At 31.2% G+C, this 69,654-nt stretch overlaps 10 protein-coding genes and 1 long non-coding RNA gene across 25 annotated transcripts in view; 2 read left to right on the top strand and 9 right to left on the bottom strand.

Annotated features, from left to right (window-relative positions):
* Positions 1-3,513, top strand: part of LOC126672058 (linoleate 13S-lipoxygenase 2-1, chloroplastic-like) — a 4,813-nt gene extending 1,300 nt beyond the window's left edge. The window contains exons 2-9 of the mRNA XM_050365956.2: positions 1-98; positions 570-807; positions 1,067-1,384; positions 1,485-1,570; positions 1,649-1,759; positions 1,860-2,161; positions 2,258-2,524; positions 2,608-3,513. The exon at positions 1-98 is cut by the window's left edge and continues 171 nt beyond it. Of these exons, the coding sequence (XP_050221913.1) occupies positions 1-98; positions 570-807; positions 1,067-1,384; positions 1,485-1,570; positions 1,649-1,759; positions 1,860-2,161; positions 2,258-2,524; positions 2,608-3,367 (2,180 nt within the window). The 3' untranslated portion in view covers positions 3,368-3,513. The remainder of the gene's footprint in view (positions 99-569; positions 808-1,066; positions 1,385-1,484; positions 1,571-1,648; positions 1,760-1,859; positions 2,162-2,257; positions 2,525-2,607) is intronic.
* Positions 3,514-5,242: 1,729 nt separating this feature from the next.
* On the bottom strand, positions 5,243-12,707 carry LOC126673810 (beta-glucosidase 12-like). Its single transcript, XM_050368107.2, has 13 exons — positions 12,524-12,707; positions 12,089-12,158; positions 9,955-10,013; positions 8,808-8,883; positions 8,627-8,704; positions 8,054-8,141; positions 7,701-7,956; positions 7,436-7,551; positions 7,104-7,321; positions 6,971-7,002; positions 6,653-6,755; positions 5,975-6,086; positions 5,243-5,561 (listed from the first exon to the last, which is right to left on the bottom strand). The coding sequence occupies exons 1-13, from the start codon at positions 12,680-12,682 to the stop codon at positions 5,393-5,395; spliced, it is 1,536 nt and encodes a 511-aa protein (XP_050224064.1). The 5' UTR covers positions 12,683-12,707; the 3' UTR covers positions 5,243-5,392.
* A 7,677-nt stretch (positions 12,708-20,384) lies between these two features.
* Positions 20,385-27,426, bottom strand: LOC130014475 (beta-glucosidase 12-like). Its single transcript, XM_050368104.2, has 13 exons — positions 27,232-27,426; positions 27,076-27,145; positions 24,082-24,140; positions 23,914-23,989; positions 23,738-23,815; positions 23,214-23,301; positions 22,855-23,110; positions 22,638-22,753; positions 22,313-22,530; positions 22,184-22,215; positions 22,007-22,109; positions 21,154-21,265; positions 20,385-20,702 (listed from the first exon to the last, which is right to left on the bottom strand). The coding sequence occupies exons 1-13, from the start codon at positions 27,391-27,393 to the stop codon at positions 20,534-20,536; spliced, it is 1,539 nt and encodes a 512-aa protein (XP_050224061.1). The 5' UTR covers positions 27,394-27,426; the 3' UTR covers positions 20,385-20,533.
* Positions 27,427-30,259: 2,833 nt separating this feature from the next.
* LOC126673811 (uncharacterized) lies at positions 30,260-32,369 on the bottom strand. Its single transcript, XM_050368109.2, has 2 exons — positions 31,997-32,369; positions 30,260-30,933 (listed from the first exon to the last, which is right to left on the bottom strand). Exon 2 carries the CDS (start codon positions 30,883-30,885, stop codon positions 30,469-30,471), a length of 417 nt encoding a protein of 138 aa, XP_050224066.1. The 5' UTR covers positions 30,886-30,933; positions 31,997-32,369; the 3' UTR covers positions 30,260-30,468.
* A 2,059-nt stretch (positions 32,370-34,428) lies between these two features.
* Positions 34,429-40,833, bottom strand: LOC126673808 (G-type lectin S-receptor-like serine/threonine-protein kinase LECRK3). 11 transcript variants are annotated; one of them, XM_050368095.2, is made up of 4 exons: positions 40,702-40,833; positions 38,314-39,036; positions 38,066-38,103; positions 34,429-36,955 (listed from the first exon to the last, which is right to left on the bottom strand). In XM_050368095.2, exons 3-4 carry the CDS (start codon positions 38,094-38,096, stop codon positions 34,605-34,607), a joined length of 2,382 nt encoding a protein of 793 aa, XP_050224052.1. In that variant the 5' UTR covers positions 38,097-38,103; positions 38,314-39,036; positions 40,702-40,833; the 3' UTR covers positions 34,429-34,604. The 11 variants fall into 11 exon arrangements, with proteins under 11 accessions (XP_050224052.1, XP_050224055.1, XP_050224056.1 ...); XM_050368098.2 differs by having other exon boundaries at positions 34,429-36,887; XM_050368099.2 differs by having other exon boundaries at positions 34,429-36,649.
* Positions 40,540-42,097, bottom strand: LOC130014474 (octanoyltransferase LIP2, mitochondrial-like). Its single transcript, XM_050368103.2, has 2 exons — positions 41,883-42,097; positions 40,540-41,604 (listed from the first exon to the last, which is right to left on the bottom strand). Exon 2 carries the CDS (start codon positions 41,600-41,602, stop codon positions 40,892-40,894), a length of 711 nt encoding a protein of 236 aa, XP_050224060.1. The 5' UTR covers positions 41,603-41,604; positions 41,883-42,097; the 3' UTR covers positions 40,540-40,891.
* Positions 42,098-42,444: 347 nt separating this feature from the next.
* LOC126673669 (uncharacterized) lies at positions 42,445-46,569 on the bottom strand. The gene is made up of 8 exons (XM_050367897.1): positions 46,142-46,569; positions 45,794-45,903; positions 45,625-45,681; positions 45,242-45,541; positions 44,618-44,865; positions 43,579-43,885; positions 43,223-43,496; positions 42,445-42,902 (listed from the first exon to the last, which is right to left on the bottom strand). Exons 1-8 carry the CDS (start codon positions 46,541-46,543, stop codon positions 42,648-42,650), a joined length of 1,953 nt encoding a protein of 650 aa, XP_050223854.1. The 5' UTR covers positions 46,544-46,569; the 3' UTR covers positions 42,445-42,647.
* A 2,842-nt stretch (positions 46,570-49,411) lies between these two features.
* Positions 49,412-53,570, top strand: LOC126673080 (protein EMSY-LIKE 3). 5 transcript variants are annotated; one of them, XM_050367048.2, is made up of 10 exons: positions 49,412-49,529; positions 50,587-50,792; positions 50,878-50,987; positions 51,088-51,304; positions 51,423-51,608; positions 51,692-51,760; positions 52,333-52,578; positions 52,653-52,721; positions 52,797-52,860; positions 53,249-53,570. In XM_050367048.2, exons 1-10 carry the CDS (start codon positions 49,502-49,504, stop codon positions 53,314-53,316), a joined length of 1,263 nt encoding a protein of 420 aa, XP_050223005.1. In that variant the 5' UTR covers positions 49,412-49,501; the 3' UTR covers positions 53,317-53,570. The 5 variants fall into 5 exon arrangements, with proteins under 5 accessions (XP_050223005.1, XP_050223004.1, XP_050223003.1 ...); XM_050367047.2 differs by having other exon boundaries at positions 51,414-51,608; positions 53,252-53,570; XM_050367046.2 differs by having other exon boundaries at positions 51,414-51,608.
* On the bottom strand, positions 49,415-55,639 carry LOC126673082 (uncharacterized). The gene is made up of 3 exons (XM_050367052.2): positions 55,171-55,639; positions 53,692-54,024; positions 49,415-53,606 (listed from the first exon to the last, which is right to left on the bottom strand). The coding sequence occupies exons 1-2, from the start codon at positions 55,517-55,519 to the stop codon at positions 53,702-53,704; spliced, it is 672 nt and encodes a 223-aa protein (XP_050223009.1). The 5' UTR covers positions 55,520-55,639; the 3' UTR covers positions 49,415-53,606; positions 53,692-53,701.
* A 131-nt stretch (positions 55,640-55,770) lies between these two features.
* LOC126674368 (uncharacterized) lies at positions 55,771-57,832 on the bottom strand. The gene is made up of 2 exons (XR_008790274.1): positions 57,140-57,832; positions 55,771-56,003 (listed from the first exon to the last, which is right to left on the bottom strand). It is a non-coding gene; the product is annotated as an uncharacterized LOC126674368 (long non-coding RNA).
* Positions 57,833-59,633: 1,801 nt separating this feature from the next.
* LOC126673557 (uncharacterized) lies at positions 59,634-63,323 on the bottom strand. Its single transcript, XM_050367749.2, has 3 exons — positions 62,843-63,323; positions 62,003-62,756; positions 59,634-60,777 (listed from the first exon to the last, which is right to left on the bottom strand). Exons 1-3 carry the CDS (start codon positions 63,151-63,153, stop codon positions 59,842-59,844), a joined length of 2,001 nt encoding a protein of 666 aa, XP_050223706.1. The 5' UTR covers positions 63,154-63,323; the 3' UTR covers positions 59,634-59,841.
* Between the last annotated feature and the right edge of the window lie 6,331 nt (positions 63,324-69,654).

Here is a 69,654-nt window from a genome sequence, read left to right as displayed (position 1 = left end):
TTGAAGGATTCATTACCGGCTCTGTAACTGTATCTTGTGACTCGTGGGTTCATGCCAAGGATACCAACCACCCTAAAAGGCTCTTTTTCACTACTAAGGTCACCTCTACTTTTAGTTTATTTTTAAGAGCATAAATATATTAAATAAAATTTTTATTATAAAAATAATTCTAATGTTTATTTTGTGGTCTGGTCCCATAATGTTTTTCGAGTCTCAAAAACGACTATAACATTATCAAAGTGGAACAAATATACTCCCCATTGTCAGACGGACGGTAAACGGTATATTTGTTCCACTTTGATAACATTAAGATTATATTTGTTCCGCTTTGGTAATGTTAGGGTCATCTTTGAGACTCGAAAAATATTAAGACAACGGCTAATTGTAAGTCACATCAGCCGAGTTAACGTTCAAACAGGCTGCCGTTATACGGAGGGTATATTTGTTCCATTTTGATAATTTTAGGGTCATTTTTGAGATTCTAAAAACATTAAGGCCAGGTTTGCTACAAAGTAAACATTAAGGTCATTTTTGTACCTTAACCCTTTTGCAATTGCATTCTGGAACAGTCATACTTGCCGTCACAGACGCCGGAGGGACTAAGGCGGTTCAGAGAGGAAGAACTTGCTCTTCTAAGAGGCAATGGTCAAGGAGAGCGGAAGAAAGGCGACCGGATTTATGATTACGATGTTTACGATGATCTCGGTGACCCTGACCGTAATCCTAACCTTAAAAGACCTGTGCTCGGCGGCGAACAGCTCCCTTACCCTAGACGTTGCCGAACTGGCGGCGCAAGGACCATAACAGGTGATAACTCTAACAAATTTGTTTCATAAGAGCTGTTAATTCATACTTATATAGTTAATTTAGTTCAATTGATTTCATAAATTTTGATTTCTAAGTCTATTTATGTGTAAATTAATAATGTATAAATCAAATGAAATGAATAATAGGTTTAAACTAAATTAGAAACAACAGCAAATATTTGAGCATGATTTAATGAAGATATCGGAAGAACTCGATTATTGAGATATAATTACTTTAAATTTGATAATGTACTTGGCAGATCCACAATCTGAGTCACGGGGCCTCAGCGTCTACGTTCCTCGTGATGAAGAATTCTCGGAAGTGAAGGGGCTAACATTTTCAGCAAAGACAGTTTACTCAGTATTGCATGCATTGATTCCATCATTGGAGTCTGCATTAGTAGATCCTGACCTTCCATTCCCGTACTTCACGGCCATAGATTCTCTTTTCAATGAAGGGATCGACTTGCCGCCTCTTAAACAGCAAGGGTGGAAAGATATCCTCCCTCGTATTGTTAAGACTATAGAAGATGAAACCAGAGAGGTTTTGGCGTTTAATACCCCGGAAACGATGGAGAGTATGAACTCTGTTTTTTTACCATTGTTACATATGTTTATTATTTGTTCTAGCCGCTGATCAAAATTTATGTGTATATACGAACTTGATTTGCTTTTCAGGAGATAGATTTTTCTGGTTTAGGGATGAGGAATTCGGTAGGCAGACTCTTGCTGGTCTCAACCCATTGAGCTTACAGTTGGTTAAGGTAATCAATTCTTAGAAGTAAATTTTTTAGCAGTTCACTATAAAGAATTGTGAAATATTTATGCATGAAATGCTACAGGAATGGCCACTGAAAAGTACATTGGATCCCGAGATCTATGGACCTCCAGAGTCAGCAATTACTACAGAAATGATTGAGCAACAAATCAAAGGATTTATGACAGTTGAAGAGGTAGCAAACTTATACCTCAAATGAAAAAAATAAATTCAGACATTATTTTAACCTTTTTGGAACTTAATAATCTTATTATAATCTTGTTCTGCACATGTAGGCTATAAAACAAAAGAAGTTGTTCATGTTAGACTACCATGATTTGTTCTTGCCATTTGTGAGCAAAGTACGACAGCTTGAAAACACCACATTATATGGGTCTAGGACAGTATTATTCTTAAACCCAGATTGCACATTGCGGACACTAGCCATTGAGCTTGTTTGTCCACCAATGGATGGAAAACCACAATGGAAGCAGGCCTTCACGTCAAGTTGTGATGCCACAGGTGTTTGGCTTTGGAGACTTGCCAAAGCTCATGTACTTGCACATGAATCAGGCTATCACCAACTTATTAGCCACTGGTAATAAATTTTAAGGACAGAACTTTGAGCACCAATTTGAAGAGAACTTAAACCAGTAATTAACCCATTGCTACGTTTTCTGTTTTCTTGTTGTAGGTTGAGAACACATGCATGCACAGAACCTTACATCATTGCAGCCCATCGGCAGCTCAGTGTGATGCATCCTATTTACAGGCTCCTACATCCTCATTTCAGATATACAATGGAGATCAATGCTTTGGCTAGAGAAGCACTAGTTAACGCAGGAGGCATTATCGAATCTGCATTCTCTCCTGGAAAATATTGTATGGAGATGAGCTCTGTTATTTATGGTAAGCTTTGGAGGTTTGACCAAGAAGCATTGCCTCAAGATCTAATTAGCAGGTAACTAAGTTCAAGGGATGATTATATTTCCATTCAATTGAATCAAACAACAATTCATCATCAAATTTTCCAATTTGTTGCAGAGGGATGGCCGTTGAAGACCCATCATCTCCACATGGCGTAAAATTAACGATCGAAGACTACCCATATGCCAGCGACGGATTACTTCTTTGGGATGCAATTAAAAGCTGGGTGAGTGAGTATGTCAATCACTACTATCCAGAACCAAGTCTGATATTGTCGGACGAAGAACTCCAGGAATTTTGGACTGAAGTTCGAATAGTTGGCCACGGTGATAAAAAAGATGAACCCTGGTGGCCTAAGCTGAAAACGCCAGAAGACCTCATAGAAATTATCACAACAATGGTATGGGTAACCTCAGGACACCATGCTGCAGTGAACTTTGGACAATATACATATGCAGGGTATTTCCCAAATAGACCTACAGTTACAAGATTGAAAATGCCAAACGAAGATCCAACTGATGAGGATTGGAAGCTTTTTATTGAAAAACCGGAATGTATACTCTTGTTGACATTCCCTTCACAGATTCAGGCAACAAGAGTGATGGCTGTTCTAGATGTATTGTCTAGTCATTCTCCTGATGAAGAATATATGGGAGAGTATATAGAGCCAGGCTGGGTTCAGGATCCTGTCATAAAAGCAGCATTTGAGAAGTTCAATGGAAGGTTAAAGGAATTAGAAGGAATAATTGATGGAAGGAATGCTGATCCGAGTTTGAAGAACAGAAATGGAGCTGGAATTCCGCCTTATGAGCTTTTGAAGCCCTTCTCAGAGCCTGGAGTTACTAGTAAAGGGGTTCCTTACAGTATCTCTATTTGATGTTTTTTTTTTGTCATTTTGGACGCATGTAACACGAAAATGTATGTTGCTTTCAATGCCACCACCAAGCAAAGGATGTATTTCGTTCTCAAACTACTGTATAACTAATTACCGTTAAATGATAAATAATGTTTGTGTCAAAAATATTTAAAGATTTTTAAACTTTCAAATTTATTTATTTGGCCCTTCAAGTTTTTTTTTATTTTATAGGTCCATATCTTTTGAATTTGTATTTATTTGGTCTCTATAAATTTGACGATGTGACTTATTTTGTCCACATGTCGAGTTAAGTGGACATTTAAATTCAGTTTCACACGTGTTTTACGAAGAGTATAATACACATTCCTTCTCCGTCCAAAAAACGATTTAAATTTCAAATTAAATTATGTATAAGGACTATATAAAGATAGAAATTCTTAAAGAATTAACATATAAATAAAACTTTAAAATATAAGGGCCTAAGGCCTTTCAAAAACGACATTGTAAATGTTAAAAAAAATAAAAGACAACTGAAATTGGCAACATTGGCAGGTTCGGTTCTTGTGAGTTGCGAAAGGTTAGCATAATAGCATCACTCGTGTTAAATATGGTCGATGGAGCAGAAAAAAGTGGTCCAAAAATCTTGTATTGGTTTTTAAGTTTAATATTATGATTTATGATGATAATTATTCGACAGAGCCATGCATGTGATATCACTGTGAACCATATACATATAAGTACAAAATTAGTAATGGACAGGTGAGGAATTAAGGAGAGACGTATATGCTATATAGTTTCTGTTTATAGTAATTATGTAATATTCAAATGTACATTTTGTCTTGTCTTCTTTTTTCGGTTTCCTATCCGATTTTTAGGATTTCACCCAAACTAATTCGGATTGGACTAGCGTCGCGCACCTGGCATGATGGGAGGATCTGTTAATGGGAATTTTCTGCATTCACAAGACTCGAATCCGAATTTTATTTAAATGATACTAAGTAACTTACCACTTGAACCAATCCCGTTAGCATCTTGTCTTCTTCTTTTATGCGATGTGTGTTTTTCATGCTGACTAGATAGCTGATGCTACCCTTTCCATGCATGACGAGGCCATCAATAATTGACTTCGCCTATATGATTAACGAGGATTTGTTACTAAATTTAAGGGAAATTATAATTTACTACTAATTTTTAAGGTTTTTGATAAAATAAAGGTTTACTAGTGATACAATTTTGATTTTTTTGATTTATTTATAGATTTATTTATAATTTTAAAAGTTCGTAAATTTGTCTCAATTTGATAATTTTATTGTATTCTATTCATTTTTTTAATCAATTTAATTATCCATTTTTAATTGAAATTTTTACACTCTTTTAATTTTTTAGTAAGCAAAAACCATTTTTAGAATTGTGAAATTTAATTTCTAATAAAAAAAACATTTAAATTTAACAACAATTTATCATTGAAACACATTTAAATCTAGAGACATTCTTATTACTATTCAAAAGTGTAAAAAAAGTAATAAACAAAATTACGATAGTGCCACTATTTTAATTACGTGTCATGATGTGATATGCTAGTTTACGGATGATGCGATACCGAGTCTACCTAATAATCTCTCTTAAATCTAATTTGCATGTGAATCAAGTATGAAATATAAATCAAAACCGGTCATAATTAATATGAATTCTGTCAATGTAATAGTTACACTCTCATGTCGATCCGACAATAAAGTTTCAATTATTTAAAAGTTGTATCAATTTTATTTTTTAAATATTATGTATGTAATTACTTAAATATATTATTTTATGTCAGATTATTAAAAATAATTGTATATTTTTTGTGAATTTTTACAACTTGCAACTGGTTAAAATCAACAGAATAATTTATTCATATATAAAAGGTGACTTCTGCATTATTACTGGAAGACAATACATTAATTGTACCTTTATTTGTTTTTATTATTAGCCAGTAAAATACCGTTGCTAAGTTTTCATAAATGTCTAAAAACAAACTTCGCAATAAAATACTACAGATATTCTAATCTATTTCTTGAGGAATTTGTTGAACCAGTGAGCTGAAAGTTTGGGATATCTCTTACATCCATCTTTAAAATCAACATAATTGATTCCAAAACGGACAGTGTAGCCATTACTCCATTCAAAATTATCCAGTAATGACCATGCAAAATACCCCTTCACATTCGCACCATCCCTACAAATTTAAATCAACAAATTTATTATATGCCCAAATGGATAAAATACGGATTAATTGCTAAAAAAAACTAGTTTAGCATGTTTTATAATTACAACATAATTTTTTATTTTTTGATAATTTAAGACACCGAACTATTTTCCGTTGAAAAATATTGATGTGACTGTCGGAACCATGTGTCTTAGGATGTTCACATCAGCTATTTTCAATGAAAAAACAGCTCGGTGATCCAATTTGTTAAAATATAAAAATTGGTGATTGATTTTGTTAAATTTTAATAGTTATGTTGTAATTATAAAAAACGGTAAACTTTTTAATATAATTTGACATTTAGCCTTTGAAATATGATCTATCATTTAATCTTCATTTTGAACCAGTAGAGAAAGAAATGAATAATTGTGTAAAACACTTACTTGATAGCTTTTTTAAGGAAAGAAAGATGGCTATAGTAATAATCGATCCTCATATTGTCAGCAAGTTGCTCTTCAAGTGTTAAAGTTGCAGCATTATTGACCTCGTCAATTCCTATGTCATATGTGGAAGTGAGATTTCGATATATTATTTTAAATAAAATAAAGTTATTACTCCTTTCGTCTTAAATTTATAGACAAAAATGTGATTAATTTAAAAAAACACGAGTTTATTTAAAAAATACCACAACTATTCTTATTTAATTAATGATATATACAAAATTAATAAATAAAGAATATAGTGTTAACTAAAAAATAATTAACTACCTATTATTTAAGATATTAAAAATTCATGCATACATCGATGGAATACTTTTGAATAAAAGAATATCCGATCCTTAAACTTATAAGATATGTTCTTATAAATTAAAAAAATTGCAAATTTTAATAAATTTGATCCATAACTCTTGTGTTTTCATAGCACCTAAAGAAATATTAAATATAAATAATACTGAAATTAGTATTAGATATTAAATAAAAAATACAAACATATTGAAATTGACGTATACTAAATAATAAAAAATTATGAATGCTCTTCGTACACTTTGAAAACACAAAAATTTAAATAATTGCTTTTATTTTAAAGAGGTGTAAAGTATGAATGTATAGACTGTATCTTACCATTTTCAGTGATGTAAATAAGTGGATTATTGTACTTATTTTTGGTGTAGAGCAAAAGATCTCTAATTCCCCTTGGATAAACATAGAGCCAATCTGAAGCCGCCTGCAATTTTCTAAATAAGTTTCGTATATTTGTTTTCATTTGCATACAGATAGATTTTTTATTTGAATTCGAAAAAAGATACGTAAAACTAACCGATTAAATATTAGTGAAATGAAAAATAAAAGGAAAACATGTTATTTTTTTAATATTAAATTGGTTAGATCCATTCGTACTTTATGGACCATGGCGGTATATTATTTGATCGTTTTACTTACCTTAGGGCCAATTGGAATTCCATTGCGCTCACCTACATAAACAAAAAATTAAAGAGACTGATTAATAGGTATAAAATTAGGTAAAAAAAAAATCAATTATAGGTGGAATTAAATTTAAGAACAATTTGCTCACTTGATAGATTGGCACGAGAATCAGTTAAAATGCTAGCATTAATAGCATTAGAGTAATGTACATATGCTGCATAATTAGCAGTATAATAGTTCAATCCAAGAAAATCAAATGACCCTTTAACCATTTTGGATTGCTCCTCTAAAAATTTTGGTAATCTATTTCCAACAAGAGATTTTAATGTGTGCGGATAGTCGCCATTTGATATCGGATCCATAAACCTACAAAATATTACGGTTTCATAGTTCTAATTAAAGCGTTTTGAAAAGTAAAACAATAACACTAATCAATATGCAGGACTCAAATTTTTTTCCGTACAATACATAGATACATACCATCCGAACATAAAATCAATAGCTCTTTTTGCAGCATTTTGGTGATGCTTGGCATTTGAGTAGGGTATGAACCAATGTGATACTAAAGTAATCCCTATTATCCCCTTCTGCTTTGCCTGCCAAATAATCATGAAATTAATAGCGTTAGTCAAGAATTTATAGGGGAAGGAAGAGCGCTTGTGGGAGGAATGAAATCCACGACTTAGCAGAATGCTATCCAGCGGTTATTAAAATTTGTTGTTAAATTATCGGAAGTAAAATAAACCTTATAATTTGCCCTGTATAATTTGACTGCAGCAGCATGAGCAAGAAGCTGATTATGAGTTACAATGTATGGCTCGGTTGCTGAATCGCCGCCTGTACAATTCAATTGTAGCCAACTCGAACATCTACCTGGTGCAAGATATCCCATCGCATATCCACCATTACTGTAGCTCGATGGTTCATTTAATGTGATCCAATGCTTCACTCTGTCTCCAAATTTTTTAAAACATATCTCTGCATAGTCTCGAAAATCATCCCTACATATATTGTCAATTTGAAAATTAAAAATATTTTATAAAAACTACATGAATTAAATTAATGTTTTAAATTAAAATTGTAGTATGGTTAACTTACACAATCTTGTAACTAAGAAACCCACCATATTCATCTTCTAAAGCTTGGGGAAGATCCCAGTGGAAGAGAGTTATAAAGGGTTTAATGCCTGAAATTCCATAATTAAAGAAACCATATGAATCAATGATGATATATAGGATAATTTCACTTTAGAGTCCTTCAACTTTAGTCTCTTTTCCACCATAATTCTAAACTCTAGTTTGTAATTATGTTTTTCCTTCATTTATATTCTACTGTAAATCTGTATCGTCCTTAACGTCACTCTAATTTTATTTTTATCAGAATTTAAATGGCGGCTAGTTGGAGTCTTATTTGAACTAATAATTTTGTTGTTATAAGGAGCTATCTCAAACACTCCACTTTATTCCATTTTGGTGGAAACAAAACTGAATTGACGTTTAGAACAATATGAATATAAAATAAAATTTTAAGAAGAATCTATTTATAAATTAAAATCTATCGACTATAGTGGGAGATAAACAAAAATTTGAGAGACCGTTAGTAAAAAATATTCTGATATAAGTTGCATAAAAATAATGAAATTAATATCAAAATAATTAATGGAATAATAACCATTGGCTAGAAGCTCATTGATGAGGTTGTTGTAGTATTTGATACCCTCTTTGTTCACTCCTCCATTTAGTTTGCCTTCTGTTATGCATCACATAGTTCATTAACATTTTGTTAGCTTCCAATTATTGGAGTTTAAGTTTATAAACAATAATAATTATGGTGATCAGAATATTGAATTTACTTGGCAATATTCTAGACCATGATATAGAAAATCTGTAAGCGTCTAAGCCCATCTCTTTCATAATCCCAACATCTTCCTGCAATATAGATATAAATAATAAATTGGCTATTACAGTAACAAATCAAAATAAATTAGCAAAATTTATATTTGAGTCTTTATACTATTATAACTTTTTAAATTGAATCCTTCCACTATAATTTATTAAATTGAGCACTTTAAATTTTATAGATATTAGATCACTCCGTTAATAAATGCTAATAGTATCAAGTCATGAGAAAAAACCGATTGAGAGACTTACTTTCAATAAAAATAAAAATATATGGACCTAAGTTTTATAAAAAATTATGTAAAAAAAAAACAAATTATCTCACTTGCACTAGGTGTGTGAAGTACACGCATCTCAATTTCATGACGAAAAAATCTATTATTTATAAAATAAAAAATATAAAGACTCAATTTTAAGAGCATTCATAATGCAATGCTAAATTGTCATGTTAATGCTATAATTTAGCATTAGTCTTAAAATTTGTTTTCAATGCACTGCTATACTGAATATTAAATTTAGCATATGCTATTTCCTGTGTTAAATTTAACATTCACTATAGCATATGCTAAATTTCAACATCCAATCAAATTTTATTATTAATAATAATTTTATTATTATTATATTTTTTGCATTATTTATTTTAATTTCATTATTATTTTTAATTTTATAATCTTAATTTGATAACAGATCACACGCCAATATATTAAATAAATGATAAAATAATTTATTTTTATAAAATCCATTGATTTTTTTCATAATTTTTTTTTAAAAAGCTCATTATTATATCAATTAAAATATAAAGTTTATATTAAAAGAATTTATTAAACATATAATTGAATTGTTTTATAAAATGATAAAAAAAGTTAAAAGATATTATTATAATAAATAATTATAATATTTTCTTTCAACATTTTGTATTGGAGATAAAATTAAAATATTATGCTAAATATAGCATTTAATTATATTTTTATACTAAATTTAACATAAAAGATAGCACTATATTATAAATATTCTAACAAATAAAAGTAGAAAAATTAAAATAAAAAAATGTATTTTGCTAAATAAATTAGATAATTTAATACTATTCAGTATTCCATTTACCTTGTATTTATGATATGCATCATTAGCCACATTTCCAGTGCTACCATCCAGTATTTTACCTGCCATTTAATTATTCATATTTATTTATATATGAATAAATACAATTAATCTATACTATATATAAAAGCACGGATGGGGGGGGGGGGACAGGCAAATTTACTGAATAATCCTTTTCAGTTTACTACTAAATAAAAGTTTTATATTCATTAACTAATTAGTTATTTAATTAATCACTATTATAATTAAAATCATAATTAGAATAGGTAGCTATTATCTCCAATTTAGTTTTTAGTATGTAAAAATAACTAAATTGTCTTCAAATTAGTAGGAATACCTATCTTTTAGTTTGATTGAATTATAAAATTAAAATACTTTCTTTGGTCAATATATTATTATTTAAATTTCTATCTTATTATTTTTATAGATATTATTAATTAAATTAAGTTAATTATTTAATATGGTTATTATAAAACCAAAAGAAGAATAAATTCAGTATGGAAAAAAATTTAATAACCGAATATATTATATTTAATTTTATAAAAAATCTTAACTAATTTAATATTAATTAAAAATAAAAAATTGATATAATTATAATAAATTTACTAATGTTCATTGACGAGTTACGTTACGAGCCACGTGCATAGCACGTAATGCGAAACTAGTTTATATAAATGTGAGACATGTAAGTGATTATCAGAAAAGTCCACCAGCTTGGCTGTATTAACACACGTTAGCAAGAATAATCCAATAATCCAATTCGGGAATTCAAATTATTGCCACTCAGGACAAAACACAACACAATTTTCTGCAGGCTTTTCAGTTTCTTGGTCATACCCACGCGAGAAATACTTGTTTCACTATTAGCGCATCTCCAATCTAGTTTTAAAAATGAGTTAAATTTTATTATCTAGAGTTAATCAACTCTAATCTAATTTAATAAACTCGCTTTTTTAAAAATTTCAAATAATTTATTCTATATATAAAGTTTCACTATTTATTATTTTATAAAAATTAATTTGTACTTTTTAATTTTAAAAATTACTTGTGTAACTAATTAATATGTTATGCCAAAATAGTATATTTAAATATTATAATTTTATATATATATATTATTATATTTTTTATATGACTTCTAATAAAATTAAATAATTAATTAAATTATAAAATATTGTATATATTATTTTTATGTAATTTTTTATTATCATTGTGTCTTTTTTATTTTTATATAATGTTTAGTATGTGTGTTTTTTTAAATATAATTTTTAATTTACATACTAAAAATATTAATATTTATTCAATGTTATTTAATAAATATATTATTATATGGTAAAAATATTTATTTAAATATTTATTATTTTATTAATGATAAAAATTATATGTTTCTATTGTTAAGATGAATATATAAAAAAAATTGAGTTAAGTTGTTAAAATAATAATTTTAAAATATTCTTTTATAATTAGAGACAAAATTTGTGGTTGGAGAAAAAATTATTTAAAATTAAAAATAAAGTTTGTAATTAGAGAAAAACTTACTTTATCTCTAAACAAATAGAGTTTCAATTTTAGAGTAGGTTAGACTTTAGAGATAGCCTTACCCATTTCCAATTTCTTTCAAATGTGTACGTATTTTATTCTTCAATTATTATTAAAAAAATACCCATATGAACATACAGATTTTTAAAATAAATTTTTTTATCCACATCCTGTTTCAAAAAATATAAATTTATATATTTTCTTATAAATAGCCATATTGTAAATTATGTTCAAAACAAATATTTATTTAGAAAATAAAAAAGTTAACTTAAAATGTTATCAAAAATAGAAAACTATTAGTGGGAGTATAATATTTTTGGTGGGAGTATAATAATCATTTTAATTCATAATGATTTGACTTCTATTCAATAAAAAATGTTATCATGTCAATATATTCCCCAATCAGGTTCAATTAATCATGATGTATATTTATCACAGGATTCAATACCTCTATGTTTTAGAAGTTTGGCCATGACTAGTCGTACAGATTGTTTTTACAAGAATATAACTTAAATAAAAATATCAGAATTTCAGAAATATTTTAAAAAATTAAAATAAACGCTAAGCCCAAATACTTGTAAATTAATTTTTATATATATACCTGGATATCTATGAGTGTAAGTATCCCAAATACTTGGTCCTCTACCACCTTCATTTGCTGCACCTTCATACTGATGACAAAAAATAATAAATGCTTTATCACATTATCAACTACTCCCTCCGGTCCATAATATTAGTCGCATTTGGCCCATTTCACATAGATTAAAAAAATAATAAATATGTCTTGATTTGTGTATAGTTTTACTAAATTGTCCATATTAATTAACACTTGTTTTATGTTTGACTAGTTCTTTTAACCTTATAAAGTATTTATTGCTAGGGATAATTTTGGAAAAATAGCAATTAATGCTTTCTTAAAATTCTAATGTGACAAATATTATGGACAAAAAAAATTCTCAAATGCGACAAATATTATGGACTGGAGGGAGTATTTAGTTTTAAATGGAAACTGAACACAACCAGGAATCCGGCTTACCTGGTAAGCCGCTGATGCGGTCCCGAAAAGAAAACCTGCCGGAAAACTGCTCTGGTTAAGAGAAACAGGATCATAGTTGCCTGAAAAAGCTACACTAGTAGTCTCTACTAAGCCCAGCACAAGTAGCAGGCTAAGCAAAATATAACTTGTAATTGCCATCTTTGATTTTTCTGCCAATATTGGCCTGTCTCTAACTCTATTTATAGAGTGACTGGTTCAAGTGAGTCATCTGATATATATATATATATATATATATATATATATATATATATATATATATATATATATAATGTTATTAATTAATCAAATAATTAATTAGTTAATGAAACCTATACCAAATGACAAAGTGCCACAACGAAATTAAGGGGTCAAGGTCTAGTACATAATCATACTAAAATATGAATTCATAAATTAAGCATGATAATTAATTGAAGATTCTGTCGGTTTTTGGATTTGAGTCATTTGACGACTAGTATGCAGTTGCAACCACAATTAGCAGTATTCAAAAATACTCATCAGTTTTCTCCATGAATTGCTAAATTGAAGTCGAAAAAATAAAAATACATATGGAAATACTAAATAGAGACAAAAAAAAATCCCTTTTATTTTCTTCTCACAGAATAAATTAGATTAAAGTATAAAAAAACATGCTTATACGTGCATTAATTCCCTCACTACTAAAATACAATCTTTTAGTGACGGATTTTTCCAACGCTAAAAGGTTGTTTCCCATCGGGAAATTGATTCCTAACGAAATTGCCGGCGGACCTGTCGCTAAATTAAATACGACATTCTAAATCGATCCGTCACCAACTAGGCGGAGGCCTTCGTCAATGACGTCGTTGGCCGACGCATTTGGCGATGGCCAACGACGGAATTGATGACGGATTAGTCCGTCGCCAATAAGCGACGACCTAACTTGTCGCCAATTCCGTAGCAAATGAGGGACATATCAATTGGCTACGGCCTATGTCCGTTTCGACATTTAATTTAATTTTAAAACCTGTGGAATACACGAAAATGTAATTACAACATTAAACTAAACAATACACAAATATATAAGCGGCAGTTGCAGGGAGAGAGGGGGGATTTTTCAGACAAATGAGAGGGAGAGCGGCGAGAGATTTTGTGAAAAAAAGGAAGAAATTGAAATGAGAAAGACGAGTGGCCCCTGGACACATATCTTTAATTTAGCGAACGATTACAATCCGTCACTATCTTGACTAAGTGAAACACACCGTCTCACTTAGAACGGTTTAGCGATAGATTGTTTAATTCGTCGATAAACTGTGCTAAGTGAAGCAGTGCGTTTCACTTAGCAGCCAAGTTAGCGACAGATACTAAGATTCGTTGCTAAATTTGATCCAATCTAGCGAAAAATCCGTAGCCAAATTGGTCTAGAAATATGGGATGTCATTTACGTCGTTAATTTTCATTGCAAAAACAGTCTTTTTTATTAGTATGACGTGGCCAGAAAATAATATTAGAACTTAGCAGAATGAATTATAAAGAAGAAAATTGTAATCGCTAATTATTTTTATATACCAATTAGGGCTGAGTTCAAAATTAATTTTTTTCTGAAAAAATATATATTTTTAATTAATTCCAACATTTATTTAAACTAATTAAATGTTGGAGTATCAAAGAAAATTACACTTCCAACATTTATATAGTGAGAAATTCTTAGATAGACTCATTCCAGCACGTCATTCGTGGACTAAGCCTATCATATAATGAAACGTCATTAAAATAATGGTAATCTTGTAAATTCGTTTATTATTTATTTATACATTTGAATAATATATATAGTATATCATTATGAACAGAAGTATAAACTAATTAATATATATGCAATTAAGAAATTAATTTCTTAATTATAAACATGGATACACGACATATGATTATTCTTACTTAAGATGAGTTTAGAAAATTTATTTAAATTGGTCTATCCAAATTAATGTTTTTTTTTTAGTTATTGTCATTCCAGACTCATATCCATTGTTAGAAATAATTAAAGTTACATTATTAGTTGTCATCTGAATTTGAAATTAGTTAGTAGTCTATTATTAATTTTTAGGTTACATTTTTTTACTTATATCTTTTAATTTATTTAGGCCTCATTTGGTTGGGGGTAAGTTCACTAAGGAAGTTAAACTTCCCGAAAAATGGCATATTTTTCTTACTTGGTTCATTTTTGTCAATCTACTTCCCGGGAAGTTGAAGGGTTGAATTCCCTTTAACTAGGGAAATAGACTTCCCTAGCAAAATTTAGGTGAGTTCTACTTTTCTAATTAAGTTAATTAAAATACGGTTATAACACTATATTTAATTAGTTAATTTAGTTATTGAGAGTAATATTGTCTTTATATTTTAATTAATTAAAAATAAAATGCAACTTCCCGAGAAGTTACTAAGTGAACTAAGCAATAAAAATATTGATTTCCTCCACACTAATTTTTTTAGTAATTAACTTTCCGGAAAGTATACTTCCCAAAAATTATACTCTTTTAAACCAAGTGAGACCTTAGATTAAATTTGTTAGAAAAATGCTTATAAAAGACAATGATGTATTAAAGTAAATTAATAAGAATATTAGTATTGCTTTTCATCTCTTTATTGCTCTTAAATTTCAAGATGGTATTAGAGCCAAAAAAAATAGTACCAAAAGTTTGAGAAAAGTGAAATACAAAAAACAAATATAAAAAATGAAATTATATCTCTTTCACATTTAACAGTTTCAATTTTTAATGATGACAATTATCAAGCATGAGTTGTCAAATTATTGACAATCTTGAAATGTTGAATTTATGGCAATTGCAAAAAATCTTTCAAATTTCTCCACTGCCGATAAATCTTCCCATGAATCAATTAAAGATTCACAAAAAAAAGAAAGACAAAAAAAATTCAAAACTAAAATTTATTTATTTTCTACTGTATCAAACTTATTATATTTAAGAGTTATGAAACTATAACTTTATTACTTTCTTCGTCCATAAAAGATAGGGTTATTTTCATTTTAGACATTCCAAATTATATGTTTGTTTTTATTTTTAGAAAGTAATTAATTAGATAAATATTTAAAATACCCTTAATTGAATTAGTTTTAGTCAACTGAATTAAAATAATGGCTTTGATAACAATAATTGATAGTTTTAATATTCAAAGTAATTATATATATATATATATATATATATATATATATATATATATATATATATATATTATGAGTGATTTAAAAGTATAGAAAGTTAGTGTTATTTTAATTTAATATACTAAATTTGTTTATATGTGAATGAAACAAGCTTATTTTTTATGGACGGAGGGAGTATAAATTGGAAAGATGGGAGATGTGCACCAAGAAATGCTATGAAAAAAAAGTGCTCCTACAATGAAAATGATAAAATGTGCATCATAATAAAAATATAATAAAAATAAGTACTTCATCAAAATTGAAGATGAAAAAAATGCTCATAAAATTTTAATTTTATGCAATTTTTAATTAAAGAATTTTTTTAGAAATAATTAAAAATTAATTTATTAGTTGTCATTTGAATTTGAAATTAATCAATAGTTTATCTAAGATATTCCTATTATTTTTAGGTTAAAATCTTTTAGTTATATCTTATAGTTTATTTAGATTTAATTTGTTAGGAAATTGTCTATAAAAGACTATGATGTATTATGGTAAATCAATAAAAATATCAGCGTTCCTTTTCATCTCTTTATTATTCTTAAATTTCAACATCCATATTGCGGTCCCGGTTCATATGTTTTTCTCGAAAGGTCCTTTATCTTTAAGTTTGTTTAATTTGGTCCTTGTGTTTTTATTTTCCTTGTCAAAATGCCCTTTTATGCATGAAATTTGTAGAGTGTATCACACTCTCTATTAAGAGTGTGAAAACAAATAATATAACATTTTAACTTTAATATAAAATATAAAATACAACAAAAAAATTGCATTTAGTTTATAATATTAAAACTCTTGTACTTTGTCTATAAATCAAGATCAAACGCAAATTTTAAATCAAATCAATTAATTATATTATTATAAATTCATATATATTTATAAAAACTTAACTTTTTAATTAACTAAAATTAATTTAATAATTATAATTAGTTTATTAAATTTTAATTTATCTCGAGACTTAATTTTCATTCCAAAATAAAATTTAATCTATAATTTTAGTTCTGCTGCCGTCTTTTTTCTCCTCCACTCTGGCCGGCCACCACATAATTTTTTTAATTTAATTAAATTTCAATTTATTTTGAGATTTATTATTGAACCACATAAATCTCTTGTATTATTTATATTATTATTTTTTAATTAAATTAATAATTTAATATTATTAAATAATTTCGATTTCGTTGTGCATACCAATCTGGTCATGAGCCGACCACAATAATTGGTACCATAACTTTCAACAATTGATATCAATATTACATATTTATCATTTATCACAAGCACAAAAAGCTCCATAAAGATAAATGAAATTGTATTCTTCGATCCAATTCAATTATAAGTATTAATGTTTTCTTTTAATATGCGAACATGCATAAAGTTTACCATTTATGAAAGGCTAAATGATAAAAAAAAAAGACTAAACTTTTTATGAAAATTTCGCAAAAGTTTAAACTTTAAAATTTTATCTAATATGTCATGAAATGCATAATTTTGTTTCAATAATATCCAACTATGTAGTCTTACTCATGTGACACCTACGTGACGCTACTATGGCATGTCACATATCAGCGCCACATAAGTAAAATTATGTAATTGGGTATAATTAAAACAAAATCATGCGGGTCAGAATAAATAGAATAAAATTGAAAAGTTTAGACTTTTGTGAATTTTTAATAAAAGGTTTGGACTTTTTTAATTATTTAGCCTTTATGAAATATCAATTGTTTTCAGAAAAAATTCAAAATGTACTCATCACTTTGGTGGGAGACATTGAAATACATTAATGAACCTCTTTTTTCTTTTTTCTCCATGAACTGAAGCGTATTCCATGCATACAATAATTGATCAGTGTACAAATATAAAGTGACAAATTGACTAATAATCACTTGTGAGTTATGACCTTTGACCTATTTTATAATAAATCTGTTGAGTTTTAAAAACGATCATTAAATCTTCAGAGTTATGTGTGGCGTTCCTCATGGTTCTTCCGTCCAAAAATCTGTTAAATTTGTCAAATATGATGAGCTGTCATTTTTTTTAAATGGACGGTGCCACACAATAGGCACATAAAAATCTAAATACCCCATGTACTTTTAAATTCAATTAAAAAAAAAACCAACCCAATTCAACCAAATTCAAACACAATCAAACCACTCACTTAACCCATAATCGTCACCCACCGCCACCACTTATTTCCACAAGTCAATTCACCATCCGTCGAGGAGCAACTCCTCTTCTAGTCCCCGCCTGAGGAGGATTGCTCCTCCTCTGACCATTTGAGGAGACAGCCGGTTTGAAAGTGAAGAAGACCGTTGGTCGAAAATAACTGGCAGTGGTGGACCGACGGCTGTTGGTGGCAGTTAGAGATTGGTGGATGGTTTGGTTGGATTGAGAGTGTTTGAGTTTTGATTTTCTTTAAAAAAAATTTACTTTTTAATTAAATTTGAATAGTTTTAGGGATTTTTTGGTGTTTTAGAATTTTAAGATATTTTAATAATGTGGCAGCAGATGTAGCGCTGTCAAATTCTTTTTTTAGAATGACAGCTCATCATATTTGATCAAGTTAACAAATTTTTTAGACAAAATGACCATGATAAGCGCCGCCATAAAACTCGGGAGTTTACTGATTGTTGTTGAAATTCAAGGGGTAACCTGTAAGATAGGTCAAAAGTCAGGATCTATGGGTATTAGCCCGACAAATTTATAATCGAGAAGTTTGAGTTATTTTAAGGCAAAATGAATTATATTCGTGATTTCACATTTTGTATCAATTATATTCGAGCACCTAATAAAAAAAATACAATTGATAAAAATAAAATCCATTATAGTCATTTGACTAATTTTAATGATAAATTAGTTTACAACCAGAGTAAAATTTCATAAATTTAAAAAATCACATCTGATTTTTGTCAATAATTATTGTCATACTTGGTGTATATTTTTGAATATTAAAAAATGGGTGTCCACATGCATACCCTGAAGATATTGTAAGTGGATTTGAATGTCTGGTCAGGTTAAAATTTAGTCCTAAAAGAAAAGCTTATTAACGATAATCCAATGTTGCTTGGGAAAACATATATAAATGGGATTATAATTGTGAAGGTTGAACCACATATTAACTAGTTCTAATTATTAGATTATAATTGAATCTAAACACTTTTTTTAAGAATGTGAGTTGTCACATTCTCACCAATTTGTAATTAATTATTTTTACCAATTAATTAAAATAATATTTCTAATATGGTATCAGAGCGGGTCGGGGCCGAATTTTTAATTTGTTGGTTGTCCGTCTGGATATCCAGTCCCAGCGGCCCAGTCAGGTGTTGCTGATGTGTGTTAAATCATAATTACAATTTTAAGGGGAGTTCAATTTCAAGTGACAACCGAATGTCCAGTCCGGTTGCACTTGAGGGGGATTATCTGTGTTAAAGATAATCTCACATTGTTTAAGAGAACAAATCTAAATGAGTTTATAAGTGTGAAGGTGCAACCACCTATTAACTAGTTCTAGTTATCAGGTCATGGTTGAACGTAAACACCTCCTTTAAGCATGTGTGTTGTCACATTCTCACCAATTTATAATTAATTACTTTTACCAATTAATCAAAATAATATTTCTAATAAAGTTAATACACGATTCCATTTTTTATTAGAAGATCTTCGATCTATCTTCGTTTCTTGGTAATTGAATTGCGCTTTGTTGATAAATATTAATCCATTAAAAAATAATAATAATTGGCTATTCATTATATTTTATAAAATTAAAATAACATAAATAAAAGGATGACTACCGTCAACAGGAAAATCAAATTATTAACGGTTCTCAGATAAAAAATAAAAATAAAAACTCTAGACGGCTAGAATTTGTTTAGAGAAAAAAGAAAGGGTTTAAGAGAAGTCTATTGTAATCGGAGTAGTTTCTAAAATCAATGTAACTCTGTCTATATGGCATATAAATTTGGCAAAAATAAAAATTCAAAATCTATTCAAACCACGACTGACAACTCTTGTTTTTTTTATAATTTTTTAAAATATACATTCAGTTATCGTGTACGCACAACTAAATCAATTCTAGAATATAGAAAATTAGATAGATTTTCGGTGATTTGATCAAATTACTTTTAATTTTTTTATAGGTTTCTTAAAATGTCAAATATTTAACTTTTTGACCCCATTAAACTTAATATTTTTGATATATTATTTTTTGAATTTTTTTAAAGAAAGGTATAAATATACCCTCTTGTTTATGCTATGAAGCATAAACATCCTTTATTTACTTTTTTTAGAATAAAAATGCATTTAATGTCAAAATGGAACAAATTTACCACTTTTACAAACAACTTTTAAAAAAGACAAACTCTGTTTGCATTATTGAGATTGAAAAAAATATGTTTATATCTGACAAAGATAGCCTTCCATAATTATTGCAACTTTTAAATATATTTTCTAGTTGCCTATCGGTTTCCAAGGCTTCGCCTTAACTAATCCAAATTCGACTCGCGTCGCGTATCTAACATGGCGGGTAAGTCTGCCAGCAGAGATTTTCTACATTTACAAGACTCGAATCCGAAAATTTACTTAAGTAATATCAAGCCGCTTACCATTTGAACCAACTACATCGGTAACTTTTAAATATCTTAATTAGTCATTTTTGTTCCTCTAATTTGAATATTTGAAACATTATATAACATCTGTGTTGTTACTGGAAGAAAATGTATTAATTATACCTTTATTTTTTAATTAAGAGACTATAAAATTCCGTAGAATTTTTTTAATACATAATTTAAATGTCTCAGAACAAGCTTCGCAATGAAATATATATAAGTAATCTATTTCTTGAGGAATTTCTTGAACCAATGAGCAGAAAGTTTGGGATATCTCTTCAGTCCATCTTTGTAATCAACATAATTGATTCCGAAACGTACGGTGTAACCATAACCCCATTCAAAGTTATCCAGTAATGACCATGCAAAATACCCCTTCACATTCGCACCATCCCTACAAATTAAAATTAGCAAATTTAATTATTATACGTCTAAGGGATAAAAATATGGGTTAATTGTCAAAATCATTCATAAATTTTAACGTATTTTATAATTAAGATACAATTTTTTAAATTTGATAAAATTGACAAACTGAGACATCAAACTATTTTTATGCTAAAAAAAATGCAGATATGGCTGTCAGAACAGCGTATATTATGATGTCCATATCATCGTCTTTTAATATAAAATATAATATAGCTCGATTTTTCGATTTGTCAAAATATAAAAGCTGGTGACTGATGTTATCAAATTTTAGAATTTGTGTTGTAATTGTAAAACACGTTGAAATTTATGATAATATTTGGATTTAACTCTAAAAATGTCATCATTTAATCTTCATTTTGAACCACTAGACAAAGAAATGGATAATTATGGCAATATTTTAAATAAAATAAAACACTTACTTGATTGCTCTTTGAAGGAAAGAAAGATGTTTATAGTAATAATCGATCCTCATATTGTCAGCAAGTTGCTCTTCAAGTGTTAATGTTGTAGCATTATTGAACTCATCAATTCCTGTGTCATATGTGTATAAAGAGATTACAATATTCATTATTTTTTGGACAAATTATATTAGTGGTGTGTGGAGTTTTCTAAATATATTATTCAGTATTTGAACTTTTATTCTTTTAGTATTAGTATTCCAATTTTGTAAATATATATGAAATTAGTGTTTTTAGCCAATTTTAGGAGAAATTCTTAGATAGACTCAGTTCATTATGTCATCCGTAGACTAAGTTTATCACACGATGATACGTAATTAAAATTGTGGCGCTATCGTAATATTACTATTCAATTGTGTTAAAAAATAATAAATAAAATTACGATAGCACCACTATTTTAATAACATGTCATCATGTGATAAGCTAGTACGCAGTTAAGAATTTCTCCGATCTCAGTCATTGTTTTACTAAAAGTAAAAATAATCCTCATATTTATAAAATCTATTGTCTTTTAACATATTCGCAAATTACAAAATGATAGCATGTGAAAATACTTCTCTATATGGAATTTAAATGGAAAGCAGCATCAACAAATCTAGAATTTATTTTGAACTTTGTTAGTAAGCATGTGAGCTGAAAATGACTATAAACACTCATTTAAAATATTTTTTTAAAAGTAAATTACTATTTAAAAAAGAAGAAGGAAATTTTAAGTATTATTGATGTTTATCCTTAAATTTTTAATTTATTTTAAGAATATTATTTTTATGTGTAGAGTACAATTAAAATATTTTGAAGGTAGAAATTATTTTACCATTCTCAGTGATGTAAATAAGTGGATTGTTGTACTTTTTTTTGGTGTAGAGCAAAAGATCTCTAATTCCTCTTGGATATACATAGAGCCATTCTGAAGCAGCCTGCAATTTCTAAATATTAAGTCTCATATTTTATTTTATTTTTATAAATTTGGCTGTGTGAATGATTAACGTACCTTAGGACCAATTGGAATTCCATTACGCTCAGCTACATAAACAAAAAAAATTGAAGAGTAATTAATATAACATGAGTGAAATTAGTTGGAAAATTTTCAATTATAAGTTGAATAAAAAAAATTGCTCACTTGAAAGATTGGCTCGAGCATCGGTTAAAATGGTAGCATTAATAGTATTAGAATAGCGTACATATGCTGCATAGTTAGAAGTATAATAGTTCAATCCAAGAAAATCAAACGACCCTTTAACCATTTTAGATTGCTCCTCTGAAAATTTTGGTAATCTATCCCCAACTAGAGATTTTAATGTGTGGGGATAATCGCCATTTGATATCGGATCCATAAACCTGCAAAACAATAGAATTTCGGACTTTTAAAAGCATTTCCAAAATTGAAATAAAATGTCAATCAATATGTTGGACCGGAAAATATTTTGTACAACATAAATATGTACCATCCGAACATGAAATCAATAGCTCGTTTTGCAGCATTTCGATGATGCTTGGCATTCGAGTAGGGGATAAACCAATTTGATACTAAAGTAATCCCTATTATTCCCTTCTGCTTTTCCTGCCAAATATATTATCATGAACCTAAATATAATTTCTTTTTTCACGAAAAATTAACTAAAACATATTCTACAAATTAAATGAGGTAAAATAAAATTAAACCTGAAATTTGGTCTTGTACAATCTGACTGCAGCAGCATGAGCAAGAAGCTGATTATGAGCGACAATGTATGGCTCGGTTGCTGAATCGCCCCCTGTACAATTCAATTCTAACCAACTCGAACATCTACCCGGTGCTAACGCCCCCATAGCATACCCAGCAACACTATAGCTCCATGGCTCGTTCAATGTGATCCAATGCTTCACTCTGTCTCCAAAAAGTTTAAAACATATTTCCGCATAGTCTCGAAAATCATCCCTATATTTATTTATTAACAATTGAAAATCAATAAGATTAAAATTGAGTAAATTGAATTAAAGATTTAAAGATTTGAATATCAGTAGTATGGCTAATTACTCACACAATCTTATAACTAAGAAAACCGCCATATTCATCTTCCAAAGCTTGAGGAAGATCCCAATGGAAGAGAGTTATAAAGGGTTGAATGCCTGAAATTCCAGAATAAAGAAACAAAATGAATTGGAGAAATTACTTGAAACATGATGCTATGTAGGGTAATTTTTATTAACAGTCCCTCAATTTTAGTTTCTCTCCCACTATAGTCCTAATTTATGATTCTTTTTCTTGATGTCACTTCAACTCCGTTTTTATCAAAATTCACGACGTTGCAGCCAACTGAATTCTTATTTGGACCGACTTTTTTTGGCTTTGCAGCACCATGTCAGTAGTTTGATGAAAATAAAACTGAAGTGACGTAAAAAATAACATGAATATAAAATAAAGTATTGAAAGAATATTGTTAGCCTAAAAATTGCAGTGGAAGATCGATGAAAGTTGAGAGGCTGTCGGTGAATATTACCGTAATATATAAGTTTACAAATAAATAATTAAATTAATTATAAGAATAATTAATGAAATTATAACCATTGGCTAGAAGCTCATTGATGAGGTTGTTGTAGTATTTGGTTCCCTCTTTGTTAACTCCTCCATTTAATTTGCCTTCTGTATTATGCATCAATTAACATTTTGTTAGCTTCTAACAGTTGGAGTTTTATTTTATAAATAATAATTATAATATAGATTTTAAATATTAATTTTACTTGGCAATATTCTAGACCAGGAGATGGAAAATCTGTAAGCGTCTAAGCCCATCTCTTTCATAATCCCAACATCTTCCTGTAATATAAATAGAAATAATTAATTAGCTTGGCTATTACTGTAACAAATCAAAATAAATTAAATATTTTAATAATCAATATCCAATTTACCTTGTACCGATGATATTCATCATTAGCCACATCTCCAGTGCTACCGTCCAGTATTTTGCCTGCCATTTAATTATTCATGTCTAATTATTTATGAATAAAATCACATTTAAATTATTTTAAATGTACAATATGTAACAAGAGATTATCAGAAAAGTCGGTCGACTATATTAACAGACGTTACGAAGAATAATCCAATTAGGAAATCCAAATTATTGCCACTGAGGACAAAACACAACGTAATTTCTTCTGCTGGCCTTTCAATTTCTGGACTATACCCACAAACGTATTTGTCGACCATTACCCACTTCCAATTTCTTCAAAAAAAAAAAATATGATGAGGACTAATTTTTACGAGCTTAAGTCCATACTCACCGTCAAATTTCGATACTTGATAATTTCGTCAATAAATTCACATACTTGTTAATTTAGAATTATAATGGTCAACAGTATAATTCCAATCACACCAATTATTAGAAAAAATAGTTGAAATTTAAACCTGCGACTATAGCGTCCAGTTGATGCTTATACCATAAAATTCATCTTACTCATAACTTGTATAAAAAAATCATTTGCTAAATTTAGAACTTTTAAAGAAAATCATCTTAAATTTGGCATTATCACCCAATTTACCACTTCAACTTTAAATTGACTTATAAATATTCCACCATCTTCACAAAATATATAGTATTTCGATTATCTATCTATACTATATATAAAAGCACGGATGGGGGGGACAGGCAAATTTACTGAATAATCCTTTTCAGTTTATTACTAAATAAAGGTTTTATAGTTATTAACTAATTAGTTAATAAATTAATCACTATTGTAATTAAAGTCCTAATTAGAATAGGTAGCTAAATTATCTTCAATTTAGTTTTTAGTATGTAAAAAATAATTAAATTGTCTCCAAATTAGTAGGAATACCTATCTTTTAGTTTGATTTAACTACAAAATTAAAATACTATATTTAGTCAATATATTATTATTTAAATTTCTATCTGACTATTTTTAAAGATATTATTAATAAAATTAAGTTAATTATTTAATCATGGTTATTATAAAACCAAAAGAAGAATAAATTCAGTATGGAAAAAAATTTAATAACCGAATATATTATATTTATTTTTATAAAAATTCTTAACTAATTTAATATTAATTATAAATAAAAAAATTGATATAATTATAATAAATTTACTAATATGTACATTGACGAGTTACGTTACGAGCAACGTGCATAGCACGTAATGCGAAACTAGTTTTTTAAAAAGAGTTAAAAGGTCGAATTTATAACATATCTTTCTGAATATAAACTTAATCAATTTTCTATGTTAATTTAGGGGAGTAAAATGAACCTTTGTACATTTGTAAAAATATATTATATAATCACCATGCTATTTAAAAAATATCATGGGATAAAATTATAACGTCGGGGTGAAATTAAAAAGAGGCTAAAAGATGGAGGATTTTTTTGGTGATTAGACCTTAAAAAGGTATAAATTTATATTGTCTAATTTTTTATAAACTAGTTTCGCGTTACGTACTACGTACGTGGCTCGTAACGTAACTCGTCAATTTATTATTAATTATAATTAAATCAGTATATTTTATTAAAAGTCAATATTATATTAGTAACCTTTTGTTAGAAATAAGGTTTATACTCCAGTTTGTTAACTTTAATTAATTAACATTTATAATAATTATACTAATGTGACTCATCAAATTATTATAATTATATTTTTTATCTATTAGGGTAATTATATTTTTATTTAATTAATAATTATTTTTATAATTATAAATTGTACTATGTAAGTGTAAAATTCAAATAATGTTTAAAATAGTAGCTAATTAAGAATAGATTATTTTATTTTATATTTTAGATGATTATTTTAATAGTTTTTAATATTTTTAATTGATAATCAAATTTTATTATTATAGAAAATTCAAATAGAATATATCAAATAGTAGTTTAAAACTAAAACTGGACATCTACATCCAAACCAATCACTTGTCTGGTTTGAAAAGACAGTCTAGTTCGGTATTGGCTTCATAAACAAATATTGTTTCATGAGTTTAGTTCCGAAAAACCGGAAGCGAAGCGCTATGCCGGGGCGGGGGGACGGGAAAAGTAGCATTGCTGTAGACTTGAAGGCACTTTAAACTGGCTTTCTACGTCTGGATGCAAAGACTCAACATAAACCCTATGGAATATAATTTTATAAGAACCAAGACTCAAACTCTAGAGCAGAGCCGAAATCCACAAATTCATAAGAAATCAAGATAGCCCACATAGTTCCTAGTTAAAGAAACGATTGATTAAATTGACAGACGTAGTGAGAATTAATTAATAATTAATTACCGAACAATACCTATACACAGTCATTAAATTCTAATATAACTCTACCTTTAAATGATAAATTAGTAATCAATGAGTAATTAGTAATGACTACAAAACCTTTTAGTAATAATCAATTAGTCATAAATTTGAAAGGACAATTTGGTAAATGTGTCTGTCCCCCCTCCATCCGTGCTTTTATATATAGTATAGATAACCATATCGCAAATTATGTTTAAAATAATATTATTTATTTAAAAAATAAAAAAGTTTACTTAAAATGTTACTAAAAATGGAAAACTATTAGTGGGAGTATAACTTTTTGGTCTACCATAATATACTTCCATGATATAATAATCATTTTAATTCATAATGATTTGACATCTATTCACTAAAAAATGTTATCACATCAAAATGTTCCCCAATTAAGATAAGGGTTCAAATAATCATGATATAATATATGTATATTGATATCATGATATGTGATGACCACAGGATTCAATTTCAATACCTCCATGTTTTAGGAGTCTAGCCATGACTAGTCATATAGATTTTTTCAGAAGAATAAACTATAAATAACAATGTCAGAATTTCATAAATATTTTGAAAATTAAAATTAACGCTAAAACGTAAAACTCGATAAGTTTTTTCGTTATTTTTACCAGGATATCTATGAGCGTAAGTATCCCAAATACTTGGTCCTTTACCACCTTCATGTGCTGCACCTTCATACTGATGACAAAAATTAATGAATGCTTTATCAGATGATCAACTATAGTTTTAAATGGAAATTGAAAACAACCTGAAATCCGGCTGACCTGGTAAGCCGCTGATGCTGTCCCGAAAAGAAAACCTGCCGGAAAACTGCTCCGGTTAAGTGAAATAGGATCATAGTTGCCTGAAAAAGCTACACTTGTAGTCTCTACTGAGCCAAGAACTAGTAGCAGCAGGCTAAGCAATATAAAACTTTTAATTGCCATTTTTTTGATTTGTCTGCCAATATTGGCCTGTCTCTAACTCTATTTATAGAGTGACTAGTTCATGTGGTCAAAATCTGATATAAATAATGCTATTAATTAATCAAATAATTATTAATTATTTAAACCTGCCAAATGGCAGAGTGCCACAAACAAATTAAGGGGTCGCGGGATAAATTATAGTGCTTAAATAATCATACTAAATAGCATTATTTATATCAGATTTTGAAGATTCGTTTATATTTGGATTTGATGACTAGTATGCAGTTGTAACCACAATTAGCAGTATTCAGAAACAGTCATCAGTTTTCTCCACTAATTAAATTGCTGAATTGAAGTCTAAATGTATATATGAATAAAGACAAGTCTCTCTGTTTTTTTTCCCTTTTTATTTCTTCTCACGGAATATATTAGATGAAAGTAAAATATACTTAATAGGCAATTACGAAGTTAAATATAAACATGGATAGACAATAATCATACTTAATTAAGTTAAGTTTAGATAATTTATGTCACTTGATCCATCCAAATAAGTGGGGTTTCTTCATAATTATCATCTTAGATAGGAGAAATACTTGCATGAAAAGGTAATACATGTAAAAAACATAAAAAGTTAATGTATAAATTATTGTAAAGACATCCTCCAATATTTAGCTTAATAATAATGTCGGAATCCAAATATACGTTTTGTTACATGTAATTGAAATCGAATGTCATGTGGTGTCACGGGCATTCAAATGTCTCAGTTTGATGTAAGATTATCTACCACATCTTTGAAATTTAATAATAATGGAGAAAAATGGACAAAGCATTTTTTTGTGTAACAAAATTAAAATAAAAAAAATTCTATAATTCCAAATTTGGAAGATTTTTTTGACTACAAATTATAATTTAGGAACGAGAATGAAATTAAGGGATCATAAGTGAAAATACTCTAAATTAAGGAACACAACACCAAGAGATCCACACTGGTCACGTGATTTTTTTAAAAGCTTAATTTGTCTTTAATGATAAAAATATAATCAACTAGTACCTCCTATGACATATTGATACTAATTAGAGTGCAATACATACAAGTTGTAACAAAACGATTTCAAACAAAGTCTAATTAATTAGGTAACTAATAATACAAAACTGAAGTTCAGTCATTGACAAAGATTAATTTAAGATTATTTGTCTTTTTGTAAAAACATTTATCGAGAGAAAGGTAAGTAAGAGCATCTCATTTTAATATATGCCTATTACAAGAGATTTCTAAATAAACACTCTCTTTTTCATAAAAATTAAAAAATATACTCTTTATATCCCATGAAAAAAAAATCACTATTTTTAGTATTAATTTAGGATAAAAATATTAAAATTTCCTTGTAGTCCTATTATATACATTAAATATAGTAGCTTTGGATTTTTAAATCATTAATCCACGATTATTCGCTTTAAAAAATTGGTATTTTAAAAGTATTACAATAATTTAATTATAATTAATTAATTTTTTTAAAAATTCTTGTGAAAGTATAATATTTTTTTATTTTTATAAGACAAAGTGAATATTAATTAATTAATTAAGTCTAATAATTATATATAATAATGTCCCGTGTTACCCTTTACATAAATAATTTATAATTTTACAGGGTTGATTTATAAGATACTAGAAGTGTATGATTTTAATAAACTGTCACAGTTCAGTCAAAATCATTGACAGATGCTCATTAGTTGGTTTCTTCTTTTTTTCTCCCTAATTTTTCCACTTTAGAAAAGTCACAATAACTAAATAAATAGTAAATGGAAATAAAATTTCAAAATTAGATCATCTCATCCATTTCAAATTACAAAAATTGTCATTTTCAAAGGGAGGGACTGAGGAAAAAGAATAGTTACTATAAAGCTTATTATTTATTGAAACTGAAAAGTAAATTAAATAAATAAGAACAAACTAATAATTCAAATATAATTTTATTTCATTCTAAAATAATACTCAATTAGGATGGAGAGATTTTAACTTAAAATCAAAATCGCTGGTTTGATCAATTTAGCCCGGGTTCTGCTCTAATCTGGCCCAAGTTTGATACTTTTTGGGCTGGGCCAAAACCGGCCCGTGACCAGCGTAGAACCTTCAATAAATGGAGTTTAACCACATTTAATCTTGTGATTATTTCTTGCTTGGATAAACATAATAACCTTCATCTTGACATCGACTCAAAAAGTAAAATTAACTTTATCCATAATAATAATAAAAAAAAAAAAACAAATGAGCTAAAAGTATTAATTAGTCAAGGTAGGGTTGCCCAATTTTTGAAACTACTTTAGGGTTTCTTGGAATTGATAGTTTTTAGATGAGTTGTGAATAAAATAGAGCACCAATGACCCAATCACTTGAAAATTCTTAACAATAACCAGCACGTCTATAAGTTTCAGACAAGAAAAGCCCAAATTCTATCCTCAACTCACCTAATCTTAAACCCAATCCACAAGCAAATCAAGAAACCACAGGAAGCTGGAAATTCTAACATCAGAATATCAACTAGAGAGCTAGGTAGCACAGACACGTATACGGAAAAACAGAATATATTTCGAATAAAATGGTGTCATTTTAAAAAATATTATATTGCGAATGAAGTTTTGTATCCAAAACACCAGATTTCCGACATGTTTTTAAAATGGATAATATTAAATCAAATGAAGTGTCCGTACTACATGAATAAGGCTTTGAATATTATTCAAGAACATGGAGTTTCAGGACTGTAGCTGCTCTGCTCCCGGATAAAAACTGCCATGATTTCATTCAAACTATTGGTTGCAACAGAAAATTTCAACGGAAGTGAATCAAATAGAAACGAAGCGAACAAAAATATGCTACAGGAGCACCTGATAGAGTACAACATAATTATATTATCAAAAATTACAGGTACTGCATATCAGTGCCAAAACTCCTGATACAATTGTAAACGAATTTAACAATTGAAAATCCATAAGCCAAAAAACAAAATGAAATTAAAGATTTGCGAGGCCTCACTTCGTATTTTGTTCTTTGTCCGAGAAGTCAAAAGAAGTCATCTGTCGTAGCAGCCGACCACAACCTCATTTACATTCAACACCTGCCTCAGCAGCTCGACGAGGTTTGCTTTTCCGCCTGCTTCCATTGTGCCGGAACCCATTTGACTTAGTTGAGTCGTCGGTACTTGATCTGGTAGAAATACCATTTTCTTCCTTTAATACGGACTCGGATTTCTCCTTCGGCTGTGAATATCGCTTCCTCTTCTTTCCATTTTCCGTCATTATCAGACTTTTAGTTTCTTTGCTTGCAAGGCTTGTTTTTCCATTCTCTCCGTCTTCCTCTTCTATTTTTTCAACTTCTTCATCATCGATATCATCTTTAAGCGGTTTTTGAGGCCTTCCCCTTCTCTTCTGCGCCGGAATCTTTTCTTCCTCTCCACTTCCAAGATCATCATGATTGCTGACCGTCAACTTTTTTGCCTTTCCTCTACCTCTACCCATAATTTTAAAATCCCTTGACTAGAAAACTCATACGAACAAAGAATCTTTCTGCCGGATCCCAAAAACAAAAAGAAGACGTCACGTTAAGGTACTGATGATACAAAATCCCCCACTGGAAACAGCAGCAGAAATAGCAAAATGCATTGCAAACTTAGCAACCCTATAACTATAAGTCTATAACAATCAATGTCATGCTATTAGAATCATACAATGTACTTCAGATTCAGCAATAGATATAACGAGAAAAGAAAAAACTAATGATACCCTTCTGCTTCTAGATATTTTACTAGTCGACCTTATACTATAATTCAAGCTATGCAATAATAAGTTTATACAAGTAGTACAATTAGAATTCTGTAATTGAACTGGTTTTGCTTAATTTGACAGTATGCATAACTTAAGATGACCAGTTGCAGTTCAAGAACTCAATGTAGAGAACACATCCATACAGAGAAAATACTCCATTATCAGCATCTCAAAAAAATACGCCATAACGATAACCGAAGCAGAAGAACTGCTTAAAGTTTCTCTCGATTTATCAGACAACTAAGACAAGAACATCAATTTAAACCTATTTTTTGCCAAAAGTTTAAAACTCTATTCGATTTTCCTTCCCTTATGAGCTCAAAATATAAAATACTCAACTCGAAAGATCAATTCACTCGAGATTAAATATCCACGAACACAATCAATAAATCTACAATCTTCTATTTTCAGATTTCACATAGATAAAAGCTTATGATAATCAGAAATCTAAAACCCAATCCAAAAACAAACAGCAAGATAAACTTTAAGTTTCTAGACCAAAACTCAAAACTTTTCATTGAGATTATTATTTATAGCTAGAGATATGCATCCTTAATCAAAACAAAAATGAAATTCAAGAAGAAAAAGGTACACCCTTTAAGCAACTCAAATTAGAGACACGAATTTGACACCATGCAAATACACAAAACAAAATCTTGCTGAACCCATCAAAACAAAGATCCAACAAAACCATAAAAATCTCAACTTTCATACTAAAACAATGAATAGACTGATAAAAACGAAATCTTTAGCTTGAACACTGTCCTTACAATCAATAAGCATACAAAAACCTCAAGAAACTGACCTGATTATGATAACAGCTTCTCTGCAACTTCAAACCCATTACTTTGAATCTGTCAAGCAAGCAAAAATGAAAAACAAAGCTTGAAAAAAACCAATACCCAGTTGGGTATTTTGGTTTCTTTCTTACTAATGAACAAAACTAAAGACTTTAAAATACTAAATTAATGATCTAACACACTTGAAGTTGATACCCAGATCAAGAAACATCGAGAGATTCGAAAATATTAAGGATTTTGAATAGAGTACTTAGTTAAGGAGCGGCCCCTCAGAAAAAAGATGGGCTTAAGTGAAATGAAACCTACAAAAAAATAAAACACAGTGAGAAACAGAGAGAAAAAAATAAAGAGATATTTGTTGATTGGCCTTTGTGAATCTGTACACTGTGTTACAACTGTATCTTTTGAGTGTTGTTGTCTGTAACAAAATTTAATTTTGAGGGTGTTTTGGTAACTTTGGATAAGTTAATGTGCAAGTGAAAAAACTACTTCAAAGCTCATCTACTTTGGTTCTTGCCTTAAATTCATCATTTCATTTTAGTTTCAAATTTATCTTAGGTAATTTTGCGTTAAAATACATATAACGTGTGTTTAGTTGTAATTACTTAATTGATTGGTGTTTGAACTTTTCACAATATACTATTTTAGCGTTTAAACATTTGTTTAAATTAGTATTTTAACTTTTAGGAAGTATGTCGAATGAGTATTTGTTAGTCATTTTTCGATCATAAAACCAATCAAAAAACCGTTTCTCAAAAAGACATTGCTGATATGGTTTACTGGTTTAATTGCAATAAGATTAGACTTGTTCATGGGTTGATTTTGGCAGATTCAACTTGAATTTAGGCAGTTCAGACCTAACCGATGTAAATTTTATGTAGACTAACGAAGCTCGGCTTGTATACTTTATTTATATAGTTTGCACCGGAATTTTTACATGAAAAATATATAATAATAAAAGTCTGAGCTTACCTATAAACAGAACTTATTGTGGGTTTAAATTTGAGACAAAAATTAATTGTTCAAGCTTGGTTCGAGACTCATGTACAAGTCTATATACGATGCAGACATTTAAGTAAAAATGAATCATGATCGAAAACAATTTTTAGAAAAAAAATTGAAATACTAATCTAAATAAAATTAAAATTTAGGACCAAAATAGCATATTAGCAAAAGTTCAAATACCAGTAATATAATTTTACTTGAAATCTCTAGTAAAATCTTTTCTACCAAACTAAGCTTGCCCTCTTAAAGTCATAAGAATCTTTTCCCTAACTTTGGTCAGTCACTGAATGCTTTGTTTTTGACTTGGTCCTTACTCCTCGCCCCATCATTATTTAATTTCTTTTTTTTTTGGCCCCTACTTAAACTGCTAATATTGAATCTACTACTAATTTGGTGAAATTTTTATAGCTGTTATGCATTTTTAATGAAAATTTTGAGAATAAAATGCTATTTTTACAAATTTTTAAAATAAATTAAGGGACCATAAATACAGATTTACTCAATAGTACATTATTAAACAAAAATGAGAAAAGTCAATTAAAATACAGAAAAAATAAACGTCGGTTCTATAATACTTAATTATATGTAATTAAATACCTTGTTTATAATTTAATCGTACAAGTAAATAAAATATAATATTATGTAGTTGTCCCAGTGTATCATATGTCTTTAAATTAACATAACGTGATTAATTAGATACATGAACTTTATTAGATCAGACCTTTATTTTATACTTAAAGGCTGATATAAGTCTGAATCAAAAATATTTTGACATATTTATTTTTAAGGATGACAGCTCAAATATTTCAAACATAAAGATAAACTCCACAGTCCACAGTTATAACTTTGACAACTTGTTCATAAGTTATTCTGAGATGTGATATGATAATAATTCATCAATGAAAAAAAAGTCCGGAGTGTCGAAAAATTAGAGATAAATTAAAAATTAGATCAGAACGAAAAAAAATCCTAGATCCGCCAATAATTACATTAAATGAAAATTCTATGTGTGTTTTTGTCCATAAAACAACTATCATTATGTTAAATTGTAGCCAAAGCCAAGAAGAAAGAATCATTAGTTTATTATTACAAAAGGAGTAAATTATAATTCGTTTCAGAAATTATTATTTGGTTAATAATTACTTGATGAGTTAGATTTATAATTACTTGCATCAATCAAGAACCGATCAAATTGTTAATTTAAACCAAATTAACCAAAATTAAAAAATATAAAAAGAAAGGACTGACTTATGCAGTAAATTTAGGTAAACCAATAAAAATCGATTTAAATCATAACTGAATTGAATTTTTTTTTAATTACCGAGCTTAAGTAACTGAACTAATTGAATTAACCAAAAAACTTTCACCGAACTTAAGTAAAATAAATCGATTAAACCGGTTAATTCAGTTTAACCAATCATATGAACACCCCTAAAACCAACAAGCTTTATATAAATTAATTGATGAATTCACAACACTTATGATCAAAACTATCAATTAAATTAACAAGATTTTGTACAATATTACTAATAATGTAAACTCACACAGATGCTTGGTTGCTGCTATCAACCATTCCATTTCACAAGAGCTGAAGAAATGGCATTTAGTTTATAGTTCTAGACTAGTGCTGAAAAATGAGGTTGGGTCTGGAGGGACAGAGACTTGAACAGCACCTTCAAGCATATGAATCACCTTGTTCATCGCGGGTCGTAAAGACGGATTGTCCTGAATGCACCATATCGCCACCATCACAAACCTTTCTACTCTCTTTATGTCATTCACAGCCTCCTCCTCGTCTTCCACTAGCGTATGCACATTGCCGTCTTTATAGCTATCGTAAGCCCAGTCAGCCAGTATTACTGGATTTTTCCCTTCAGCATCAATCTGAAAGTTTCTTTTGCAGCATATCAGCTCCAGCAGCAGAATGCCGAAGCTGTACACGTCTACTTTGGATGTAATCGGCATGTTCTTGAACCATTCGGGTGCCACAAATCCTTTTGTTCCTCTGATTGCTGTCGTAGTTTGAGACTGGTCCGTCTTCAAAAGCTTGGCTAGTCCAAAATCTGATATTCTTGCGGTAAAAGTTTCGTCTAGAAGGACGTTTTGTGGCTTGATATCGCAGTGTATGATCTGCGAGCGGCATTCTTCGTGGAGGTATGAGAGACCTCTTGCTATTCCAAAAGCTATTTGCCTTCTTTTATACCAGTTACGCCTTGAATTGCCAAATAAGAAACTAGCCAAACTGCCATTGCTCATGTATTCATACACTAGTTGTCGGTGTTTGTTTTCGTTACAGAATCCTACAAGTTTGACTAGATTTTTGTGATTCGTTCCTCCTATAATATTCACTTCTGCTTCAAATTCCTTGTCACCTTGCGTCGCCACTTCTTTTAACTTCTTCACCGCGATAAGTTTTGTATCTTCGGATTCTATAGCCCCTTTATAGACAGTTCCAAAAGAACCACTGCCCAGTTCTTCTTTGAAACCTCCAGTTGCGACGTCTAGCTCGTTGTAACTGAAACTTCTCGGATTCATAGCAAACGTGACTTGGAGCGAGGTTGGCTCAACTATCTTTGATCTTTGTTGACTACGGCGGTTAAGGAACATAAGAACTGCTGCTATCAGTAAGAGAAGATTTAAAAAGCCAGAGCTTCCTAAGAATACTGATCCAATGAGGATCAAAGTTGAGTTATCATTCTTGTTTAAACTTGAAGTGGAGTTGTCTCTCCGAACTTTAATTAGGGCCTTTCCTCCAACGCCCGGATCAATCCTCCCATTTGAGATAGGAATTCTCTTCTTCCAACAATCTTGATTTCTAAAAATGGCAACAGAACAGTAACAATCGCTCAAGCAAGCCTCTCTGCACCAATCTTCACTCACTGGATTGAAACTTTCGTAATCAGAAAGAGGCCAATCCGTATTAGGCATCTCAACTAGATCAAAAGATTCTGTTTCCTGAGATGCTGCATCACAATTCTGTGCAACAAACCCTTGCTTGCATCCCTTACTCTTATCATTCGGATCCAAAAAACTGTAACCAGGAGGGCACCGGCAGTTTGGTCTTTGATCATCTCCTAATTCGCAATAGCTGTTGAAGCCACAAGCTCCACTACCAGTATTCCCCTCAATTCTCGTGCAAATATTTCCAGGTATGAAAGATAAAATTGTCCAAGAAGATGGCCACTTTCCAGCGCTTGAACTGGCATTCTTTGGGTAGACGTAATGCCTAAAAGGCCCATCAAGGTCAATGGTTGCCCGTTGATAGAAATCTCTCGTTGATGCTGCATTAGAAAACACATAGTTGAGTATGCTTCCATTTCTTGCGACGAGGAACACATATCCAGACTGATTGAAGATCACCTGAAAACCGCTGCCTATGGAACTCTGTGTAGACCAATAAGGAGCATTAGTAGTATCGAAAGGATAGATTGTGGTGTACAGGAGAAGATTCCCATCAGTTTGTAGCGAAAACTTGAATCTGCCATTTGAATAATTTCTTTCTGAATAGCGAGCAATAAGTTCACTTCCTTGATCCATAGTCTGTGTTGGTAATATTGTGTCTGTCGGTTCATCAAAACTTCCCCACAAGGTGACAGAATCTTGGTCCGCTAGCACAAAGTTTCCAGTATCCAGCATGGCTGCATATGAAACTCCTGCAACAGAATTGGCATTCCATATTAATCTGTTCGACTGATCATTGAGGACCAGTCGACCATCTCTGGTGAGTTGAACTTTGGATCCGATTTCAACTAGATTATTTCTATTAGCTGACCAGACTATGGTTCTTTCAGGAATCTTATGGAACCATATTGCTAGTAAGTAGCCAGTGTCTACTCGTTGAAATCCGAAAGCAAAATCGCCAGATGGAGATAACCAGAAAGCGTTATCATTCTGAGCAGTAAGGGACGATCCCAAAGATATGTTAGTGTTGGTTTGAGCATTGGAATGAATCGGCAGCACTAAAAGAAGCGAGAAGCAGAAATGAATTGGCAGTGAAGGAGACATGGTAAGAAATTTGGTAGTGTTATGCAGAAAGTAGAGAAGCTACTGAATCATATTATACCAACTGATTACAATCATGAAAAGAAAAACTAGTATATGAATAAAATAAAGACTTTTGCTTTCATATATATTGGCAGTTGTGGAGTTACCTTGAAAGATTATTCCCTAGTCTCCATCTATGTTACATGTAGGAAAAGGAAAAAGACAATGTATGAAAATTTACAAAAATTCAAAACAAAAGAAAAAATATTAAATTTCTGCAGTTTTAACAGGGGCAACATCCTAACCATATGAGATTGAGTCATTATGTATATTTAATTCTCCCTTTCAATATCACTAGTCAAATGTATTGATTTTTGACTTGTTCTGCTTTATAGAAGTCTTCTAGTGTGAATTTTAAAGCATTATTAGGAGATTTGTTTTATTGAAAGGTCTTATTATGAGAAAATTAAGGTCCAATAATACTAAATATTAAGCGAAACCCATCTACAAGTCCTCGTACTATTTATTTTTATTTTGTTTAGTCCCTCGCCAAATTTTAAATTTTAGAAACTCTCTACACTTCGTATTTTATATACCCATGGGTCCTTTTGTCAATAGAATTTGGACCGTAATATCAAACGCCTCCAATCTGAAGATAATCTTAACATAGTTTATTTGTAGATTAGCATGTATGCTTGTATCACGCTTCAAACTTCGTTGACAAAAGGACTCACGTGTATATAAAAGAAGAAGCATATGGAGTTTTTAAAATAAATTTTTTGGTAAGGACTAAATGAAATAAAAGTTACACGAGAACTTTTGAATGAATTTAGCCAAAGTATTAAGACCTGTTTTAATTATATTTTTCAGCCTAGCTTCATGAAATTAAATGTCACATCAGGATTGAAATGAAGAAATAAAAATTTACCAAAAATTAACCTAAGAAATAAAGTTGAGGCATATGCTCCATCTTATACGCAATTGAAGCATTACAAGTCTTAGTCAAACGAATTTTGGGAGATATTAGTGCAAGGCAGAAATTTCAAGATGTAGACATGGAGTTAATAAGGCAAAAGATGGTGAACCTGATTTAACATAAATGCAATGGCTAGACATTCAGGACCTACATGGCAAAAACTAATGGCAAGTCATGAATGGTAAATAGTAAATTTCTACTTTCAACAGTCTAGACCAGGTCAAGAATGTAGATATATCAAAACTGATCAAAAGCATTTAAGCCACATTTCATATATCTTCTTCACATATCAAAATTGACAATGGACAACAGTTCATTAGGATATCATTTAAACCATATATGGAGGAGCAAACTCACAGAGACGAGCAGAAAGTTTCACTGCTCCGAGCATCTGCGTAATTCTGCTCGGTCCGACTTAACTTCAATAGCTTCACGAGTAGCAGAATCCTCTTGCAATCCCAGAAGCAATCTGCATTCTTTTAAACCAATCAGATCCTGAATTCCAAAACAGAAAATTTGTTAAATTTCAATTGCTAATGAACTCATTAACAGAAGGCGGTGTTATGCTGCAGCATTAACTTTCAGTCTTTCAGTATCCTCGTTTTCCAATAATGCCGAATCATTTTCCTTCCAAATATTATTACTAAAAGTCTAAAATCAAAAAGTCAAGTAAAATAAGAAACCAACTGCTCGTGAATTACTTCATCAGAACCATACCTGTCTCCCTTCTCAAAGATGCAACTTTTTTTATCTACAATACCACACGGTAAGATTTGCTTAACATAAGCATTAATCCGAGCTAGTTTTGAGAAAAGGCGGAAGAATTTCAAGAGGATACAAACCGAAAAGAAAGTAGTCGAGACTTTTATTCGGTACAAATTCGTAGTGTTATGCAGAAAGTAGAGAAGCTACTGGATCATATTATACCAATTGATTACAATCATGAAAAGAAAAACTAGTATATAAATAAAATAAAGACTTTTGCTTTCCTATATATTGGCAGTTGTGGAGTTACCTTGACATGCAGGGAAAAAAAATACATACCTACTTTTAATCCTCTGCCTGTCAATATTGAGAAATCTACAAAAATGCAAAAAAACAATTGAACAAATATTAGTCAAATATTGACTTTTGACTTGTTCTGCTTCATAAAAGTTGGGAAGTGTCAATTTCAAAGTATTATTAGGAGAATTTTGTTTTTGAAAGATCTTCTTAAGAGAAATTTAAGGTCTAATAAGCTAAACCCATTCAAAAGTCCACGTGCTATTAGTTTACCAAATTTATATATTCGTGTGGGTCCTTCTGTCAATGGAGTTTGGAGAGCGATATCAAACACCTCCAATTTGAAGATAATCTTAACATAATTTATTTGAGATTAGTATGAATGCTTGTATCACACTCCAAATTTCGTTGACAAAAGGACCCACGAGTATATAAAATAATAAGTACAGGAAGATTTTAAAATAAAAATTTGGTACTAAATGAAATAAAAGCTATCCAAGGACTTTTGGATTTGAATGTAATTGGAAAATTTGAAGATATTACTGCAAGACAGAAAATTCCAGAGGTAGACATGGAGTTGCAGAAGTGTTGTCCACTCAAAAATGCAATGTCTACATATTCAAGACCTAGACATGGAAAACTAATGGCAAGCTAAATAGTAAATTTCTTTTTTCAACTGTCTAGACCAGGTCAAGAATGTAGACATACTTAGTCTTAACGCGTATCAAGTGCTTTTAAGACACATTTTATATAGCTCCTTACTATATCAAAATTGACAATGGATAACAGTTCATTACTATATCAAAATTGACAATGAATTGGCAGTAGTAAAAGAAGCAAGAAGTAAAAATGAAGTTGCAGTGAAACAGACATGGTAAGAAGACAGTGTTATGCAGAAAGTAGATAAGCTAAAGGTAAGCCTGGATCATATCGATTGATTACAATCATGAAACTAGTATTATAAAGAAACTAAAGATTTTTGTGGGATTGGAAGTCAAGTTGTTTTGTATGTTTCATTCTCCCTATCATTGTCAATTATTAAATGCTGATTTTTGATTTGTTATCCTTATTAGGAGACTTCTTTTCTTTTGAAATGTCTTATTAGGAGACTTTTTAGGGTCTAATAATAAGTATTAAAACCTGTGTTTAATACTTTTTTCAGCCTATGCTTCAAATGAGGATGAACCTATGAAATTAAATTTCAGGATATTCTCCATCTTATACACAATTTAAGCATTAAAAGTCTATGTCAGCTGAATTTTGTGACCAGTTGTAGAAGCATGTGAATGTAATTTGAAATTTGGAATATTATACTGCATGACAGGAAATTAAAGATGTAGAGATGGAATCAATAAGCCAGGAGCAGTAAAACTAATTTAACATAATCTCCCAGTTGCAGAAGTATTGTTCACTCAACAAGTGCAATGGTCCAGACATTCAAGACCTAGCCATGGACAAATCAATGGCAAGTTATAGTGCATTAGTTTCACTCATTCAACTGTCTGGACCGGGTCAAATAAACCCAGTTAGTCTTAACGCGTACAAGAAATTAATCTAGTGCAGTTAACATGTCATAAATCAAACTTGAAAATGGACACTAGTTCATTACAGTTTGTGATATCATTTAATTTTAACCCCTAGGTGGATGGTCAGTTTACATGTATATCCATAGTATAATTTTTGTCTGATATGTTTCAACCAAGTAATTAACAACTATGAAAATTCGCAAACATTTTAACTCACAAAAGACGATGCATCTGGAGGAACAGAACTTCCACTGCTCCCAGCATCTGCGTAATTTTGTTCAAGTGCGATCTACCTCCAACAGCTTGGCTAATCCAAAATCTGATTGTTGCATTTTTCATCAAGTAGAAGAATCATCTTGCAATTGCTAATGAACTCATGTAACAGAAGGCGGTGTTAAACTGCAGCATTAACTTTCTGTGTTCGCGCCATCCAATAATGCCGAATCATTTTCCTTCCAAATAATATTAGTAAAACCAAAAACTCGAGCAAAACATGAAACCAACTGCTCATGAACTACTTCATCCGAAGGAAGCACTGTATCTGTCTCCCTTCTCAAAGATGTAACTTCTTTATCTACAATCCCACATGGTACAATATGCTTAAAATAGTTCAAATCAGGATCAATATTAAGTGCCAATCCGTGAGAGGTAATACCGGAGGATATACGAACTCCAATGGCACCAATCTTCCTATCTCCAACCCAAACCCCTGTCTCACCCTTCTGTCCAGCACAAGCTTCTACACCATATAATGATGCCAATTCAATCATGGTTAATTCAAGTTTCTCCACATAATTCCTAGCACCAATTCCGACATCACGAAGAGATATAATCGGATATAGAACAGCCTGACCCGGGCCATGATATGTAATGTCTCCTCCTCTTTGAGTATAGTGAAGTTCAGCTCCAATCTTCCGGAGTTCAGATGTAGATATCAGTAAATTATGATCAGTCTGTCGTTTTCCAACAGTATATGTAGGTGGATGTTGCAGAGACAGCAATGTGTTAGGTATTTTAGAAGCTTTACGATCGGAGACGAGCTTTTCCTGAAGTTTAAGTGCCTGAAAGTAGTTGACAGTTGCCAGTTTCCAAACCTGAAGAGTTCGTGAAGAATTCATTTCTGCAAACAATGAAATAATTAATTCCTTTGAATTCCTCCAACGTCACACAAAAACACATGGCATAGATTGAAATGAATTCATAATCACATGGCACTGATTGTCCATTTTCCCATTTTCAGTTTTAGATCTAAAACAATAAAAGAGAGAATTATCCTGCTCATGCAATTGTGTTACGAAGAGTAATTCGCCCATTTTCATTTGGTGTTGGCATTTTATCAAACAGGTGGTGGTCAATTAAAAATGTCTAGCCAATAATAAATATGCAACAAAGGTTTACCTTAAATCAACTAATGAATCTGAATAAACAGTGGATAAATAGCTGCGGCGATTTGATAAGATGAGAACTTAGCAGTGATCAAACAAGGATAACAAATACTGCAGCTACATCCATTTAAAGGCAAGACGTTAAATTTATTTTAGAGTAACCAACAAGAACATTTATGGAGCTGACAGAAGAGCTGTGCCACATTACATGAGCCTATCCTTAGAATTAAGCCTAATTACTTAAAAAACCCTTATACCCTCACATAGAAAAAAATTCATTTATACCCTTTTTTTAATTCTTCATTTTCATCTCTACCCTAAAATTTAAATTTTTGACAATTAAATTAATTAAAGGATTAAAACATTATAAATGATTAATAATATTAATGTTTAATTAGAATATAAGTTAAATATAAAGAATTATTTTAAATATTTTTCCAAATGAAAATAGATCAAATTAGTTTTTTTAAGATAGAGACGAAAATAAAAAATTAAAAAAAATATACAAATGAATTTTTTCCTTACAAGGTTTTTTTAAGTAATTAAGCCATAATTCTACCATATACCCAAAAGACTAGAAAACAAATAATTCAATATAAAAATAATTAACAAAATAAATATTTCCAACTGTTCAACTGTTACAACAACATGGAATAATAAATATTAGTACAATTTATTATTGCCCAAAATCCATAGGATATCTTTGCTTCATCTATTATATACAAATCAAAAACTACTTTTTTTGTTTTGGGTGGAGTTTGTAATACATGCAAGCAGCTCATGAAGAACAAGACAGCATGCAAACGCCTGGTCGATAAGCCCAAGCTGGTGGCAGGCGCGCATATTTTTCCATTCCAGGTTGCTCATCAAATGGATGTTCTACTAATTTAAGCAACCTCCTCACTTCACTGAAATCGCCTTGCTCAGCAACATCAATCGCCGTCTGACACAAATAATTCCGGAGAATGTATTTAGGATTTACAGCATCCATTTGGGCTTTCCTCTCCTGGTCTGAAATGCCGGTGGCAGCCAGCTGTAGAAGTCGAAAAGGAAGCATGAGAGAAATGGAAGTCATGTGAAATGTCAAGCAGCTTATATCATGAGAATAAAGGAACATGACAAAAACAACTCGTGAAACAAACAAATTTAGATGGTGAGTCATAAGCTTACCACCTTTATGACAAGCTACTGTTCCCAATCCCAGGGACGGGTTTACCCCCTTAAAAACTATATATCTCATACAAGTTCAAATTTTACATATAGAACATATCGCCACAAAATATAAAAAGGGCCTAATCAGTCTATTAAAGGAATTTGTGAAAGAAACTAGAAGTATCTATGTGCGAATAATACCTCATGAATATAAGATTGCACCCAGTTGTTCCATGCTACTTTCCGCTCCTGGCCAATATCTAGCAGAGCAGCTTTCAAGGGAACTAACAATTCCTCTTTTACAATGTTGGGATCAGCTTTGATATTGGACAGTAACCGGAAAAAATTTGTATAATCAACTTTATCAACCGCCATATTGTTGAGCAGCTTACTGATCAACTGTTTATTGTACTTCAGGAGACCTAGTTTCTTAGTCATTATTGCTTGATAATCGTCCATAAATTTGTCTCCATATCTGTGATAATAAACAAGAAAGGATTTCAACAAGCTGCCGACTTGTACTGGTAAATTTCTGTTATTTCAGAGTGTAGAAATACCTTTCCATGGCATAGTTTGCTTCCTTATCAGTGATTAGCTGAGCTTCTGATAAACTAGCTGAGAGCTGTGCAATATTCCATAAGCCGATGTCAGGCTGATTTGCGAAGCAGTACCTTCTTCCAGGGAGATCTGTGGTATTTGGAGTGAAACTTGGATCAAAAGCATCCAAAAATCCAAATGGACCATAATCAATGGTGAGACCTAGTATGCTCATGTTGTCAGTGTTCAACACACCATGAGTAAAACCAACCCCTTGCCAGCTTGCAACCAGGGAAGCAGTGCGCTCAGCAACCTCTACTGTCCATGCTGAAAATTCCAAGATCTTAATAGTTAGAACAAACATAGAATAACCAATCATTCCTTGCTTGGAACAGTTATACATGAAACAAAAGACATTGCGGAGACGGGACACAAAAAAACTACGAATAAAGGGTCAACGCGCCCCTAAACTTGTGACGGGTCATTTAACAGTTTTTACTTTTGAAAGCAACTAACCCTAAAACTCTTCATTTTTGGTCAGATTACCCCATGATTGTATTTTAAGAACGCATGAAATACAAATCGGAAGTGAGGGATGCAAAAAAGAAATTAGAAAGTTTCCTAATTATTGGAATAAAATTATCCTAAACCTATTTTTTGCAATAAAAACATAAATTATGGGGTAATTTGACCTAAATATGAAGAATTTTGGGGTTAATTGCTCAAAAAAGTAAAAACTGGGTTAAATGCCCTTGTGTCACAAGTGCAGGGGGCGCGTTGACCCTTTGTTCAAAAAACTACCCATGAACTTAAAGGTGAGAAACAAAAGTATAAAATATCCTAAAGTTCTGCATCTAAAGGCCCTTAGTGAAAAAGCAAAGACCACATGCAAGTATAGGGCTTTGAAGTGTCCATGTAAAGCATCATCTTCTGCCTGTACAATTTCAACCATTTAAACAAATCCAGGAAAACAATGAGATACAAACTGCCCAACCAGCTTCATCAGATAAAACAAACAAATATGCTTCTATTAAATTAGTTGAAAGTTAACATTATTACCTGCATACTTATTGGAGGTTAGATCCACAACTGAATCATCTTCAGCACCCATGCTAAAAGACAAACTCTCACTTTTAGTCATATTCTCAATATGAGGGAAATGATGTCTAATAGCATAGTCCGCTAAAGCCCGGACAATTTCAACATCCTCTTCCCCTCTAGAAGCATGTAGTTGAAGAGAACCAAAACGAAGAAAGGATTGTGCAACTCTGCAAACTATTGCACCAGGTTCTTCCTTGGCGTTGCCACTGAACAAGCATTCATACAAAGTTATAGTCAGCAATCACCAGTAAGCATCAACACTACATCACCTTAAACCACTAGTTAAATGATCACTATAACAAAAACATACTTTTCATGAGTCTGTATCCCTCTGCTGTCAATGATTAGACCTTTTTTTTGTTTCAAGGACACATTTTCACATAATTTACGCATCAAGTAAAAAACTAGAAATCTTCCAATTCTTTTTAGAAAGTAAAAACTATATTAAAATCCTATAAAGAAATACCACATTAAACATATAATCTTCCATAATTGCAAACAGAACAACGGTAGCAAAAAGGAAATGGGTATTACTCCTAAGTGTGGAGATCATTTAGTGTGATCAAGTTACTACTAACTTACTCATAAAACATGTCTCTAGTGACAAATTTTCCCGTTGTCACAAGAGAAAGTGCGCGAGTAGTTGGAATTCCTAGATGGTGCATTGCTTCACTGCAAAGGAATTCTCTAATGCTACTACGCAAAACTGCAAGGCCATCTGCAAACCGGCTATATGGCGTCTTTCCAGCACCCTTAAGCTGCAGTTCCCACCTTTCAGACTTAGAATTTAAAATCTCCCCCAGCGTAATAGCCCGACCATCACCCAGCTGTCCAGCCCACATGCCAAATTGATGTCCTCCATAGCACTGAGCATAAGGCAGCCTGCAAGATAGAAAGAAAAATATATTTAGATTGCATTCTTTTTATTTATTCTATGAGTTTAAGTAGAAAGCCGCATCGCTTACGCTCCCGCCAACAGAGAAGCCCCGGAAAATTTAAGAGGAAAATCTGGTCTTTCAAATCTGCAAAATAAAATAAAAAAGTTGAAAGGATGTTAATTGATTCAATAGTTGCATAAGCTATGTCCTGTGTGGTACTTGACATCCAAAATAACAACAAATTAAGTAAACTCACTCTTTAGGGTCCAATTCCAGCAATTCAGCTACCGATTCCGACCACGCGACCAATTGAGGATCTTCTACTTCAACTGATGGCAGAACTTTTGAGTAGCAAGCATGCAACACCTGTTCAATACCATTTATCAATCATTATTATCTGTAATTTCAGTTTCCAAACCCCTAAAAACAGAACAAAAATTTAACAAACCTCCTACAAACCCTAAAAAATAGAAGAAAAAACACAGAACAACTAAGTTTCGTGAAATGATTAAATTTAATACGCACAGATTAAACATCACAAACGCATTAATTTCAAAATCTATTGATAAAACGAATAAATAAAGAAAATAAATAGATGTCATACCTGACGTGGAATATTATCGGTTCTTGAATCGCCGGGCAAAGCTCTAACAAAAGAATGGTCCCAATTTAGATCTTCAAGGCTTAATTTAACCTTATTATTGATATTACTATTATTAATTTTATCGTCGCCGTCTCCGCCTAAGCTCTGATTTTTAAAATCGTTGATGACGGAATCGACGGCGGGTTCCTGGGAGGCCGATGAGTCCATTAGGCTGCCGCTGGAAGCGCTAGTGGTGGTTGCGCCGCATGCGGTGTAGGTACGGTGGGAGAGAGGGTAAAAGTGAGATTTGGGGGACGAGGAGGGGTAAAAACGGAATTTGAAAATGCGAGGGGAGGAGAGAAGAAGAGGGCAAAGTGAGTAAGACAGTGAAGACTTTGGAGAGAAATAGGAAAGCCGCAGCATGGCTTTTTTTTTTTTTTTTGGCTAGATTGTTCTAACAATATAAAGTTAATTAAAACGCTGTCGGTTTATTGCATAAGCTAGCTAATGTCTACGTGTCGATGTGTAAGTATGAGCGGTGTGGATTATATCAACTCAAGCGGTTGATTAATTGAATTTTTCATTTCGTTTTTCTTTAAGAAAATTACTCTAAAATTTACATGTATATCATAATTCATATTTTAGAGTCTTCTGTTTAAAAATAAATTTATATAGTCCTCTATATTTGTTATCTTTTCTGATTTAGTTTTTTATATAGTGTCGGTGTTAATTAACAGGGTCAAAGCTCTAATTGAAAAAAATTAATTTATTTATGACACAAATAAATATTTATAAAATGCAATATCAATGAGTTCAACTTATTTATTTTTACATCTCTTATTTTTCCATTTTTAAAATTTTTATTTATATTTTTATTTATTTTTGTTTAGTTTTTAAAATAATAAACTTTTTTAAGATATAAATATTAATAAATATGAAAAATTAGATAAAATTCCTTAATTCACTGGCTTTTATAATAATATAATTTTATTGGACATATTAAAAATATAAATTTAAAGATGAAATTAAAATTAAATTTTTTAATTCACTTAATTAACATTCAAGATAGACAGAAAAATGACAGTTGATAGAAATAAAAATAAAAAATTAACTATTTAATTTTTAAATTAAAAAAATGACATTTTAAAAGATGACATTTATTGTAGGCCTCAAAAACTTTATTCTTTTGTCAAATTGAGCACAATATGTTTATTTAGTAAATTAACACAATGTACATTGTTTAATCATTTTTAAGTAAACATGTCTATATGTGACGAATAGATCATGTATCTAATTAGTGGTCTTTTTACATATTTTTTCCTTATAATGGCTTAATCACAACAGATCACTTGTTTAAAAAATTTGTTTATAGCCACACTCTTTAGAATTTTCAATTTTAATCTATTTTTTAATTTTCACTTTCAATTATAATCAATTGTCCAAATAAAAGTGAGAAACGTCCAAATAAATTGTTTATATTACTTTATATTGTTCCGATTTGCATATTTATTATAATACATTTTGAAAATAAAGAAATATGAAAGATTTATTTGAATTTTTTTCCACTTCAATTTGGATAAATAGCTACAATTGAAAATAAAAAATTTAAAAATAGGCTAAATTCAAAAAAATTAAGAGGTGAGGCTATGAACAGAAAAAAGATGAGTATTTTTGAGTGATTGAGTTTTTTGATAATTTAGGGAAAAGGATCATTTATGCTCTTAAGGTTTGCCTCTAGGATTAAACAAGCCCTCAAAGTTCAAAAAGGTACAAATATGCCCCAAACGTCTTAAAAATTGAACAACCAGACCCCCGATTTGACTTATCAATGAGACGTTGAGGACCTAGTTGTCAAAATTTGAGGGCCTGGTTGTCCATTTATCAAAACGTTGGGGGCATATTTGAACCTTTCTAGACGTTGAGGGCTTACTTGATTCTAAAGTCAAACCTCAGGGGCACAAATGACCCTTTTCCCTTTAAACTAAATACCCCTCCGTCGGAAAAGACAAGTTTATTTCAATTTTAGGCGTCCGTACATTGATTTCACACTTTCCCAGGGAGACTTCCCTATTTGAAAGAAACAAAACGACGCCGCTTGGAATTGCCGTCTCGGAACTCAAACTAAACAATAAACTAAGAAAGAAAAAACAAAAATTAGAGCGCGATAAAATAAAAAACATTTCACGTCCGCCCTTGTTCTATCTGTCATTCAACTTAACTCTAATCTTTCTTGTTTGGTAATTTAATTTTCAAGATTTACATTCAAATTCATCTTTTAATCCCTAGATTTCACTCGTTCAAATCCTATAATCGCCACTCGAAGATTTTGAACCCCTATAATGCACCTTAAAATCGCCGGTCGAGGGTCAATAAATTAAGAACAACCGCAATTGAATTGGTTTTTTAAATACCGGTTCAGTTACTTTGGACAACTTAGGGTTTTCAATTAATCTTGAAATTCGAAAAATTTCGGTGAAATCTTCGGTTAAGTTTTTGGATGTTAGCAGCTCAACGCAATTGGGCAATTTCAATGGCAATGGAAGCTTTGGTGGAGGTTTCTAGGGTTCAAAGGAGCTTCAATAGACGGTAAAACGGTGCGTTTTTAGTAAGAACAATTATGTTTTTGTCTTAAGTTGTGAATTTTGCTTTTTTTTTAATTTGTGATTTAAGCTTTAATTTTGTTAAATTATATGTTAAGTCCGACTGTAGTAAGGATGTTTGGTATTTGATAATTTTTTAAGTTTATAATTTTGTTTAGGAGCTTGATTTTGTGAAGTAGTAATTTTTGTGTGTGGAAGATAGTTAATTGCATTAATGTAAGTAGGAGTATAGTTACTACATCATGCTATGTAAACATTTCACTAGAAGAACGGAGTTCTCTATAGAAAACTACATCTTTCAAAGATTTTTTGACTGTTGAATCGTGTTATGTAACCATTTAAGTAAAAGTATAAAATTCTCTAAACAAAATTACATCTTACGAGGAATTTGCGGCCGTTGAGTGAGTCTTTTAACTATATTTTTGTCTAACAAAGATAAAGGACAAGACAAGAATATTCTATAAAGGAGGATAGTATCATAAATAGTTACTTCACTTCCTTCCATTAACTGTATGAATCACATTTTTAGAATGACCTTCCAGTATAGTAAGTGTAAAACCCAGTCATTGTACTAGAAGTCTACCACTAAAGGATTTGTCATACTAGAATCAAGCTTTAAAAATTACAAGTGAAGTTCAATTGGAATTCATATTTCATAGATTTTGTGTTTGTTTTTGCTCATCCCAGGTGTTTGTTGCTCGGGTTTCTGAGGATTTTAATTGCTTTTTGGGGCTATTGGTAGTGTCAACAGCGTTGAACAGATTGATTTGGAAGAGCTAAAATGGACTATGAGCTTTCTGATAGCAGTGGTGAGTTGATTTAGGGTTTTTCTTCTTCACTATTTACCTAATCTGCTAATGCTTTCTGTAATGTAGTTTCGTAAAATTTTGTTTTTGTATGATTTGTTTTATCTGTCAAAGTAGCAAATATTAACTAGGATATTTCAGGTCCTTACGGATGAATTGTTCAATTGCTATTACAATATAATCTGCGGATACTTTCCCTGATGTAGTTTCATAAATTTTGTTTTAGTGTGTGTTTCATTAGTCAAAGTAACAAATATTAACTAGGATATTTGAGGTTCTAACCAGGTGAATTGTTCAATTATCGTTACAATTTTCACTGTCTGTTTTTCTTGGCATAGGGGCTGAAAACTGAAAAATTGGTTTTGACAGAACACTGCTGGATTGCTCTAAGTCTAATATTTTGATGATGTAGGGAAGATGGGCTGGAAATTGCAGTAATTTGATGTTATCTAACTCAAAATATCTAGGGTTATATTCATCAAACCTGATTTTATGTGGGAAATAGATTCTAGCTGAGTTTTGGTAATACGGGATGTGGTTGAGGTAGTTTGTGATCTCAATTCTTCGTTGCACTTAGAAAGGTAACAGTTCTTTTTCTTAGGAGGGATCTCAGAAGAAATCACTGAACTAAGCAACTGGAAAAGAAGAGCATAATAAGATAACTTGTCTTACGGGAAGTTTTCTGAATTGATGCAGTAACACCCTGAAGCTGTTAAATAGCTAGATATGTCATGAATTGCATTGCTTTTTGCAATATTTCTTAGCTACATAAATGTATAGTTTTGGGCAGAATATAAAAAAATAGATGGCAGCATTTCACTCTTGCATTAAGTAAATAATGGAGTTGTAAGATGGTGTTCGGTGCTGCATAGATCTTGAGGTTCAATTTACACAGTTACTTGATTTGAATTTGATACTCTTAAATTATTTTTAAACCTTGAAATGCTTTTTAGTATATCGTCTCGTGTACGTTTTCAACAGTAGGGATTGTTACCTTCATTTACGATCTATCTTGTATGAAAAGTGTAAAATTACGTGTTCTTCATTATTGTAATGGCAGGAACTGACGATGACCTTCCACCACCACACCGAAATAGATTTCAAAGTGGAGTACGGCCTGTTGGGAATGGAAGACCTGCAGTTCTTGGTTCTGCTTTGATACCTAGGCTGCATAATGATATGGAAACTCAAATACACAACATTGAGCAAGAAGCGTACACTTCGGTTCTGCGGGCATTTATAGCCCAATCTGACGCCCTCACTTGGGTATCTAATTGACGCTTCTCATCATTTTAACCTTCTACTATTAAATTCAATGAACTTGAGTGGTCTCTTCACTCTTCTTTTCCAGGAAAAGGAGAGTTTAATTACAGAACTCAGGAAAGAGCTAAGGGTATCAGATGAGGAGCACAGGGAGCACTTGAGTCGGGTTAATACTGATGACACCATCCGCCGTATAAGGTCCACACTTTTCATGGGTTTTGCTAAGTAGCTCTTTTTAAAATCTAACAACTTGTAATTTTGGTTTTGATCGGGAAAATATACCAAATTATAATGCTAGGGAATGGAGAAAGACAAATGGGCTCCCACCCAGCATGCCAAGCACAGCCCAGCCTGCTCCTACTGTTTCAGCATCACGGAAGAAACAGAAAACATTGCAGTCGGTTGCTTCACAGTCTATGGGTGCACCTTCTCCTGCATTGCCATCCATGGAACCATCTTCATCAACTCTGAGACGGGGTCCTGCACCTGGACCTAGAAGCAAGAAGCCTAAATCAGTAAGTCAAATAGTATTGCGGTATTTGGAAGATGAATTTATTTGTGTCTCTTTTCCTTACTTGAGTTTCTTATCAATTCAAGAAATTGTTTGCTGCACCTTCAATGAAGTCCATGCAGTACTCTTCTGCAGGTTTGACTGGAAGAGACCAAGCTGTTAATAGGAATTCTTCAGGTCCATTTGCCGCCAATGAACCTGCAGAAACTGCCACTAACGATCCATTGGTTGGGAAGACAATTTGGACACGTTGGCCTGAAGATAATAACTTCTATCAGGCTTTTATCTATAAATATGAACCCCATGTGGTATATTTATTTGCCTGTTACCATGCAGTTCTCCTGTTATTGTTGGTTTCTTCTGAACATGACCATTTTCCACAAATTGACAGGGGAGGCATGTTTTGATTTATGATAAGGGCACGCCAGATGAAACTTGGGAATCGGTTGATCTTAAAGAGGTAAAAACTGCTGCCACTGAATAGTAACTTTGCATGGCTTAGTTTACCTTTATTTTCGCTTATGTTGTTCTTTATACATAAGTATAATAGAATGTTTCTTCTACCTTATGATTCATGTAATGCAATTTGAAGCCCTAACACCAAAATTAACCGTTAGCAGAGTGAGGATGTGTTAGAAACCAATCTCTGTTGTTTACTCCATGTCATACAAAATTTAAATCCATATATGCATTGGAATTAAACTATGTACTTGGTATAAATGTTAATGTGCAAACTCACTAGCTTTTGTTTGGGGATAAAGATGGAAGGGAGTTTCACTTACAAAAATTACTGTGATGAATTTTGTTATGGGTTCACCATTTTGGGTATTAATTTTGTCTTGATAATGCGATGAATAGTAGTAATACTGAATTATTGTATTGTCAGGATAAAAGATAAACATATAAATAATTTCTTCTTGCTCGGCAGCCTATCTCACTCTTAGCTTTGGATCTAGAATTCATCTCCAGAATTTATTTTTATGGTAAAAAATATTTCTGCTTCTTATTGATCTTAAATATGATAATTGGCAGATTTCGCCAGAGGACATTAGGTGGGGTGAGGAGGATCCAGGAATTCCTCATAGAGGTGGCCGGCCTGGACCAGGCCGTGGAAATAAGAAGGTTATGGCACGCGGTGGAGGATTCAATGGTGCTGGAAGAGGTAGAGGAAACACAAAGGGGCAATCTAGAAAAGATATCCCATTGGCACAGAACGGTATCGGAAAGAGGGTTTTAGGTGATATTGAGATACTTCATACTGATACTCTCATTAAAGAGGTAAGAATAATGCCACAGCATCCTAGCAAACTGTAATAAAGCAAAGAGTTGCCTAACTTGTAGAATTAAAACAGGTGGAAAAACTTTTTGGTGCCAACCATCCAGATCCAATGGAAATTGAGAAGGCAAAGAAAGTGCTGAAAGTAAGAACCAAGTATTCTTGTATTCTTTTGGTGTACGATTATTTGCTTCATGATTTATAATTTTTTATCCTGCAGGAACACGAACGAGCCCTCATCGATGCAATTGCTAGGCTTGAAGATGCATCTGACGGTGAAAGTGGTAATAACTAATTGCACATAATCATGTTTATAATATCAAAGTTCAATAAAAGATACCCCCTCTTCTGTTGTATAATCAAATCATCTAATTGTAGTTTTTTTTAACTTTCAGATTTAACCTGTAATAGCCGTGTACAATTATTACCATTTTACTAGTATTTGTTTCTATTAGAGCGCAAGATATTGGGACATCCTCAAACCTGATTTGTCTATCAGATGGAATAATCTAATTCTTACAAATCTTGATGCCATGTTGGGCTTATCTTAGTCTCTCTCGGCCGTTGGATTATTACTTGAAAAACAAGAAATTGATTGGCTTTATTGATTGTTGATTGAAGCGATCGAGTCCTATATAAATAAGTAAAATTTCACTTGTTTTGACTTAAAAGCAGATGAGAAAAGGGATCTATTTTCTCAAGAACAATCAATGGAGAGAGATGGAAGATGGAGAAGCTGATCATATCATCAAATGTATTACTGACGAAATGATAGAAGATTTTGATGCTGATGGTGTTGCTTATATTAGGCTTACTGCAGTTTTTGAGCTTGATTGTATCATAGAATTGATAGATATACTGACCAGCCAAGTGCTTCCCTTGGCCTTGTGTTTATTAATTACTAGTAGAGGGTAGTTTTCATTGTAATTTTAATATGATTTAATGTAAAGTATACTGAAAAAAAACAACAGAAAAACTATTTTTAATTTCCAAATCCTCTATTTCCTTGCTTTCCTTGAATGGTTACATCCTGCAATTTAAACAAAGGTGAAAAGTCAGCGTATGCAAACATTACACACTTACTGATGATAGCTTGAATTAGAAACTCCAACTACTTGAGAAATCCTATAAAGATGCAATAAACGTGACGATGAGGTTGGCCATCTGAGTATCATAAGCGGGGCCTTCCATTTGAAAGTGCCCTGCTCCTTCGATTAGATGTGTTTCAACTCGTCCTGCTGCAGAACTCAGCTTGCTGTGCAGCTGCTTAACACTCGTAAAACCATCTCGAGTTCCCATTACAAAGAGTTTTGGTTTTGGAGATCGTAAGATAGCTTTGTGATGTCGCCCAAAAAGGATTGATGCCATCATACCAAATGGGTATCCCAAACTCACGTATCCAACGACTTCCTTAATCTCATCTACTGCAGAACCTGCAATCGGTGCACCTGTAATCTATCCCAAATCCGTTAGCCTCAATGTGCTTAAACATTGGTCATTTTCATGCAACTATAGAATAAGTAACTTAAGAAAAAAGTTACATAGTTGGAGATAAAGTCATTCTGAGTTGGGGGAAAATGATCAAAGTAGGAAACTCCAACTAGTTTGAACAGGACTAAGATAAATTGGACAGGCACAACACAAGATTTATGCAATCATAATTTCCTACTTATTTGTAATTTAGTTAATCCGAGTTTCCGTTCATCAATTGTTTGAAACCGTGTTTGCTTTTGCCATTAGACTAACACAGTTATTCAGGTATTCTTTTAAAAATTAAGGCAAAGACCTCTAAAGCAAAACAGAAAAGCATGCAATATAAACAATCTTACACCTTTATTATGGCAGAAAAAATGTTGCATGAATATGTAAACAATGTGTCTGAAAGAGAAATGTCAGCCAATAAAACAGCTTATCCATCCTCAAAACATTTTCTTTCTTCCAACTAATTTGGCCCATAACCTTAACTAAATAAATACTTTATTGCTCAAACAAGAAAATACATAAGCAGAAATGTAAAAGATGACCCAAAAAACACAACCATTGCAGCATCTCAAAACAACATCAAAACCCAAGAGCCAGATGAATAATAAAATCTCAAATAAATATTAAATCACATAAATGCATAAACATCCAAATTTATCAAAGACTTTGTTCAAATAGAATTTCAAAACCAATAACTCTGAAATCATAGAGACATAAAGTCCAGCCCAAGTAGTCAGTGCCAGGCAGCACGAACACGGAGAAACAGAACACGTGAACACGGACATGGCAAAACAATATCATTTTAAAGTTACCTACTTAAAAAAAATAAAGTTTCGTGTCTGAAATGTGTCTGATACGGGACATGTTGGATTATTGATTGAAGTATCCGTGCTATCTAGTAATCAGTTCTTTTTGACTTTATAACATAGGCACAATATGGGTTCCAATCAGATTTGTTAATAAGCAGTTAAAAATTTCCCTTTTTGAAATAAACAACATAATCAAGATCACTAACTATTAACAGATTCAAACAAATACCATTTACAAAGATCTACTCAATCATTCAAACGGCAAAGTTTTAAAAATAATCATAAATAATTAAATAAAAGTACCTGCAGAAGAACCCACAATCAAAATCCTATCAGAATCCAAATGATCCGAAACCCATTTACAGACAGCAACCACATCTTTAATTTCAGCAAAACCAGTGATCGAAGCCCTGCCAGTAGACCGACCAGCGCCTCTCATATCAAAGGTCACAGCTCTATAGCCTTTCCCAGCTAACCCAACTGCAATTCCCTTCAAAAGAGCTTGGCAACCGCCCAAAATTGTGTACGGATGGACTAAAACAATTACTAAATTGTCTTTGATCTCGTCTTGTGTAGGTTTGAATAGTCTTGTGTGAAGCTTTACTGCGTCGGTAGTTTCTACGGTTGTGTACTCCACAGTGTAGTTTGACATTTTTTTTTTTTGTTTTATGAGCTGATAAAAGAATGAAGAAAGAAAAGTGAACGGATATGGCAGAAATTAAGTTTTGCAAATTAGAGTTGGTTTGGCAAGTTTTGGGTGAATTTTGGGGGGTTTTCTTGTTTTTAGCCTATACGCCATATGGACTTTGGTTTCGTGTGTTGTCGTTTTCATTTATATTTTAACTAAAGATAATATATGATTATAATAATAATTTTTTTTTGGCAAAATAGCAATTGTATTAATTTCGGTAAATAGAAGTACATAATGTTTGAAAGAACTAGATAACAGAGATTACAATAATAACTCCTAAAAAGGAGGCTTTAAGGACTTATTAGCCACTTCATGGGCCATCCAAGTACACATTCGCTTAACATGTGCAAAGTAAGCGAACGGTATAAAATTATGACTTCTATTATTGATGAAATATCTTTCTCGACTTATTCCAGAGTCTTTGCAACTTCGGGTGATATAATCCCTGAAAAACAATGAGAACTACAATAAGTGATAAAACTCAAAATTTTCATACAAAACATACCGACGACTGTTATTATATTATTGCAGAATCAGAACTTATCTTAAACATTGCAGATGGTGAAGGCCTTTATCGACGTACTTTAACCTCACAAGGAGTACAATATCCTCACAAGGAGTATGAAATCTCACAAGGAGTACTTTAACCTCACAAGGAGTACTTTAACCTCACAAGGAGTACTTTAACTTTACAAATTGAAATGACAAATTTACCTACTATATATTATTTTAAATATTTCTATGATAAAAAACACTTTGATATTTTTAATGATTTGAAAGTTACAAAAATTAATGGAAAAAATAAATAATAAAACATATGATGAGAAACTCACAAACCCAAATAAAAATGTAATCAATTTTTTTTTTATAGCAATTCACTTATTTAAAAGAAAGTTTGAAATTTGAAAAAAAAAAAAAATTGAACATATTTTAGTTTTGAAGCAACAACGGTAATTAAGTAATTGAGAGTATAAATAAATATTTTTAATTATAATTAGTAAACAAATTATAATTAAAAGAATATATAAGAACATTTACGAAGCTAATTAAACCACAACAAACCTAAGAACTCACAACACCATTGTATATTTGTATTCATAGAAAAAACCAAATTTGGAGGCCTTCATTTGTTTCTTAAAATCAAAATTTTCATTTTCAGTAATTAATGTATGAATATTACTTTTTTCTCTTCTTGAATGAAGTATAAGATTCAGATTTTTTTAGAGAAAGATTCAGTTTTCGTGAATGATCGTTATATAAACAGAGTTGGGATCAAAATAATTTACCAACACACTAGATTTTATAGAAAATAATCAATTCAAAAAAGTACAATATCCAAATAATTGCAAAAAGATGTTTATATCCATGGAATTGGAAATATAGTAGATGAATGCTGTAAAAAGACAAAGATGTCGATTGTTATTCAAATTCTAAAGGGATCAGTGAAGAATGGTACTGAGTTGGTCATAGATTAAAATTATAGAGAAAAAAATGATATATTCTTAAAATTTCTTCTTTCAATATAAGTTATTACCCACAAAAAACGCACACACATAAATAATAAAAAATAGAAAAAATTACCTTACTGCTTGGATCACAGAGGGAGTATATTTGAGAATGGACATTTATGCAACCAGTAAAGTTAGAGTTCTTAGTATGAACAATGATTCCGACGGAGTAGCCACCGCGGAGGAGGCGGTAAATAAGAAAGCCAAAGGAAACAATCGATTTGATTAATTTTCCTGGTTTGCAGAGGATGAAAAAAACCTACCCTTCGACTGAAATTGAACTTCCTCTCTGATGTACGAATTTTGTTTGTAATATAAGACACATGCACAAATAGATTAATAATATAAATAGATCAACAAAAAATTATAAGGAAGACGTGTGATTCCTTTTCCTGTCTTGACCCTTCCGCATTGTCAAGCCTTCAAATACGATCTTTACTTCCTTTCACACAAACATCAAAAATTTACTCTTGCACAGAAATCGGCAGCGATGGCACCAACTGGAGTAAGTGAGGAGAAGGAAACGGTGGTTAGCGGTAGAAACGAGAAGGCGACACAAACAGGGAAGCGGCAGCGAAGAGTGGCGGCAGTGAAGGGGCGGTTGGTGTGAGCGGCCGTGATGGGAGAGACGGTTCCGAGTTGATAGGAAATTTGGAAATATTTTTACCACTAGATTAATACACTTAGTAATACATTTACGCTGATCATAGTGCATTGGCAATGGCAATTTCCTCTTTGTTTATAACTGTCAAAAAACCAGCACAAGAGAATTTGCATTTGAGTACAGATTATAATAATAATTAGTTTTAGTGTTTTTGTTTTTGATAATTGGAGGGAGACGGAGCGGTAGGGGAACGTTTGTGCGAGGAATCGATTTTACTACCTAGCAGATTACTACTCAGCGCTTATATTATTTGAGTTATAGCTCATCGGTTAGTTTTACTTTTTAAATTACAAAACATCCTTTTAAAATTGTTTAGGTTAGTTTCTTCTCAAAATAAAATAAAATTGTTTAGGTTAGTTTGATAATTAAAGTAATGGTTTTATACTTTGTACTAACTTCAATAGTTTAAATTGCTAAGTGCATTATATAGAAGTGCATGTTCATCTTATATCCGTACTAGTATAAATAGTATCTTTTAGAGTATAAAGGTTAAGAAATGAGCTCTTTATAAATTACAATATTTTTATTATTATTGAATTTTGTTCATAGTATACAACTTGTTATATTTTGCAAATAATGTTACAATGATATTACAATTATCTTTATTTTTTAAATAGCTTTCTTTACATTTTTTTTGACAATCGAATAATCTTTCATTAATAATAAAGAGCAGTTACAGGTGTAAGAATTCAGAAAGGGTATAACCGTTTCTAATGACCTGACATGGAACAAGATATAAACCTTGATTCGCAGATCGCCTTACAAAACAAAATCAAAATTACATAACCGCTCTAACACAATAAGATCAAATCCTTTTCTGTCTAACAGAAGACTCACAAACTCTTCATAAAAAACAACAAATCTTTCATATAGAAAGAACAGCAAAACTTTCAAAAAAGAAAGACAATCGCTGTAAAATAGTTATCAAAAAAAAAAAAAACTAATATAACCTATAACGATTTCATCTTCAATCTTGAAAGGGCTTCATCCATCTCTGATTTTTTTATTTGTATATCTATTAAAATTGATGCGCCTCGTCGATAGATTACCAACCAAAATGAAAAAGATGAAAAGGAGTCGGTCATTTATTTTATTCTAAAGCAATGAAAAAGAAATAAGTGTATAAATCCATATTATACTAAATTTGCCATGATTTGGTCTCAAAACACTTTGATTTGAACTTTAATTTGGTTTGATTTCTAAATATTGTATTTTTATATTTTGTTTTTCCATTTTTATAACTCTCCCTTTAGTTATACGCAAAAGTTAATTCAGTGTCATATACAAACAAATGAACTTTAGTTGAATAACAAATTCTCTCGAATTTTAGAGTCAAGTCTTTCTAAAATCACGACAATTGTTTCTCGTCGACTGTAAATGATTATCAAAACAAATTTAGTATCCTGTACAAGCTAATGAGTTTTAGTTCAAGGGAAATGTGCTAAACATAATAATTTGAAATTTTTAAGATCAAATATCCTCAAAATCTTCCATTTCGATTATAATTAGTGATCAAAGCAATTTAACATCGTATGTGACGTTGTGAAACAAAATGAAAAATCATCCATACCAGCTATAATGAGATTTAGTTCAAGTGTTAATCACCCTAAACAAGATTTTTTGGAAACGTTACAATTAGTCTCTCCAAAAAAGTTAATTGGGGATACATGTCATAGGTTCTTTGAAAATAAATTAGTATATTCTCACTCAGTGATAGAATTTGACTAAATTCTATCTAACCATTTAATTTATTTTTATTTTTTTAACAGTCCGACTTAAATATTATCTAAATTTAATTTACTATAGCATTAAGGTGGTTCCACTATTTTAGAATCATGAAAATGTGAATCTCCAAATCGCAATATCCATATGTGTAGAGGAGAGTTCATCAAAAACACAAAAGTGAAAGAAACGAAAACGAAAAGCTATATGTTATCCTTACATATGCTATTATATATGCAAGTCCCTGCAATGCAAACATTCCCTCTACAAATTACAACTACAATCTCATCCTCTTTTCCTAATCTTCTCTTCTCTTCTACTGTCTCACACTCTAAATTCTTCAAAGACACAAAACACCAAATCTAAAGAAAACAATGGAATTATACAAATCACCTCCTTGACCTCTTCCTTGCCCTGTCACCACCGCCGCCGCCATTATTCTCTCTGCCTCTCTTCCCTGATTCCACCACCACCTCCTTCGGCGGCCTTCCAATTCCTCTCTTCCCCTTCCCCTTACTATCTTCTCTCGCACCTCTTCCTCTCCAACTCCTCGTCACCCTCGCCGTTTTTTCATCTCTGCCTCGTTTACTCTCTTCTTCTAAAGAATCATCATCGTTGTCGTCGTCATCGTCATTCTCCGTCGCTCTACTTGGAGAATTTTGCTTTATTCTTTTTAAGAAACTCGCTGCTCCTTGCTTCTTTCTCACGCCACTTCCATTTTTTCCATTCTTCATCTCCAAGGCATCATGTGAGCTCAGCTCGTTACCACCGTACCTGTGCTTTATTTCTCTATTTTTGTTGCTACTATTATTATTCCTATGACCCGAGACTGATCCGGATCCTGATCCTGATCCATCCTTAGTTCTTTTCTTCTTTATGCCCTTCTCTTCAATCTTTTTCTCTTTGGCCTCTGTCTTTTCTTCAACTTCTTTCTCTCTTTTATTACCTTTTTTCGCAGCGTTCTCAGATGTTGCCTTTACTGAATTGCCCTTTCCGCAGACAACAATGGTGGAGGAAGATTTATTCGGCTTTGAAAATGAAACGGGTTGTTGTTTTGGTTCAGGTTTTACAGGGAGTATAGTTCGAGGTTTTGGCTGTGTACGGAGTTTATCTGTCATTTCTTTGAAAACTAGTGATCGGAGTTCACAGGCAGCGAGATTCTCAGGTGAGTTTTTCCCGAAGAAAACGATTGCATTGTTGAATAGAAGCAAGAGATCTCTGAAGAACTTGTGGAGGCAAGATGAGTAGGTTCCTTTATCAAGCCTGGATTGAATTGTTTGAAGATCCATGTGCTGCCTAATCAATTTTTTGTACCTTCCTGATTCCTGCACAATAATTAGAATGGGCTTGGGCCGTCAATGTCTCCTTATTCTATGCGGGCCTAAGCCTTATAAAGAATTAATCTACTAAAACATTCTAAGAGTACCATTTTTTTTAATAAACAAATATTCAGAAAAGATCCATGCCCCTGGACCATAACAGTCTACCTTTCGAGATTTTCGGCGTGCATGTTACGGCAAATTCTATTTTAAACGACAGAACATTCTTATCCTAATTGCTTAGTGACACGTGTCAATTTAAAATAAGCATTTTAGCTGTACGTATCAAATACAGATTGGCAAAACTTGGTAAGATAACTAGTTTTGTTAAAGCTACGCGTCTCTATACCAACTGCCATAATTCCTCACTTAATTTTGGACTGTTTGAAATGTTCCATTTCCATAATACTCCTCCTCCATAGATTCTTTGGTAAACTCAGTTTATCACGTCATTCATAAATTAGCCTATTACATTATAACACGTCATTAAAATAGTGACATTGTCTTAATTTTGTTTTACTTATTTACACTTTTAAATAGTAATATTACGATAATACCATTATTTCAATGACGTGTCATAATGTGATAGATTTAATCAATGGATAACGTGCTGAACTGAGTCTAACTAAAAAATTCTCCACTCCTCACGAGTAATATTCTATAATTTATAGCATTATTATTTTTTGCACTATCCAAATAACTCGACCATTATTCAGCACCATGGCTCATAAGTTGCTTGGGCAGTGGTCGGGCTTGGTCCTCAATAATGGGCTAATCTAATAACATTGGGCTGAAAAACAATAGCATGACAACAAATAAAAAGATGTCCGGCGTCGTTTAGAAACTCTTCAGCCATAAGAAACGCGAAAAGCGCAGGAAATTTCAAAGTCGAATGCTTAAATTAAAAGACATTAATGGACCGGTCAATATTTTTGGTAAGGTTGGTCCAACTTAGATCCGATACCATTTTCCTTGCCCAAATTCAGATCGGATCAGAGTAGAGCTCAAAAGCTCACGTAATTAATTTACCAATATACCCTTCCTGCATGCGAGACTTTGCGAGCCAACGTATTCGGTATTCCTACGATGACAGTTGGTATGGGCGCTATATGTAATTTCGTATAAGCTTCAAAGCCAAGCCGATGGGAGCGAATAATAAAAAATAAGTTGAACAAAACGGTTCAGATTTTATCATGAAACGACATTCCCATAGAGTTGAGTAATTAATTACCTGGCTTCGAAGCCGCCGCTCGAAAGTGAAGCCAAGCTGATGAGAGCGAATAATGGAAATCAATTTAACCAACGGTTCAGATTTCACGGCAGGCATATTCTTTGTGGCGGGAGAAACCTCATAACCACCATCCGGCTCTTCTCCGCTACTACTCACAACTAATCCTCTATCACCGCCGCCGCCGTCTCCTCGGCGACGTTTTTTATTTTTATACTGAGACAAACTAACCGAGCTTTGCACGTCACTGTTATTTTGCTTCTCTTTTTCTTTATCCTCCCGCTTAGACTCTCCAACCGACTCGCCAACCTCATTTGACTCGCCACCGAGTCCGCCCGTGGCCGGACTCAATTTCATTTCATTTTTCTTTTTAACCGCTGTATTTGCTTTTATTTTTTTTCTATTATTATTATCACCATCATTGTGGGACCAATCCTTCTCATCTCCTGGGTCGGGTATTGTATCCGGATCGCGCTCATTTCTATTTTCCGAATCGATTTTTACATTTATATTCTCCTCTATTTTTACGACGTCGTTTTGCAGTCTTAACGTCGTCGTCTCTGCCTTTTGTTGACTTGTAGAATTAGACTCATTGAACGAACGATTGTCGAGCTCGTCGCCGGAGTCGTTATTTCCGCCGGCGGATTTCCCGGCGAAAGTATCAGGTGAAACTTTTTCCTCTGTAATCAGATCTGCCTCTTCTTTTATACTACGCTCTCTCTCTTCCTCTAATCTCTTCACCTTCAATTCAAGCGACCTGTTCAACGAATAATTAATCAGATCTCAATTAAAATAATAATTGGATCTTAATTTGAAATAACTAAAATCTTGAAAGAAAATTACACGATGGAAACATCACGTTGTTGAACCTCACGTCGAAGTTCCTCGACACGAATCTTACGGAGCTGATCGACAATAGACGATACTACGCCGTTTTGAGAAACAAACCGTCGTTTAAGATCAGTAAACTTATCTCTACAGTTTTGAGAAGTAAGTGAAGAAAAAGTAGAGGTTCTGTTTTGAACTTCCATGGCGATTGAGTCCCAACTTTTTGTGCCGTGACGGTTAACGGCACAGGCTAGTAATAGCTCCTCTAACGTGCCCCAGGATAACGGTATCGTTTCGTGTTGCTGGTGTTGTTGTATCCTTGCCATATGAAATCTTTGTAATCATCTCATGATATCGTGATTTATAATTCGAGTATTTTTAGTTAATATGTTCTTGAAAATGAAATTAGGGTTTTCGATTTATTTGGCGTGCCGATTGATTATGTGTGTGTATGTATTTGTTGCTTTATATATTTACGCTGTTCGTTTTAATGGACGACGATGATGATGCTTTTATCTTCTTTTTTTTCTGTTTCTGCGATTTTCTTCTTGGCGGGTTTGGGTTTGGGTTTGGTATTTGTATAGGCTAAAGAATGTTTTATTTTGGGCTTCTTACAATCGAATCGGTTTTGTTTTTTTTAGGTTTGGGTCTTTTTTCATTTTCACCTCATTTTGTAGCGGGGCCAAATAAATAGGAGTTTTGACCCAATAACATAGATTTCCTTATCCAATTCTAAAAAAATTATTTTGGTTTCATATATTAAGTTGAAGTTTCATTTTTACCTTTCATTAGTTTTAATTATATACATATATTTTATCATAATTAATACTAAATTCAAATAAACAATTGATAACGTATGGATAATATATGATCATAAGGTCGAAACAACCTCGACAAAATGAGAGGACACCTAGTCCAGCTAACCGAGTTTTTAACCATGTCAGATCGGTAACCGAGATACCATTGGACGAGATACAAAAACAAGTACCTTACGAAAATCCTAAATTCTGAGATACCAATATCGAGTTATGAATAAAACCGTACCTAGCATCACCACAATGATAGCATGACGTACTCTCCGGTGTTCGCACCCAGATCCCGAGATATAGCACGGGACCTACTTAATAGGTTAATACCAAGATTCCGAGATACAAATACCGAGATATAACGCGGGACCTATTTAATAGGTTAACACCGAGATTCCGAGATACAAAATACCAGGATATAACACGGACTTACGTAACAGGGGAAAAAGAACCACGAGACAAGGTCTATATAAGTCACACTATGGGAAAACTCTAAGGTACTTCTTTCTACTCACTCAATATTTCTCTTTCTTTTCTTCTTCTTTCCCCTACTACAAAGTTTAACTTGAGCGTCGGAGCGAACGCCCGGAGACTCCCCTTCTGGCGTTCTTTCTGACCTCTGTTTATTGGTGTTTGCAGACTTTAGCGGATCGGATCCATTTTGGTGATTTAGCAATAATTAATCAAATAAAATTCAAAATTTGTTTTTAGTATCATGAAATAGCTATAATTATTCTTTTAAGTACCCATTTTTTTCATATACTATGACTTATAATGGTGCTACTACTTCTAAAAAAATATGGTGCTACTACTTCTAAACATCAAAATAGTAGGATTGTATTAAAAATTTGCTAAAATTAAATTTATTATTTTAGATATTTAGCGACAAATTTTAGACATTTACAGTCGACCCTCTAATAATTAATACACATGGTGGATTAAAAATTTATTAATCATTAGAATTATTAATTTATCGATTTTGTATAACAAAAATTATAAAAGATATAAAAGATATTTTAAAACGTCTATATTAATAGACCTAGTATTAATATTATATTATAAAAAAACTAACCAAATACACTTTACAATTTACAATCACTCAATTAAAAAGAAATAATTTTATATTCATTTTAAAATATATCAATTGATATCGAATCAAAAAATAATTATCAAGAAGTTGTATTCATAAAGTAAAATGATTTTTAATATCTTTTTATACTGGAGATGCTTCACTTACTTTGACTTGTTTTTCTAATAACTTCTCTTGAATTTTTTCAAACGAAAAAAAAAAGTCATAATTTGATGCTATTTTAGCTTCCACTTTATGAATTAAGGTCAGTATTGCCTCAAGTAAATCATCAATTGCTATATATTTATTAAAAAAATCTCTCTAATAATTAGTATCCATACAGAATATATTTTAAATTTTATTAATTATTAAATAATAGAATTATTAATTATCCAATATGTAATGAAATTGGTTCTTTCAATTTTCTATTAACTATTAGAATTATTACTTTATTGAATATTAACTATTAGAGGGTCGACTGCAGTAAAAAAGATTTGGACCAAACTAAGTAAATATTAGGAATCTAACATATTTTTTTCTCTCGCTTTATAATTTATTAGCATTTCGTTAATGTGGTCCATGACTTTTTCATGGATCATGTCTTTAAAAATTGATAGATTTATGAATATTTATTATGTCCATGTATGATTTTTAAGTTCATCCTTTAATCTCCAAGCTTTTTAAAGGACATTAGGGGTGAGCATGGTTCGGTTTGGTTTGGTTTGGTTTAATAAACTGCAAAACCAAACCATATTTTAAGAGAAAATATTAAAACCAAACCACGTCAAATACTTATGTAAAATTTCAGTTCGGTTAACCAAACTTTAGCATCGGTTTCGGTTCGGTTTGATTAATATAAATTTAGATAAAAATTCTATATAATTATACGTAATATTTAAAATTATACGTAATAATTTTTACTTATATGTGTGTATTAGTTTATATGTTTTATTTTCATACATGTATCTATACACACATATTATATTTATATATAAATATTTCAATAAATAAATTTTATATTTATTTGTACATATATAAATATTAATAAAATTAATATTATTATAAACTTCGGTTTTTCGGTCGGTTCGGTTAACCACTAGTTGAAACCAAACCAAAACCAAAAATCATATTTTTTTATAATTTGAAACCAAACCAATCCATTTTAACCGTTTTAACCAAACCAAAATTAATTTCGGGTTGGTTTGGATCGGATTAATGGATTTCGGTTTTTGCTCACCCCTAAAGGACATCATATGGACGCTCCAAATTTTGTATTTAAAATATTAAACAAATTAAGTAAACTTTGTCCACCATTATGTACATAAAGCTAATGATATTAGGCTTAATACATAATTTGACCCTTAAATTTATACATGTTTACGTATCTAACCTCACCTATCAAACATATAAACTTGTTAAATAATTTTATTTGATCCCTGAATTTGATAAATAAGTAAACATTGAATTCCTCCACTTCAAATGTCAGGGGTTCAACATTTACTTATCTATATAGTTCACGGGTCAAAAAGAATTATTTAACAAGTTGAGAAATTCGATTAAATTTAGAGGTTAAATGGGTAAAAAAATACAAATTCAGAGATTAAACTATATACTAAGCCAATGATATTATATTACTATTTGAGATGTATTATCATAAAAGATATTTCATGCTTTAAACAGAAATTACTACTGATTACTGATACACTAGTATACTCTCTACTTTTACAACTATCTTAATGAATATAGTATGAATTTCCTCAAATATTAGACATTAGGAACAATTGAACATTATATTCCATATATTAAAAACCTAAATTTTAACCATCTCTAATACTGAAGGCTTCTGAAGGAATATTATGAATCTAACAACAAAATATTCTCAAGCCCGATACTATTTGTCCAACTTAAGATCCACAAAAACCTAAATACTTATTGGGCCCAAATCCTTGTTTTTTTTTTTTGAAAATCAACTCAACTTCAATAAGAAAAATGCAAAGCAGTTACACGGACGTAAGAAATTCGGGAAAGTTTGACAACCAAACCCGATGACCTGACATAGAACGGGCATTGCGCGCTAACAAATGCGCAGCCTGGTTCGCAGATCGCCTTACAAAAACAAAAATTAAATTAGAAAACTGCTTTGCTAAAGAGATACAATCGTCTAAAAGAACATCACCCGCCTTGGAATTCTGATTTCTAATATCAGAGATAACATCCAGTGCGTCGGATTCAATGATCAGTCTATCATAGTCTTTAAGCCAAGATAAGGCTTCTCTAATGGCCATCAACTCCACTGTTCTAGGATTATAAACTCCTAGAAAATTCACCTGTTTGGCACAAAGGATCTGACCCAACTCGTTCCGAACCACACAGCCAGATGCAGCACACTGCTCAGCTGAGAAGATAAATCCTTGTTTTGATGTCTTAATAATCAATTAAAAAATAAAATTAAAAAAAATTACAAACACTCATAATCTTTAATATCAATTTTTAAAAAAATTCACGTAATATTTTTTGAAAAAGTTAGTATTTTATTATTTTAATTTTTTTGAAAAAGTTAATATTTTATGAAAAGATTAACATTTAATGAAAATATTTTTGTAATTTTCTTTAGATTTACTTTTTAATTTAGGATTTAATATTTAGAGTTTAAAATTTATAATTTAGTTTTTAGGCTGGTGCTAGCGGGCGGTGACGGGTGGCTGCCGGAGGCCGGAGATGGTGGGTGACGGTGGCCGGAGATGGTGGCTGACGGTGGCCGGCGATTTTTGCTGGCAACCATTGGTGGGGTCGGTGGGCGACGGTGGGGGAGCGGCGTTTGATGCGATGGTCGACGAAGGTTTTTGTCGGCCACAGCCCGAAGAATTGTAGACGAAAAGGAGGACGTTAGTGGTCGGTATGGTCCTTTCACGATCGTCAATAGAGGTGGTGGCTGACGGTTTGGAGCATCGGTCGACGATGGACGGCGATTTTCACCAACAACCGTCAATATGGATGGTGGTCGCTGGAACGACTACCTGGAGATGGCGGTTAAAGGTTGCTCGAGGCGGCCGACCGGTAGGAGGTGGTGGTGATGGCCAGAAGTGATCGGTGATTGGTTTATGTTTGTCGATATCGATTTGAGTTTATTTAAGGTGAGTTGGTATTTTGTGTAATTTTTTTTTAGTTATTAATATTGTATTTTTTATATATATAATTGGAGGGAGGCGGAGCGCATATTTTTGTAAATTTTATATTTTTTGGATAGTTTTGTGAGAAGCCTTTTCAATTTCCAGTTATGGAGAAAATGACAAAACTATACAAAAAAAGAAAGCAAATAACAACATTACTTAATCAGCCAAATAATTACATCAGCACATACAAAATTTGAAAAATTACATCAAATACATACTCCACAAGAAGCTGACACGTTGCAAGGAGAGAAGGGTAGAAAAAAGTCAAAAACGCGTCATAATAGGTCAAAAACCCGCCAGAAACGCGTCTGACACGCGCGTCATAACCGTCCGTCAGTCACGCGTCAGTTCGTCAAACTATTCAAACATGTATCATTTATGTAGCTGTTATGTATCAGTTATGAATCAAGGACATACCTGATTATTACTTTTTCATATTTCTAAAACAAACATAAATTTATAAATAAATAAATATATTATTAATATGTATTATTTATGTGTCTCTAAGGTGTATTTATAATATATTTTAAATTAAAAGATATATGTATCACGTGCTTTAATTAAAATTCACGCATCAAATAATATAAATAACATTTTGATATGTTATTATTCACTATAAATTGAAGTATAAAAATAATAAGTTATGAGGTGTATATATAATATATTATATATATCAAAATGTTATTGATGTTATTTGATATATTATTGTCTTTGAGGTGTATATATAATATATTTTAAATTAAAGATACATGTATTACATACTTTAATTGAAATTCACACATCAATAACATCTTTATATGTTAATCGATATAATTTTTTTTAGTATACATGTTATATACACAAAAAAAAAAGAACTAATAACAATATTATCCACGTTATTAGCATTAAAATATATTTTTCTCTTTATTATTTGCAACAATTTCTCATTATGCGTCTAAACTATTTCTGATATGTGTAAGAAATGTATCGTATATGTATAGTATTTGTATTTAAGTTGTATATTTAACGCATTGAATATATAATTTACAGGTAGTTGAAATGTATCTCTAACATATATTAAAATAAAAATATGCCACATTCTTTTTAAATTATATAAAATATTTATCAATGATACATATTAAGGATATATTTATCATATTTTAATTGTATATGAAAGATGTATCTAACAAATACATCTAAGAATGTATATATCATGTATAAATTATATATCAACGATGTATCTGTTTGATATATTTTAAAAATATATCTATCATATATATAAATTATTTATAAGAGATATATCAAATATGTATACAAGATATATATGTAATACATGTAATAAAATTTTCGATAAGTCTTTGAGATGTATAAAAATATTAGTAATACAACTTAAAAAAAGACAATAAGAAAAAGATTCTGAACAACGAATATGTATCAAATATGTATTGTAAATGTATTGGATATGTATTTGAGGTGTATCGTAGATGTATCAATTATTTTTTTCAAATATCTTTTGTATGTATCAAATATTCATCGGTTGATTCAATTAAATCGATAAAAATAAAAAATAACAAATTAAAAGTTTAATTAATTCAATTAATTAAACTTCAATTTAATACATCTAGTTCACTTTTCGATCCAAGATTAAAAAAAAGATTAATTCATCTATGTATTGATTAACTATTTTTTAAAATAATAAATTTATAATTATCTAATATATCTGAGATGTGTCGAAAATGTATTAGAAATGTATTGGAAATGTATCAATGATGTATACGTTATATAAAATTTAACAATATT

The sequence above is a fragment of the Mercurialis annua genome, linkage group LG3 (assembly GCF_937616625.2).
Source record: "Mercurialis annua linkage group LG3, ddMerAnnu1.2, whole genome shotgun sequence".
NCBI lineage: Eukaryota > Viridiplantae > Streptophyta > Magnoliopsida > Malpighiales > Euphorbiaceae > Mercurialis > Mercurialis annua.
The sequence above is the reverse complement of the archived record's forward strand: the minus strand, read 5'-3'. Positions and strand labels throughout refer to the sequence as shown.

What these genes read in the sequence shown, in the direction of transcription:
- LOC126673669 (XM_050367897.1), bottom strand. Translation starts at nt 46,543, where the DNA reads ATGCTGCGGCTTTCCTATTTCTCTCCAAAGTCTTCACTGTCTTACTCA. An exon ending in GCTTCTCTGTTGGCGGGAGC is followed by an intron (nt 45,542 to 45,624) that starts GTAAGCGATGCG and finishes TCTATCTTGCAG; the next exon opens with GCTGCCTTATGCTCAGTGCT. An exon ending in TGCAATCTTATATTCATGAG is followed by an intron (nt 42,903 to 43,222) that starts GTATTATTCGCA and finishes CGACTTCTACAG; the next exon opens with CTGGCTGCCACCGGCATTTC.
- LOC130014475 (XM_050368104.2), bottom strand. Translation starts at nt 27,393, where the DNA reads ATGGCAATTAAAAGTTTTATATTGCTTAGCCTGCTGCTACTAGTTCTT. An exon ending in CAGCATCAGCGGCTTACCAG is followed by an intron (nt 27,146 to 27,231) that starts GTCAGCCGGATT and finishes TTTTGTCATCAG; the next exon opens with TATGAAGGTGCAGCACATGA. An exon ending in TTTCTTAGTTATAAGATTGT is followed by an intron (nt 23,111 to 23,213) that starts GTGAGTAATTAG and finishes AAATAAATATAG; the next exon opens with GGATGATTTTCGAGACTATG.
- LOC126673811 (XM_050368109.2), bottom strand. Translation starts at nt 30,885, where the DNA reads ATGGGTAGAGGTAGAGGAAAGGCAAAAAAGTTGACGGTCAGCAATCAT.
- LOC126673080 (XM_050367046.2), top strand. Translation starts at nt 49,502, where the DNA reads ATGGACTATGAGCTTTCTGATAGCAGTG. An exon ending in TGAGCTTTCTGATAGCAGTG is followed by an intron (nt 49,530 to 50,586) that starts GTGAGTTGATTT and finishes TTGTAATGGCAG; the next exon opens with GAACTGACGATGACCTTCCA. An exon ending in TGCATCTGACGGTGAAAGTG is followed by an intron (nt 52,861 to 53,248) that starts GTAATAACTAAT and finishes TTGACTTAAAAG; the next exon opens with CAGATGAGAAAAGGGATCTA.
- LOC126673557 (XM_050367749.2), bottom strand. Translation starts at nt 63,153, where the DNA reads ATGGCAAGGATACAACAACACCAGCAACACGAAACGATACCGTTATCC. An exon ending in CAACGTGATGTTTCCATCGT is followed by an intron (nt 62,757 to 62,842) that starts GTAATTTTCTTT and finishes TTCGTTGAACAG; the next exon opens with GTCGCTTGAATTGAAGGTGA. An exon ending in AGCGGCGGCTTCGAAGCCAG is followed by an intron (nt 60,778 to 62,002) that starts GTAATTAATTAC and finishes ATTATTGTGCAG; the next exon opens with GAATCAGGAAGGTACAAAAA.
- LOC126673808 (XM_050368090.2), bottom strand. Translation starts at nt 38,347, where the DNA reads ATGCTCGGAGCAGTGAAACTTTCTGCTCGTCTCT. An exon ending in GAAACTTTCTGCTCGTCTCT is followed by an intron (nt 36,956 to 38,313) that starts GTGAGTTTGCTC and finishes CGCTTCTTTTAG; the next exon opens with TGCTGCCGATTCATTCCAAT.
- LOC126673082 (XM_050367052.2), bottom strand. Translation starts at nt 55,519, where the DNA reads ATGTCAAACTACACTGTGGAGTACACAACCGTAGAAACTACCGACGCA. An exon ending in GATTGTGGGTTCTTCTGCAG is followed by an intron (nt 54,025 to 55,170) that starts GTACTTTTATTT and finishes GATAGATTACAG; the next exon opens with GTGCACCGATTGCAGGTTCT.
- LOC130014474 (XM_050368103.2), bottom strand. Translation starts at nt 41,602, where the DNA reads ATGAATTCTTCACGAACTCTTCAGGTTTGGAAACTGGCAACTGTCAAC.
- LOC126673810 (XM_050368107.2), bottom strand. Translation starts at nt 12,682, where the DNA reads ATGGCAATTACAAGTTATATTTTGCTTAGCCTGCTACTTGTGCTGGGC. An exon ending in CAATGAGCTTCTAGCCAATG is followed by an intron (nt 8,142 to 8,626) that starts GTTATTATTCCA and finishes ATGGAATTTCAG; the next exon opens with GCATTAAACCCTTTATAACT. An exon ending in TTTCTTAGTTACAAGATTGT is followed by an intron (nt 7,957 to 8,053) that starts GTAAGTTAACCA and finishes CAATATATGTAG; the next exon opens with GGATGATTTTCGAGACTATG.